Raw genomic sequence first — 72,089 nt, forward strand, 5'->3', positions numbered from 1 at the left:
GAACTGGTGTCTTTCCAAAAAAAAGAATTTATTTCTAGAAAAACTAGTGAGAGTCAAGTCGATCTTGAAGAAATTCAAGATACACAAATTAGCACCAAAGCCTTAATGGAAACTGAACATGTACCACAAGATATTGTGAATCATGATTTTGTTACACCACAAGAAATTATGGAGCAACAACCTGTTCAAGTAGCACAAGCTCTACGCAGATCTAATAGGACCCGTCGTCAACCTGAGAGATATTCTTTTCTCTTATCTGACCACGGTGATGTAGTGCTTATTGGTCTCAATGAGCCTACATCTTATCAAGAAGCTATACAGGGCCCAAATTTTGAGAAATGGTTAGAAGCCATAAGATCTGAAATGGAATCCATGTACACTAACCAAGTATAGAATTTGGTTGATCCACCTGAAGGGATCAAATCCATTGGGTGTAAGTGGGTCTTTAAAAGGAAGACTGACATGGATGGTCATCTGCATACCTATAAAGGGTGATTAGTAGCTAAAGGATTCAAGAAGATTCATGGTATAGACTATGATGAAACCTTTTCACCAGTTGCGATGCTCAAGTCTATTCGGATCATGCCTGCTATTGCAGCTTATTATGATTACGAGATCTGACATATGGATGTCAAAACTGCATTTCTTAACGAAAATCTACTCGAGGATGTGTACATGACACAACCTAAGGATTTTATAGATCCTAAGCATGCTGGAAAGGTGTGTAAGTTGCAACGATCCATTTATAGATTGAAGCAAGCTTCTAGAACCTGGAATCTTTGATTTGATGATGCAATCAAAGCGTTTGGTTTCATCAAGAATGAAGATGAACCTTGTGTCTACAAGAGTATTAGTGGGAGCACAGTCATCTTTCTTATATTGTATGTAGATGGCATACTTCTCATTGGAAATGATATCCCTACTATTTAATCAGTGAAGACTTGGCTTGAGAATTGTTTCTCAATGAAGAACTTAGGTGAAGCAGCCTATATTTTAGGCATCAAGATCTATAGAGATAGATCTAAGAATTACTTGGTCTAAGTCAGAGTACATATATTGACAAAGTGCTTAAACGTTTTGCCATGTAGAATTCCAAAAGGGGATTTCTGCCAATGTCACATGGTGTGAGTCTTTCGAAGACTCAATGTCTTTCTTCTAAGGAAGAAAGGGACCGCATAGATCAGATTCCTTATGCATCTGCTATAGGGTCTATCATGTACGCCATGCTTTGTACTCGCCTAGATCTCTCATATACGTTAAGTATGACGAGTAGATACCAGTCAAATCCAGGTGAAAGTCACTAGATAGTAGTCAAGAATATTCTTAAGTACTTGAGAATGACTCAAGATTATTTCTTGATTTTTGGAGGCAATGAGGACCTTGCTGTAAAGGGTTACAATGATGCTAGCTTCCAAACTGACAAGGATGATTCTAGATCGCAGTTAGGGTATGTATTTTATTTAAATGGCGGTGCTGGGTATTAGATACTACAACGATTCCATCTCATTCGAGAGATTATTGATAGAGGAGATGTGAGGATATTCAGAGTATCGACCGATGCTAATATTACGGATCCCTTGACCAAGGCTTTGGCACAGAGGAAGCATGATGGCCATACTAAGTCACTGGGTATTAGATATTTCAGTGATTGGTACTAGTGCTAGTGGGAGATTGTTAGTATTAGCCCTAGTACTAATTATGAGATGATTGTAAAGGCCTCCTTTTGTAGCATATTTCATTATTAATAAAAGGTAAAGTTGGTTATTATATTTATTTCAATTCAGTGTCGAATGAATAAGTATAATAATGTCCTAGAGTAGCAGGTTCTAATCTACTACATATCAATTGGTTAAATTGATAATGAGATATTGTAGATATACATAGAACACTACTCTTAACTATTCCTAGTCAAGCATTAATATGCAAAGACAATATTAATGCATTAAGACTAGCATGTAGGTTAACGGATGACTTAATCTCACAAGTCATGGATATGAGATATCAGGTTGACACATGGGTATATATTAGAGAATATATACTGAATGACCTGCCATGAGAATATTTCATGGATCGTTATATGAGTATCATAAACATTCTAATGTGACTATTGATATGAATAGTCCTTAGACCTGAAGTCACTATGGTTCGCTACATAAGGAGTTGTGTACTTTGGTATCGACAAACGTCATATGTAACAAGGTGGACTATAAAGTCGATTACTGAGTATATAATAAGTTATGCGGAGGGGTGTAAGTGATGTAAATGGGATTTATCCCTTCCATATAACGGAAGTGATATCTGTGGACCCCTTGATTAGTAGGACACAAGAATGCATGACAATGCTCAAATAAGTCAATATGCGATATTGAGCTTATTTGGTTGAGTGTGTCTACTTAGAGATCAAGAAACACAAAGATTGATAAGAGGATGACATGTTTTATGCCTCATTAATCAATCTAGATATCAAGGATAGAAGGATTGAGTCATACAAGATAATAGATACGGAAAGGTTAGGTCGAATCTCGACATTCTCGTCACTTGGGCAGAAATGATGCATTGCTAGGTGCCACTCATTGCTTATGTATATAAAATAATTTTAAATACATTGTCAATGTTACTAGAGCCTATTGGGTCACACATAAAGAACATGTTGATTTGAAGATGGATTATGAGGTTAAGTTTAATCCGAATTATATGCATTGAGTTAGACTCGAATGAATTCGGATTAGACTTATTGAGTAATGAGTTAGACTCATTGGTTTATTGGGTTAATGGCTTATTGGGTTAATGGTTAATCCAATATTCTAAATTCAACCCATTAAGATTAATGAATATTAATAGAGATTAATATATTATCATTAATCAAAAGGAAGATCAAGAGACAAAAATATTTTTGTATTCATTGGATGAATACAAAAGCCATTTGTAAAAGTAACCTTTAGGTGAAGTAAATTTTTTAGTAAAGTAACATTTGGTGAAGTAACCTATTTGGTAAAGTAACCCTTTTGTGAAGTCACCTTATATAGATGAAGTGACCTTTTGGGTGATGTGATCTTCTTAGTTTTTGCTCTTCTTCCTTCTTCCACTCTTGGCCGAAACTTCCACAAGAGGTTGCTAGCACAACCTTTGGTTGTTTCTTTCTCCATTTTGTGAGTTCATGAGACGGACGGAGAACGTGTTCGTGTGGATACCGTAGAGACATGGACGCGTTGATCGCACTGAGATCTACATCCTAAAGAAATGTTGTTGTCGGGATTGCGAAGGGCACGTAGCAAATGTATATATCTTGTAACAAAACTTAGTATATGGTTTCTTTTGCATGGATCTTTTGGATAGGAACTTATTTTTCCACTGCGCTTTTTGGCATGTTTAGCGCTATAGTTCCTTACAACCCAACCCTAAATCGCCGACTATATCCATGACGAAATAGCTCGCTCAAGATTGAGCATTGGGTGATCGAGCCACAGTCGGGAACTTTACAACTCCCGGCCGAGCAAGCTCTAATGCCCGTCTGGGTGCAACAAGAGCAGCCATCCGCCCGACAGGAAGAAAATTACAATAATGCCCCTCATGGTAACATCAATATGATAGTCGTGGGGGGCCATTGATGGTGACACCAACCGAGTGAGGAAGTCACATGCTCGACGCTTGGTCATCCATGAAGTCGGATGTAGTGCAAAGTAGGCAGTTGGACCTGAAATCAGCTTTGGGCCCAGAGGTCTAGAGGAAGTAGAAATACCACATAATGATGCATTAATAATTAAGGCTATGATAGCCAATTACAATATCTCTCATACTTTTATTGACACAGGTAGTTCCATTAACATCATCTTCAAATAAGCATTTGATCAGCTGCAAATCGACCTGAGCGAACTTTAGTCTATGTCAACTCCTCTGTACGAGTTTATAGGTAATAAAGTACAGTTGATCGATTAGATAAAGTTGACCATATCCTTAGGGGAAGAGCCCTTAATGAGGACACACCAATCAATCTTTATAGTGGTGGGCATGCCCTCCGTATACAACGTCATTTTGAGTTGACTGACCCTAAATAAATTTTAGATGGTTATTTCAACTTTCTGGCAAAAGATAAAATTCCCCATGGACAATCAAATGGGAGAGGTCACAGGCGATCAACTAGTGGCACGCAAGTGCTACATGGAGATAATAAAGATAGAGCCTAATGCTGCTCAGAAAGTTCAAAGGATGGAGGGCAATGCCATTCAAGAAAAGCCGCTCATCCTGATGTATGAAAACAAGGAGGAAGTACAGATTCAGGCCGGCCAGCCGGAGGCGACTACTCATATAGCAGCTGACCTGGCTCCTGAGCTCAAGACCGAGCTGTTGGAGTGTTTGACACACAACAGTGATGTATTTGCATGGATGCCCAGAGAAGTGACGAGCGTGCCTCCAATAGTCATGGAGCATGCACTCCATATATATCTTGATGCCCGCCCGGTCAAGCAAAGGAAGCGGGATTTCAGAGCCGACCAGAATAAGATTATCAAAGAAGAGGTGGACAAATTATTAGAGGCAAGCTACATCCGGGAGGTGCAAATCCTAAGCTGGATAGATAATGTTGTCCTAGTGTCCAAGCCCAGAAACAAATGGCGAGTTTGCATCGACTTTTAATATTTCAACAAGGCTTGTCCGAAGGATTATTATCCTCCGCCCTGCATTGATAAAGTGGTGGATTCTACTACCAGTTGTGAATTCATTTGTATGCTAGACGCTTACTATGGGTATCACTAAGTCCCTTTGGCTAGAGAAAATCAAGAAAAGGTTAGCTTCATAACTATCGAGGGCACTTATTGCTATAATGTTATGCCATTTTGGACTAAAATGCAGGAGCTACTTATCAAAGACTCATGAATAAGGTTTTTCAAAAGTAAATTGGAAGAAATATGGAGGTCTATGTGGATGATATTCTTATCAAATCCCTCTGAGCGGCAGATCTATGTGTAGACATAGAAGAAACCTACAAAACTTTGAGAAACTACGAGCTCAAGCTTAACCCCTGTAAATGTTTATTTGGAGCTAAAAGTGTAAAATTTCTGGATTACATGGTGATCGAGTGGGGAATAGAAGCCAATCCTAGCAAAGCACGAGCATTGTAAGATATGACTCCGCCACATAATTTGAAGGAAGCGCAAAGATTGGTCGGTCGAATTACTGCCCTGTCCCGCTTCATCTCCCGATTAGCCGATCGGAGTCTCCCCTTCTTCAAAATACCACACTGAGCAAACAAATTCCAATGAGACGATGATTGCAACAAGGCATTTGAAGAGCTGAAGAACTATTTGTCTACTCTTCCTATATTAGCTATACCAATAGTGGTGAAACTTTGTGGATTTATTTATCAACTAATGAACATGTTGTTGGTTTAGTATTGGTGAGGCAGGAGGAAAAGAGCAACAACCTGTATACTTTTTGAGTCATTTATTAAAAGGAGCAAAGTGTCGCTATACTGTACTCGAGAATTTGGCGCATAGATTGGTCTTAACTGCTCGAAGGTTGCATCCTTACTTTTATCACATTTAATCATAGTATTAACTAATAGTACCTTGAGCCGAGTACTCATTAACCCAGAGGCATCCGGAAGATTGATTAAATGGATGACTAAACTTAGAGAATACGATATACAATACTAGCCTCAAGCAGCCATCAAAGCCCAGGCTCTAGCTGATTTCATAATAGAAGTGCAAGGTCCTAAAAACGAAGAAACCTGGAAAATATATGTTGATGGATCCTCACCCGACAAGGTAGTGGGATTGATATTCTTCTTATATCACCTAGGGATAATCAAATACAATTATCTGTTTGATTAAATTATTGGGCTACAAACAATGAAGCAGATATGAGGCCTTAATAGCAGGATTGTAAGCTGCTCAACATGTGGAAGTCGTCCGAGTCCTACTCTATTCCGATTCTCAAGTGGCAGCTCAATAATTATCTGTCAATTTTGAGATCAATAATGAATGACTCAAGTTATATATAGAGACATTTGATAAGTTAAGGGAGGAATTTTAAGAAGTTAGTATACATAAAATTCCCCATTTAGATAATCAGACAGCACATGAGTTAGCTAAATTGGCCTCTGCCATAATTCCTTGGAATTTAGATAAGCCTATGAAGCAGTCATTATTGGTAGCTTGCATTAAGAGACGGGCCGATTTAGAATTACAAAGCAATTAGAGGGCACCAATTATCTTATTCTTACAACGAGATATTCTATCAACTAATGGAGAGCAAGTATGGGTATTCAAGAAGAGGGATAGACGGCTCACTATGGTTGGGGATCAACTTTATAAAAGGGCTTTCTCTTGTCCTTTACTTAAATGCATTGGGCCAGATGATAAACAATATATTCTATAGGAAGTGTATCAAGGTTCTTGTGGTAATCATGTAGGAGGTTGGTCTTTTGCCAGGAAAATACTATTAGCTGGATATTTTTAGCCCACTTTGCAAGCTTGATCATGTCTGAAGGCTATGAGATGGTGCGCTGGCTTTGATGGGTGATTGGTTGAAGAATAATGAGTTTCTTAAGATCTGAATGGACTTCTCAATGATTTTGTGCATAATCAGACAAGCCAACAAAGTGTTAGTGACCTAAGATCGAGATGGGAATTCCTGCCTAGGCTCTCCAATTCTCAAGTCAATCTCGTCTCTTGAAAAATGGAAGAAGAATAGTAGCCAAAGTGCAAGAAAGTAGGATTTCAGATGCAAATATTTTTGTAATTTGCCAGCAGAGAGGATTACCCTTTTTATACTACCTCACATAACCTCCATGATCGTGAGGTGGTTCCCGGTTTGTTAGAGTTTGTTAGGTGATGGAAGAAAGTACAACCTGGGTGTTTCATGATAGTTCCAATGAATGTTTTTTTATCCACAGATGCACTTCTTTTATCATTTATGCTCCACACCATTACTAAAGTTGTTGAAGGAGAATGTGTTGGAACCCCAAGGTATTTTGATGTGATCAAACAAGTTAAGTCAGACCATATTTGGTTTAATCCTTGTGTCTAAGTGTGCAGGACCTTAGGAGCACAGGAAGTCGAGCGGAAGATGTGACTAGCGAGAAGGACGGTACGGAGAGTGAGCCGACGGGCTCGGTGCATCCGAGGGACAAGGTGTCGTGCAAGAGTACACCGGTGGGCGAGAAGAACATACGCGACGTTCGAGGGATGAGAAATCGGGGAGGAAGGCTGCTTAAGGAGAAGGTCGGAACTTGGGTTCGGGTGAGCCCTTTTTCGGATGGCCAAGATCACCCAAGAAAACAGAGCCCGAGCGGAAGACCTAGATTGAGGCGAGCTGAACCAGAGCAGAGAGCCTGGACTGAAAAAGTCAACACTGTTAACTTTCTTGGTCCGGGTGCCCGGACCTGGATTTTATCCAGATCACGTTCAAACACGATCTATGCGAAAAGGGATAAAGTTTTATCACCTCCCAGGTGCCTGGAACCCTTCCAGGCACCCCAACCAAGGCTATAAATATAGCCTTGGTCCAAGAAACTTAACAACAACTTGTAATCCATTTCTGTTTATTCTACTTTTTTTTGTGTTATGTTAACGTTGTAAGAGGCTACTCCGCCTGAAGGAGATCTTCAGATAGTGCACTTCATTCTCCTTGGATTAGCAATCTTTTGATTGCAAATCAAGTAACTCCTTTGTGTCTATTTCATGTTTAATTAGTCTCTTTATTTTTAATTACAAGTATTCTTAATTTAGTTATAAGTCGAGAAAGGGTTGATTTATTTTTTCAGGGCAATTCACCCCTCCCCTCTTATCGGCTTCCAAAGGGACCAACAAGTGGTATCAGAGCGAGAACGTTTCAGAAGGACTAACTGCCAACCGAAGCAAAACAACCAATGGCCGGACCAAGTATCGTTCCACCAAAATTCGAGGGAGACTTCGCACACTGGAAACGTCGTATGGAGGTATTTTTGAAAACAGACTTTGAAATTCGTTTAATAATAAAATATGATTTTGTAGCTCCTACGAATCAAAATGGAGAGGAAAAAGAAGAAAGTCTTTGGACGAAGAAAGAACAAAACGATTCCATAGCAAATAACCGAGCGGAATATCACTTGTTGAGCATGATGCCACCTCAAGAAGGCAACCGCATCAAAAGCTACTCATCAGCCAAAGAACTCTGGGAAAAATTCCTGGAACTCCACGAAGGCACATCCGAAGCCAAACTTACAAGGAGAGATATACTTCGGAACAAATTGATAAATATCCATCTGGAAAAAGGTGAGAAGGTGGTCGATCTACATGCAAAGGTAAAAGAACTAATCACCGGACTCAAAAACCTCAGAGAAACAGTAACCAACCGAGATACGATACGCTACGCACTCAATGCCTTTCCCAGGACTCCAGATTGGACCTCGATAATCAACGCCTATTACATCTCAAAGGACCCGGAGGTAAGTACCATATAGGAACTTTTTTCTACTTTAGAATTACATGAAATCAGATGTGCAGGGACAACAAAAGAATCAAGTCAGATTATGGCGCTTACTATAACCAAGAAGGATGAACCCGAGTCAGACTCAGAAGAAGATCAAGAAGCTTATATGGTAAGGAATTTCAAAAAATTCTTTAGATCTAATAAATTTATATAAATGCAGAATAAGAAAAATCCAAGAAATAGAAGAAGGGTTCATTGCTACTAGTGTCAAAAGGAAGGGCACTTAAAAGAGGATTGCCCAAAACTCAAGAAGGATAAAGTCAAGATACCCAAGAAGCATAAGAATTTGAAAGCTACTTGGGATGACAGTTCATCATCTGAGTCTGAAATACAAGAATATGTCGGACTAGCACTGATGGTGAGCTATGAAGAACAAAGTACATCAGAAGCCAACATCGATGAAGGGGGAGCGACTTCAGATGAATGCAACGAAGCAGGGGGAGAGCCAGGCTTCAAGTCTGATATGGTAAGTGAGATATGCCTCTTACCTCCTGATCAACTTTATTATGGTATTAAATCTATGGAAAAATCTATGTACAAATTAAAAGGTAAAAATAATAAATTAAAGAATGAAAACTTAGAAATAAAAAGAATTTTAGTAAAATCATGTCTGATAGAAGATTTTGATAAAGTAAGACTTGAAAATGATAAATTAAAAGAAGAAATAGAAGACTTGAGAAATTCTACTTATTCAAATATTTATGCTTTTAGAAACTATAGAGGATTAAACTGGTACTATAGGTTTCATAAAAGTCAGATCAGAAAAATATCAAAAGCTTATGTACCTAGAAAATACTTGATTAACCCTGTAGGAAGGAACCTCTATTGGATTCCAAAAATGTGTTTAAATTAAAAGAATAATTAAGACTTAGGGCTTTCAGGTAGAAAATTGAATATTTGAATTTATTAAAAGGCTTTGTCTAGAAGTGGTTGATGATCCAATAATCAAGAAGGCCTAGTGCCTCACCACAGCCTGGAAGCCGATTTCTGAATTAAATATTTAATTGACAAACTGATAAGTATAAAACAGTTAATTGCTTTCAATATTTGTCAATGGTTTAACATTTATTGAAATTTCTTATAAAAATTTCACTTAGAAAAATTCAATATTTAAATTATTTCTGTTAAAAATATTTTTTAAGTTATTTATTTCGTTGCACAAAAATTTTATTTTTAACTTAGAAAATTAAATTGTTCTTACTTAGAAATTTTCTTAATTAGAAATTTTTTCTGCCTGAAAATTTTCTCACTTAAATTTTTTTTTAAATTTTCTAATTTATTGCAAATTTTTTTTAAAGTTAACCTTAGACTTGTTAAAAAACCTCATTTTCTTATGTGATCAAAGGGGGAGAAGGATATTAAGTCTAGGGGGAGGTATGGTATAATCCAATTTTTTTAACTGAAAAATCTTTTTGCACTTATTTGTAAAATTAATTGTTTTTACATTGCATTTGTTTACCCTAGCTTAACTTGGGTTGCTCACATAAAAAAGGGGAAAATTATTGGAACCCCAAGGTATTTTGATGTGATCAAACAAGTTAAGTTAAGTTCTGTTTGGTTTAACCCTTGTGTCTAAGTGTGCAGGAGCTTAGGAGCACAGGAAGTCGAGCGGAAGACGCGACTAGCGAGAAGGACGACACGGGGAGAGAGCCGACGGGCTCGGTGCGTCTGAGGGATGAGGTGTCGCGGAAGAGTACACCGATGGACGAGAAGAACGTATGCGACGTTCGAGGGACGAGAAACCAGGGAGGAAGGCTGCTGGTGGAGAAGGTCAGAACTTGGGTTCGGGTGAGCCCTTTTTTGGATGGCTGAGATCACCCAAGCAAACGAAGCCGGAGCGGAAGACCCGGATCGAGGTGAGCTGAACCCGAGCAGAGGGCCCAGACTAAAAAAGTCAACACTATTGACTTTCTTGGTCCGAGTGCCCGGAACCAGTCTGGGCTTCCGGACCAATCTGAGGCGCCCAAAACCCTTCCGAGCGCTCGGACTTGAATTTTACCAGATCGCAGTCAAACGTGATCTATGCAAAAAGGGATAAAGTTTTACCCCCTCCCAAGCGCCTGGAACCCTTCCAGGCACCCCAACCAAAGCTATAAATATAGCCTTGATCCCAGAAGCTTAACAACAACTTGTAATCAATTTCTGTTTGTTCTACTTTTCTTTGTGTGTTGTTAACGTTGTAAGAGGCTACTCATCCAGAAGGAGATCTTCAGATAGTGTGCTTCATTCTTCTTGGATTAGCAATCTTCTTATTACAAATCAAGTAACTCCTTTGTGTCTATTTCATGTTTAATTAGTCTCTTTATTTTTAATTAGAAGTATTCTTAATTTAGCTATAAGTCGAGAAAGGGTTGATTTATTTTTTCACCCCTCTTGCCAGCCTCCAAAGGGACCAACAGAATGTTGTTATAATGGACTCATTAATGGGAAACCAATTAGTTTTCACAAGAGATTTCAAAGGAATATTCCCTGACAATTATGACAAACTGTCAAAATATTGTCTGTTGTTTGCCTACTGAATGCATCTCAGCCTCTCCAGTAGGCTAGTCACACTACTTATTATTGTATTAATCTGGTCAACCATACATTAAATATTGTAAGAACTTGTTCAACAATTAATATAATGTCCTTATTATGTCATAAGTTCACTTGAGGAGTCATATAATAAAGTATGTATATTGGAACTATATTTTAGGAGTACTATACATTTAGATAATATAAACCCGTTCACCTTTAATAGGCCAGGCCTATATAGAGAACCATATATTCAATCTATCCTCATCTGAATGATAGTGTATGTATAAAGAGTTTTATGAGATAAAATATTATTAAGTCGCCCGAGCTTTGCCCAGCCGGGTGTTCACAGAGAACCTTATATCCATTCAACCTTTACCCATCCGACTTTTCTCGTCCGGGTGTTCATAAAGAACCTTATGTTCATTCAGCCTTTACCCGGTTGAACGTGTATTGAGAATTCTATAGAAGGTCAAGTATCTCTGGATCCGTCCGGGCTTTGCCCGGCCGGATGTTTACAGAGAATCTTATGTTCATTGAGCTTTTACTTGGCTGAACGCATATTGAAAACTCTATAGAAGGTCAAGTATCTCTGGGTCCACCCGAGCTTTACCTAGTCAGGTGTTCATAGAGAACCTTATGTTCATTCAGCCTTTACCCGACCAAACGCATATTGAGAACTCTATAGAAGGTCAAGTATCCCTGGTTCGTCCAAGCTCTGCTTGGCCGAGTGTTCATAGGGAACCTTATGTTTGTTCAGCCTTTACCCATTCTAGCTTTGCTCGGATGGGTGTTCACAGAGAATCTTATGTTCGTTTAGCCTTTACCCGACCAAACATATATTGAGAACTCTATAGAAGATCAAGTATCTCTGGTCCGTCAAGGCTTTGCCTAGCTGAGTGTTCACATAAAACCTTATATTCGTTCAGCCTTTATTCGACCGAATGCATATTGAGAACTCTATAGAAGGTCAAGTATCTTTGGGTCCGTCTGGGCTTTGCCCGACTAGGTATTCACAGAGAACCTTATGTTCGTTCAGAACGCATATTGAGAACTCTATAGAAGATCAAGTATCTCTAGGTTCGTCCGGGCTTTGCCCGGTCGGGTGTTCACAGAGAACCTTATGTTCGTTCATCCTTTACCCGGTCGAACGTATATTGAGAACTCTATAGAAGGTCAAGTATCTTTGGGTCAGTCCGAGCTTTACTCGACCGGGTGTTCACAGAGAACCTTATATTCATCCAGCCTTTACCCATTTGAACGTGTATCAAGAGTTCTATATATATAAAGTTAAGTATCTCTGGGTTTGCCCGAGCCTTACCCAGCCGAGTGTCAACAGAGAACCTTATATCCATTCAGTCTGTATCCAATCAAATGTATGTTAAGAGTTTTAGAGGGCTAATTACCTTTAGGCCCACCCGGGCTTTACCCAATCGAGCACCTATAGAAATCCTTTCGTTCGATCGAGCTTCGCTTGACCAAATTCTTCTAAGTCCGATCGACCATTAATTGACCAAGTGCCCTATTTCACTTTTTCATCAGAAAACCTTAGAATTCTTACATTCTACAAAGCTTACAATTGGTCGGCCCTATATGAGTGTTCTGCTTCGGAACCACTCGGACAAAATTTAAGGATTCCTAGGTTAAGCGATCAATAGAACCAAATATCGAATACCCCTCTATCTCCACTTTGGTCGTCACCTCATCTTGATCTGACCTCCATGTCATCTCCTAAACCCACTCGCTATAACCCATATCAGTACTCATTAGGGATAACTTTCCTAGTTATCTTCCTAATAACTTTCTAGGCTTCTTAGAAACCTTAATCACACTAGACTCCTCTAAGTTAACTCTAGGGATAACTTCCCTTGTGATCTTCTTAGTGACTTTCTTAGGATTTTTAGAAGCCTTAGTCACGTTGGTCTTTTTAAGGTTAATTTTAGGGATAGTCTCCCTTGAAACCTTGGCTTGACCCCTAGACATAGAGTCGGTTCCATAACTATGTGAAACCCTATGATACGAAGTCACATTCTTTTTGGCTTTAGGTTTGTATCCAAAACCTCCATGGCTATTGGATGACTCTTGTTCTCCTAAACCTAGGTTTTGTCCATTTGACCCCTTTAAGAAATTTTTTATATTTTAAGGGTCTTTTTTAATTTATCAAGTCTTGACCTCAAGACTTGATTTTCCTTCCTTAAATCCTTAGAATTAGATTTTTCATTAACCCTTTGGACATTTTTATTTCTAGGCTTATACCTAGAATTCTTAGAATTTTTACCTTAACCATTTTCTACCTTCCTATCCTTAGGTAAGGTCGTTCTAACATGATATGTTACATGTTTTTCTTTAATCCTATCATACTTCCTATTTTCATGATAAATAGTATTAAAATGATAAGATTAGACTTAGCATGCTTTTTATCATGACTTATAGGAAATTGTATCGATGAATGATACCTTGGGTTTGCTCTTTAGAGCTCCCCCTTGACTTAAGCTTCCTTCTTGACTCTTGATTGGAATCTTCCTCCTTGGACATTGACTCTGGTAGTGCCCCTTTTTCTTACAGAAGAAACACACAATATGTTCCTTGCCTTTGCGTACTCCGGGGACAACCTTCTTAGGCTACTCCTTAGCCTTTGGTGTCACTTGACGCTTCTTCTTGGTCAATGTGGGACACTTACTCTTGTAGTACCTTTTTTCCTTACACTTAAAACAAATGATATTATCTTTATTCTTAATAATTGAAATGTTTATACCTTCATTTGTAGGGATGACACTATCTTCTTTTGATCCGGATGTAGAGGCTTCTTCTTGATCCGACATTGATGGTCCATACTCCCTTTCAATCCTTGAGACGGATGTCTCTTCATCTTCATCCTCGATTGTTGAGCATCTTTCAACGTCTGAATCTTCATGTACATGAAATAAAGAGTCTGCTCCATCTTTACCTTTATCATTGTACTTTATTGAGGATGGATCTTCATAGAGCTTCACCAAATTGCTCCAAAGATCCTTGGCGTCTTTGTAATCCCCAATCTTGCATATAATTGTGCTTGGCAATAAATTAACTAAAATTTTAGTTACCTTATCATTTACCTCGCATCATTTGATTTGTTATTCGCTCCATTTGCTTTTCGAGAGGATTTTACTTTTGCTATCCGTTGGAGCCTCAAATCCTTCTATTGAAACAAACCATTACTCTATCTCCATCATGAAGAAGTTTTTGATCTTTTATTTCCATCTCAAAAATCCATCTTGAAGTTGAGCTTGTTGATGAAGTATTTGACTTGTTGAATTTAGGGCTTCAACTTCTTCTTCTTCCTATAGCTCATTGCCCTTCCGATGATGAGTCCTATGAAGAGTGGTCTCACTTTGATACCACTTGTTGGGATACTTCGGAGCTAGAGGGGGGGGGGGGAGTGAATAGCTCATCTTGCTTTGATGATGATGATTTGTAGTGGATAAACTCGAAGCGGACTTCCCAATGCTAAGACTAGGATTTAATTGGTATCCACCTCAAGAAGAGGTGACTAATTTAAAAATATATGCTGAGCACACTCTCCACTATAAAATACACTCCTTCTCAGAACAATTCAGAGATGGAGAAACCTCTACAACTCAAGAACAAGAAATACAACTCGAAACAAGAAGTGAATATACAAATACATATGAAAAATCTTCTTTCTTGATCTCTTGTTGCTTATGAATGCCTCTTGTAAGCTTAGAAGTGTAGAAACACTTCAGCCCTAAGCTTCCAAAAACTGGTAGAGAAGATGGAGTGAAGCGGAGAGAATTTGTGTCGAGAACTCTGGTGAAATAGTACATGAAAAACCCTTTTACTGTTGGTGCCTTAATCGATTAAGAATTTGTAGGTCCCTTGAGGCTGGCTAGAGGGGAATGAATAGCCCTACAATGAAATTTATACTTTCTTTTTCTTTCCGTTTAGTAAAGATAAACACACATTAGTTAATAAAAATTAATAACATAAAAAGTAAGAGAAAACTCTGAGTTTTACTTGGTTTGCAATCGGGAATGTTGCTAATCTAAGACAGTTAAAGCTCCAGTAGAAAGTTCTCCTTTTGAGAAAGCGGAGAAGCCTCTTATAATGTTAACATTATTGAAATTCGAAACAAAAAAGAATACAGAGTGTGTTATACCAAATGAAGGATATCAGGACTCTATTTATAGCCCACTGGTTGAATCTGACCGTTTGCTGACATGACACTCTTCGGGCACCCCCAACATAGCAAAACTCTATCTCCATGCGACAGTTACGCAACAGCCAAGTGATAAGGTTTTATCGATCTCCAAGCACCCGAACCCTCTCCAAATGTTTAGACCATTGTTGACGTGGACCTAAAAGTTGATTCGCAGCTTCGACATACCCTTCCAAGTAACCTGATGGTCCGAGCGCTCGGATTAGCCAATTTTAGCTGACTGGTCCAACACTTCTTTAGTCACTTGGGTGATCTCGGCCAACCAGAATTGGACTCATCCGAACCCATCTTCCAGTCTTCTCCTTAAGTAATCTTCCGTTCTCAAGTAATCTTCCGTTCTGACTTCTCATCCCTCATAAACGCCGCACACTCCCTTCTCGTTCGCCAGCATACTCTTCCATAGCACCTTGTCTCTGGGGCTCATAGAGCCCGTTGACTCTTTCCCATGTCATCCTTCTCGCTACCTGCGTCTTTCGTTTGACTTATTGTGCTCCTAAGTTCTTATACACTTAGATATAAGGATCAAAACATAACATAACCTAACTTGATTTTGTTGATCAGATCAAAACTATCACGAGATACTTACAATGTCTTTCTTTTTTATGTGAGCAATCTAAGTTAACTTAGGATAAAATAAAATAAAAAATAGTAAAATAATATATAAATAATTTGCAATTAATAAACATATTATGCAATGTAAAAAAAATAACTCCCCCTAGACTTAATCTCACATTTTCCCCCTTTGATCACATTAAAAATAGAAGTATTCTATGAAAATAACTTTGAAATAAATTCTAAAGGATAAAAAAAACAGTGACTAAGATTTAGAAAATTTCAAAAATCTGAGTTTTACGGATTTAAAACCCAGATTTGGAAGAAATAATTTTAAAAATATTTTCCACAATTAAGAAATATGAAATTTTTTATAACGGTTAAATAGACATATCCAAAATAGTAATAACATTTTCACAAAAAAATGAAATTAATATAAGCAGTAAAAAAATTATTTTCTATATAAAAAGGTATATCTTAAAAAAATACTTTAAAATAGTTTCTAAACTCAAAAAATTATGAAAAATCTTCTAAGAATATAAAATAGCAACTATTTTTTTGTAGAAAAAATAAATTGTCAAAAATTGAATGTTAAAAAAAATTTTAATATTAAAACTTAGCATTTTGATAAAAAAAATTTATAGAAAATTTAATAACAGTCATAAATTTAAAAAATATTTTTTTAATAGAGAACATGATATTTTATCAAAAAATGATATCTTCAAAATTAACTCTATGAAATAATTTTAAATTAAAAAATATATTTTTTATTAAAAAAATCATAAAAAATTATACAATGGTAAAATTTTTAAAATATTTTCTATAGATAACTAATGAAATATCCTTTCTTGAAAAAATTAAAATCTAATTAATTTTAAATAAAATTATACTAAACAATTTATTTGAAAATGTTAGACAATTTTAAGTAAAAAAAAATTAAATCAAATTAAAAATAAACATGCACAAGAATTTTAATCTAAGCATGATTTTGGAACCTAATGGTTTCTTCCTACTTGATTAATCATATATTTTTAGGAATAAATTTTCAGGATAATTTTATAATTTGACCATTGTGATATTTGAAATACCAATTAAGCTTTCAATGATATTTAAAATTTCCTTCTTGAGCAAGTAAAAAATTTAAACATGAATTATCCTTTTCTAGCATTTCTATTTTATCTTTTAATTTTGTATTTTTATCTATTAATTTCTCAATTTTTTCTTTTATGCATGCATATTTTTTCTTTGACTTTACATACTTTGTTATCTTTTTATATAAGGATCTACTTAGCATTTGCATAATTTTATATAATTACTATGGAGGAAGCTTACTTACCTGATTTACTATATCATATTCGTTGGTAGACGCTCCCCCTCCATTGCTACTTTCTTCTGCAATGTCTCCCCCTTTATCGATGTTTATCTCTGAGGTACTTTCATTGTATTCAGGTAGGTACTCAGTAATTAGTGTTGTTCCAATAATCTCCTTAGATCCGGATTCTTCTGAAGATGAATCGGTATCCATAGCAGAATCAGATTCTTCTTCTGTTAATTGTTTGTAGAGCTCTAAGAACTTTTCCCAAAGTTCTTTTGTACAGTGGTAGTTGTTGATTTTATCGAGTTCCTAAGTAGGAAGAACACTCAGAAGGTGGAACTCGGCCTTACCATTTGCTGTAAATTTGTCGCATTGCTTCTAAGTCCAAAGATGCTTCTCAAGTTCTTTTCCATCTTTACTTTTGAGGACTTCAAAACTAAATTTCATAGACAACATTATATCAAAGTTAGTTTAGAAAAATACCTCAATTTTTCATTCTAGAATGTGAACTCCCCCTCAAACACTGGTGGGTAGATGCTAGCTCCAACCATATCTTGTGCTTCAATCAGCGGTTAGTCCTTCTGAAGCGTCCTTACTCTGATACCAATTGTACGTCCCTTGAGGCTGACTAGAGGAGGGTGAATAGCCCTACAATGAAATTTATACTTTCTTTTGCTTTTCGTTTAGCAAAGATAAGCACACATTAGTTAATAAAAAATAATAACATAAAAAAGTAAGAGAAGACTCTGAGTTTTACTTGGTTTGCAACCGGGAAGGTTGCTAATCCAAGGCAGTTAAAGCTCCAATAAAAAGTTCTCATTTTGTGAAGGTGGAGAAGTCTCTTACAACGTGGACAGTACAGAAATTTGAAATAAGAAAGAATATAGAGTGTGTTGTACTAAATGGAGAATACCATGACTCTATTTATAGCCCACTAGTCGAATCTGACCATTTGTTGGCGTGACACGATCTGGGTGCCCAGACCCTCTCCAAGTGCCTCTAGTGTGGAAAAACTATATCTCCACGCGATAGTTATGCAATGGTCAAGTGATAAGATTTTATCTATCTTTGGGCGTTCGGACCGTCTTCGGGCTCCCGAACCATTGCTGACGTGGACCCAAAAGTCAATCCGCAGCGTTGAGGTGCCCTTTTGGGTAACCTAGTGGTCCGAGGGCTCAAACCATGTATGGGCACTCGGATCAGTCATGACTGATCCGACACCTTCTTTGGTCACTTGGGTGATCTCGGCCAACTAGAATTGGGCTCACCCGAACCTATCTTCAGGCTTTCTCCTCGAGCAATCTTCTGCTCCTACTTCTCATCCCTCAAAAATGTCACGCACTCCCTTCTCATCTGCCAGCATACTCTTCTGCAGCACCTCGTCCCTCGGACGCACCGAGCCCGTTGACTCTTTCCCGTGCCATCCATTTGCTAGCTGCGTCTTTCGCTCGACTTCTTGTACTCCTAAGTTCCTTCACACTTATATACAAGGATCAAAACACAACAAGACCTAACCTGACTTGGTTGATCATATCAAAACTATCATAGGGTACTTACAAGATCTCTTTAATCACTTACCACATTCGCAACCTGCATAACAGATATTTTTCTGAAGCTTAATCGATTATCCTAATCGATTAAGCCTTCCTAATCTATTAGCCTAATTGATTAGGAAGCTTTCTTTTCATGTGAGAATTAGTTGTAAGCGATTAATCTTTTCTACTTAATCGCTTATCGTAGCTACTGTTTCCCATAGAATTAGCCTTAATCGATTAAGGCTTGCTGAATCGATAACCATAATCGATTCAACTTCATTCTATTTCTCACGACAATGATCGCTTAATCTATGGTAATTGATTAGCCTAAATGATTATCAAATTCTAACTTCTAAACCTAAGTCTAGGGTTCTTTTACCCAACATTCGATTAGCGGTAACCTATTGGGACTCCTCATTGCCTAACATCCGACCACCCTTGACCTGTTGGGACTTTTTCACCAAATATCTGGTCAATCCTTTAACCCTACTTGGACTTTTCTCCTCATGTCAAGTGTCCGGTCAACCTTGACTCACTTGGGCTTACCATCTCATGCAAGTGTCCAGTCAGTCTTTACCCACTTAAACTTTCAATTACCAGGTATCTGATCAACCTTTGACCTACTTGGATTTTAAACTACCTGGCTTCACTCACCAGGACTTCCTCACTACCTGGCTTCACTCATTAGAATATTTCACTTGGCTTCACTCATCAGGACTTTTCATCACCTAACTTTACTCAATAGGACTTTTCACCTGGCTTCATTCACCAGAATTGTCATCTTCCTAGCTTCACTCACTAGAGTTTTTCACCTAACTTTACTCACAAGGATTTTCTAATTACCTAGCTTCACTCACTAGAAATTTTTCACCTGCCTAGCTTCACTCACCAAGACTTGCACACCAAGTGTCTAATCAACATTGACCCACTTGGATCTTCTTCTTCTCTTAACCTTTCCGTTAGTCTTGCCCTTATCTAACCTCCAATTAAAACTTCCTAGTCAAGTATCCGGTTAACCTTGACCTACTTGACTATTCTTTACATCAAACTGGTTAAACTTTGACCAGAGGAGAATTACACCAACAATTTCTCTAAATGGACAATTACACCTGCAATCTCTATATATTGTCAAACATCAAAATTCAAACACCAAGACTCAAGCTTGAGTCAACTCAAGTTTAGTCAAACTAGTCAACCTTGACCTAGAAAAATTGCACAAACATTTAGTTGTTCCTTAAGGTGTTGATTTTCCTTAAGAAGTATTACATATTATTTTTTAGATTTAGTTAATTTCCTATTCAAGCATGCAATTATTCTAAAAAATTTTGCATTTAAATTAAATGTTATCTCATTGGAAACTTCAAAAATGAGTACAGACTCGTGACTTGACTCATACTCAGACTCGCTTTCTTGATCGGAATCACTCTTCATCTCGGGTCTGGTTGCCATGAGTGCGAGATAGTTCGATTGCTTCGGTTCTTCAACATATGATTCTTCGGAGGAGAATTCATCCCAAGTTCCTTTCAATGCCTACTTTCTTTTGGTTGTCTTCAGTTTGTCCTCCTTTAGATTCGAGCACTCATGTTTGTAGTGTCCTTTTTTGTTGCACTTGTATCATGTGATGCTTGGTTTATTGAAGTTGAGCTTGATCATCTTCTAAAAATCCTTCTTAATGAAGTCCTTCTTTCTGGTGAACATCTTCTTAACCATGTTCACAAGTTTCTTTTCTTCATCTAAGTCTAAGCCAGATTCAAATTTTGGCTCATGTTTAGTCTTGTTTCCCTGCTTTGTAAAACCTGCAAAGAAAGCTACACCTTTCTCGATCATTTGGGAGTTAGCTTGTTTATGTAATTCAAGTTCACTGAATAATTCATTTAATTTTAATTTATATAAATTTCTTAAAACTATATAGGCATCTACTATAGATGCCCATAGTGCATTTCGGGAAAAATAAATCAGTGCATACCTTATGATGTCTCAGTTTTCTAGTTGGTGGCCAATCAGGTAAGTTTGTTGAGGATGTCTTTCATCCTAGCATGAAGTTGACTTGTTATTTTTCCATCCTGCATTTTCATGTTAAATAAACTATTTAAAAGTAAGTCGCATTAGGTCGCATTTTGTTACCTTTGCATCACTAGTGCCTTCGTGCAGCTCGACCAATTTGTCCCAAAGTTATTTGGCATTCTTGAATGGTCCAACCCAATTGAGTTCTTCCTTCATTAGTCCTCATTGAAGAGTGTTTAGAGCTTTGAACTCTATCTGTGCCTTCTTCTTCTCTTTGGGGTTCCATTTTTCTAAGTTGATGAGTGTATTGGACATATTATCCATCGGAGCCTTGTATCCTCGTTGAGTGCTCAACCATTGTTCGATATTCATGTTCAGGTACACATTTATTCTTCTCTTTCAGTAGGGGAAGTCATCCTTGTTGAATAACAGTGGACACACAGTGCTATAACCTTCGCTTTGAGCCATTTGGTTTTGAAATTGAAAAACTTACGAGAATTCTAGGACTATGTTTTGAGGTAAGTAGTGTGGAAGGTGAAGAAAAGAAACGAAAGCTCGAGTGGTGTTGCATCAATTTCAAGCAAAAATGAAAAAGCTTATTTAAAGAGGTAATTGTACAAGTTCCGATAACTTCTAAAAGCTTAAAATTGAAACAAAACAAAAATAAATGAGACAAAAATAAACAATAAAAATAAACCCTGTACTCGATTGGTAGTTGCGCCAATTTAGAGCAACCTTACTTTGATACCACTTGTAAAATTGATGAACATGTGATAAGGAGGGGGTGAATTACGTGATTTTAAAAACATTTTCTTTTTTGGTTTTATAAAAGTGAGTGTGCAGTGAAAATAAAAAATAGAAACGAAAAGCAAACACGAACATAATCAGTTACTTGGTTCAGAGCCTTTAGCGACTCCTATTTCAAGACCAACATCCCTTGGATCTATCGATGGGTAATTCACTAATGATTGAATGAGTAATTCACTAATGATTGAATGAGTACAAGAATAAAGGATAGTGTAATAACCTATATAACCTGAGAAATAATGTAAACAACCTAAATTAAATTATTACCAACATGGGATTGTCAAAGTTGAGAGCTCGGGTGTTGGTGTCGGTCTACTGACAGTTGCCGGATATAGCATAGCAATAGCGCATCAGCAGCATAGTACGTTACACATAGTCGGAGTAGCAGAAAAATCGTTGAAGCTTGTTGTTGAGTTATGTATGAAATGATGGTTGAACAACACTTTTATTGAGTGTTGAGGGTGCCTCCAACCTCAAATCTGATCTCATGGAAATCGGACTCTATATGCTTTAAAGCTTGTAGTTTCTATTCGCGCGAGGGCACCTCCAAGCACTCTGAGGTGCCTTCAATGCACCTCCGAGGTGCCTCCAATACGCTCCAGGGTGCCTTCTCACAGCAAAGTTTTATCCTTGAATTTCTCTGTACGAGGGCACATCCGCCCTATCCAGGGCGCCTCCGGCCTATCCAGAGCACCTCCAACTGAGCTCCAAGGCGCCTCCCCATAGCTCTAAGGTGTCTCAGACACTGTTCATCCGATGTAAACTTTTTTCATTCAATCATGCAAGTTCATGTTAGCCCAATAATAAAAAATAACCTGCAAATAGAGTTGCATAGTTAAAAATGATTATTAATTAGATCATGTCTTTTTAAGAGCAAGATTTAGTCATGATCTGGGCTTAGACATCCAAAATGACTCTAAGCTGAACTGCGCCTATAGTCCCACCAGGACTCATTCTCACTAAATCACTCTCTTCTAATGACTTGCCTTCGCTTATCATTTACAATTACTTGACTTTCCTCTTGACCCACCAAGTCTTCTTACAGTTGTCAGGTCCGCAGATTCAATTGGACTTTAGCTAGCTGTCAAGTCCCACAGACTCAGCTGCATGTCTGCCAGATATTGGGTCACCATTGACATATCTAAACTTTATGCCAGTTATTAATTCCTCGGACCTAACTAGGCTTTAGCCTAGTGTCAGGTTCTCTAGATTTGTCAATTCCTGTACATTCGATAGATAAGTTAGACAAATATAGCACATAACTTTAACCCATTTGTTATTCATCAAAACCTAAATTTGACTATTAGTACTAACTACACCAACACATTGAAGTGGCCCATATTTGTGTTGAGCTATGATACCCTCTTTAGGGATACACCATCACATTATTAACATCCTCAAAACCGTCTTTCTCTATAAGAAGATGTTGTATATCAAGGTGCCAAATTTAGTAATTTTTATCATTCTATTTCTCTTTTTTTAGGTCGACATCTATATCCTTTCACATAGAGGTATCAAAATTGAACCCGATCCGTTAATTCAACCTAACTCGATCCATTAATTCGAACTAACCTGATCCAAAAAAAAATTGAATTTGGGTTTGAGGTTTTTGGATTCTGGTCATATTCAGATTGAAGTATTTTGAGGTTGATATAAGTTCGGGTTAGGTTGAGTCGGATTGACTTAAATTTAAAATTTAGAGATTTTTTAAGGATTAAATTAAATTTATTTTAAAAATCAAGATATTTTAGTAAGTAAATAAATAATAAATATTAGTATAACATGATGAAATATTGAGATAAAAATAAAAAATTTATAAAAAAATAATAATAAAAAAAGTGTTTTTCCGAATCAGTCGGGTTATTGAAGTTGATCGAATTATCCAAGTTCGGATTTAAAATTTTAAAGTTGAGTTTAGATTCAGATCATTTACGAATTAAAATTTTTTTTAATAATCAATTTTTAATTGAGTTGAACCCATTTACGAATTAAAATGTTTTAAATAATCAATTTTTAATCTGAGTTGAACCCATTTAATCCATCTAAATTGACATTTCTACTTTAATGTCAGGATCTAGCATACGTCAAAGATCATTTTAATTATTTACTACATTTTAAATTATGTACAATCTAATGATAAATAATGTTATGGTTACCCAACATTTATAATATAATTTAGCATTATACTTATCGTACAACTTAAAGTAAAATAATTAACACTATTTAAATGGCGCGCGACTTCATGGGCAACAAACACACTAAATATTCCTTTCTTTTCATTTATAATAAATACTTAGCCACATACTAATACATAAACATGGAATATTCAAATCTCATGACGTTATGTAGCTATCATAAACATAACAATCATAATAGGTCCATGTTCTTAAATAAAGCACATGAGCCCTCGTGGATTAGTGCAATTAGTATCAATAAATTTTAAGGTCAATTTTTAATTATTATAAAATATCTCAGGTATTTAGGTATTTGACCTCTCCATACAAAAGACTATTATATTTAGACAAAATATTTCTCGTGGTTTATCCTTTTGAGAGAGTGTAAGATATCCTAGAGAGGTCATTAATATGATTGATTCCGTCCGGAAGCTGAGTCGGATGAAGGTGAGTCTTGTTGTGCTAAAGGTTGACGAAGAGTAGACGGAGTGCTGAGTCAGCGAGGTATGCAATGGACAGGTACACACGGGTGGTTGCCAGAAGGAAAGAAAGGATCGGGATGATGACACTATTGTTCTGCACACACTCAGACAAATCACCCGGCCGTTAGAGACTAGAAACCAGGGAAAAAATCCCTGGGTCAGACCCTCCGACGCTCAAGTGAGGTACTTTTTCCCCAGAAATCACAGAGAAAAACGAGAAAAAAGTAGAAAAGCTGATAAGAAATGACGAGTGAGCGTACCTGCGTAAGGGACAAAGCATCCCTTTTTATACTGCCACTGAGGCTTCTGGAACCTGGCGACTGTCAGAGAATGTCGGGTGTCAGGCTTTGTCTGGCGGTGATCGACATGTGGCTTTCTCTCATAGGCCGGCGGAGAAACCAAGGAGAGTATGAGCCTCTCACTGTTAGAATAGTCCCTGACATGTGATGATGGTTCTCTGACAGGTGGTTACGATTCCTTGCAGGCCTATTTGTCATGTAGCGTCTGGACCCTTGACCCCCCTTCGTCTGTGTCCTTTAAAGTATATACATCTCGACGATCTATTAGTTTCCCGACCTGCCCCTGGGTCGGCTCCCCGACCTGCACACTGCGTTCGTTCCCGACCTGCACACTGCGTTCGTTCCCGACCTCTAACCTGTGTCCATCTATTGTTATCCATGGTATGATCATCCCGACCTGCACGTATGATCCTCCCGACCTGCATGTTTGGTCGGATCTCTGGCCTGTGTCCGTCTATTATCCATGGTATGATCGTCCCGACCTGCATGTATGATCCTCCCGACCTGCATGTTGGGTCGGATCTCTGGCCTGTGTCCGTCTATTATCCATGGTATGATCGTCCCGACCTGCACGTATGATCCCCCCGACCTGCATGTGGGGTCGGATCTCTGACCTATGTCCGTCTATTATCCATGGCATGACCGTCCCGACCTGCACGTATGATCCTCTCGACCTGCATGTTGGGTCGGATCTCTGACCTGTCTCCATGACGACAATCATATTCGCTATATATGTCTGATTCGTAAGCTAATTCCTCGGTCGTACACAATCCTTGGTTATATCTGACCCCTGGGTCTGATCCCCGATTGACCTTGGTCCTATGGGTCGGATCCATTTCCGATTCCCTTTGGGGTCAACTCCAACCCCCCTGATACTTCTGATCCCTGACCTTTACGATGGCGTTGTCCCAGAGGCTAAACTTCCGACCTCCAGGCTGGCGTGACTTTTGACTAGCCACGAGGGCTAGACTTTTGACCTCCAGGCTGGCGTGACTTTTGACTAGCTACGAAGGCTAGACTTTTGACCTCCAGGCTGGCGTGACTTTTGACTCTTCTGTAACTTTGACTCCTTACCAGATCATCTCACAGACCCCACATTCATATACTGTATCAATGATGATTTAACTTTTGCTCCAATTAAATAAAGCACATGTGTCTCGACTATGATATAGTGGTAAACATATCTTGGAGCTTCCCATGCACCTAAGATTCAAAATCTATGGAGTATAAGAAATTCTCTTCCCACATTTAAATTACTGAGGCCGCTACACCATTGTATGGATGACCATTTACACTTTCGAATTTACTCTTGAAAACTTTCATAGGATCAGATAGATCACTTTTATGATTAATCAGATGATAAGATTTGAATACTTACATTAAATAATAATAATACTAATAATAACAACAACAACATGTATCAATGACATGATAAACTAGTCCCCTCGGATGGGTCTAGTGACTAGCGCATGAGGTGTTGTCATCATGAGGTCTGGGGTTCGAATCTCAGCAAAATCGAAGTAAATGTCTCCCTTATGTGCTAGTCACTATTTATAAAGGCTAGTAGTCATCCGTGATTTACTTTCTCTGTGATGGCCCTGAGACGCTGGGGGCGAGCATATTCGCCTTTTTTCCACAATGACATGATAAACTAATTTAGCATGAAAATTGGAAAAGAAATAAGTTCATGATTAATTCTACATATTAATTATCACAACATTTGAATTTCTACTAGAGCTGATAATATCCAACCCTATTTTATTCACTCTCATGTTCCTTCTGTTTTCAAGTTTTAATTTTTCTTTGCTCAAAATTTAAAAGAAATTATAAATATTTTTTAAGAAAAATATGACAATTTACAAAAGTGAACACATAGTTTTCTGAATTGGCCAAAAGTATATGCTACTTTCACATTTACTAAAGGACGTACTTAATTATTTGTTCTTTCCATTGTACCCTTGTTAAATCTGACCCCTTTTTTTCCCTTTTTTTCTCTTTTCTATACATACAAACTCTCTTCTCTTTCCTCTCCTCTCTTCTCTTTATTTTCTATTTTTGCATGTATGTATAAATATTTATATCAGGTGCATGTTAGAGTTTATAGTCAAATTTTTCAATAATATTTTAACAATTTTGGAGAAGCTAAAATGAGCAAAGGAGGATACTGTTGGAATCCTTGCAGTCTCAGAAAACCATAGAATCTAAAATGGATCCAATCGAACTTGTTTAGGTTCATCAATGAATTTTGGTCAAAACTCACTGATGGACATAAGCAGGTCACATAGGACTCATTTCAAGTTATATGGACTTCTTGCAGTGACTGCAAGAAGTCCAACTATGTCCTCCATTACTTATTTCGACTTTTTCGAAAGTATTAAATTGTAATAATAAGTAAGAATCAGCTCTAAACCCCTAATGTGGGCTCACGTTGGGTTTGATATGAATACATATTAGGCCCAGCGTGAGCCTGATATGATTCCATATCAAGCTCACATTAGGGTTTAGAGTTGATTTTTTCTTCTTATATTTTAACATTTCCAAAAAAATCTGAAATAAGTAATGGAGAGTGTTGGTGCGGTTAGTACTAACGGTCTAACTCAAGTTTTGATAAATGACAAAATAGGTTAAGTTAGTTTCATTGTTATTTAACACTCTGAACGAGTGTGCAGGAGAAGCCCAGACAGGTCGACGGGCTGACTTGATATCTGGAACGAAGCCCAACTAGGTTGACGGGTCGATCGGATAGCTGGCACAAAGTCCAAACGGGTCGATAGAATGACCAAACATTTGACACGAAGTCCAGCTAGGTCGACGGGCTGACCTGATAGCTGGCACGAAGTCCAGACGAGTCAACGGGCTGACCGGACGTCTGACAGGTAAGTGAAGGTAAATCACTGGAGGGGAGTGACTGTGAGGACGCGTTCCCGGGAAGGGAACATTAGGCGTCGATCCGACTTAAATCCATTTCGGATATCTAAGTCGAGATCGTGACTAGATTCCGGTCTCAAGGAGACAGAATCTAATTACTATTCTGTTTATCCATAAGTTGTGCTAACAATCTGTTTTGTAGGATATGATTTATACTTGCCTCGGACTAACGTTTTCTTACAGGAAGGAGATTGCGGAAAACAAGGGTCCGGGCGCCCGGAAGGGATCCGGGCTCCTGGAAGCAAGTTTTATCCCCAAACAAGTCTTGCCACGTGGAGCACCCTGGTTGGCTTGGCTACGTCACATTCAGGGCGCCCTAAAGGGATTTGGGCGCCCCGAACCTCCTATATAAGGAGGGTGAAGGCTGAAGCAAAGACAGAACTCACGATCTACGCTTCTATGCTCCTGCGATGCTTCTCCGACAAAGTGCTACTGTTTCCTCTTTTTCTAATTATTGTCGGTATTATTTCCTTAATAGTATTTGTACTCAAATTTATAATATTTTATGAATTGCTAGTGGATTGCCCAACGAAAGCACTCAACGAGTGCGAGCCTTGGAGTAGGAGTCGACATAGGGTCCGAACCGAGTAAAAGATTGCTTGTGTTAGTGTTGTTGTGTTTTTACTTTTTCCGCTGCGTACTTTATGATAATTTTTAAATCGCTATTCACCCACCCCCCCCTCTCTAGCGAATTCTCGATCTAACAAGTGGTATCAGAGCGGGTACTGCTTTGGTTTGATACAACCACCAATCAGACAGGGGTGAAATTCTTTTATGTTTTTTTTGTTCATTCTTTTCTCTTTTTTTTTTGGTTTTTCGTAATATTCCAAACTGGTATTGTTACCTTTCTAGAAATTTTTTTTTGTTGCAATTTAATCCGAATTGGCGCAACACCAATTCAGTTGATCTCTTTTATTTTATTCCGTACTGCTAATCCAAGACCAAGTCTTGGGACCCCTTGTTTATTTATTTAATTGTGTGCAGGTTAAAAATTGTCTCAAGTTGAAGGGGTCAACACAGTACGTCCTCCCCTATTCAACGGGGATGATTTCCCGTACTAGAAGAAGCGGATGAAGGTATACCTGAAGACAGATTTCGACCAATGGTTCAGCGTCACCAGAGGCTACAAGGTGTCGGTCGACAACTCCGGAATTCAACTGGACCCAGAACAGTGGACTCCGGACATGAAGAAAAAATTGTCAACAAACTTCAAAGCACTCAACATGCTACAATGCGGACTGACGAAGGAAGAGTTGAACCGAGAAGGACCGCATCAAAACGCTAAAGAGTTATGGGACAAGCTGATCAAACTACACGAAGGAACAAGCGACGCCAAGATAACGAAACGTGACCTTCTTTTAAACAGATTATTTAATATTAAAATGCAGGAAGGAGAAACGACGAGTCTGCTTCACGCGAGGAGCAAAGACATCCTCAATGGACTCCACGCGATAGGCCATCAAATGGAGAATCGCGATCTAATCTGGTATGCGTTAAACGCCTTTCTACGTAATACTTTGTGGCCATCTATCGTGGATGCCTACAAAATTTTAAAAAATTTATCTAAGTTAAAATTAGACGAATTATTTTGTGAATTAGAAGTATACAAGTAAACTAACGCCGGGGCCGAGAAAGGTATTGCCTTATTTGTAGGTTCCTCCAAGGAAAGAACGAAGACCAAGTCTGAACATGAAGATGAGTCTACCCAAGATTCTGAAGATGAAGAATACCTGGTGAACCTGGTAAGGAAAATGTTCACCAGGAGGAAGAAGACCTTCAGCAAAAAGGACTGCAGAAGATCAACTCCCCAACCGAACCAAGGAACGTGACATGCTTCGGGTGCAACAAGAAGGGCCACTACAAGAACGAGTACCCGAGATTGAAAAGCGACAAGATGAAGATAACCAAAAAGAAGTCTCTCAAAGCAATGTGGGATGACTCATCCTCAGAAGAATCGGAGGTCGGAGACCAGAAGCACCAGAGTCACCTCGCATTGATGGCCCTCGAAGCAGAGTCGGAGGACGAATCGGAAGACGGGCCCAAACCTGAATCGAGCCATGAGTCCGTACTTGTTTCCAAAGGTCCCGAAGAGGTATACTTTAATTTGAATAGAAAGTTCTTTAAAATTAGTACATGTTTAAATAGGAAATTAATTACAATAGAAAATGAAAACAAATTGCTCCTTGAGAAGAATCAAAACCTCAAGGTACAAATCACAAATCCAAATCCAACTCAAGACCTAACACTTGGGGAGAAAAATTTATCACTAAAAATATAAATTAATAAATTAAAAGATCTCTTAGAAAAATTTACAACAAGATCTAAAAATTTAGATCTAATTTTAAATAATCAAAAAGCAATTTACAACAAAACCGGACTTGGCTACAAGTCAAGTTCAAATAAAACATTTAAATAGTTAATAACCCAACACAAACAATCAAGTAAAGCTTAGGTTCTGAAAGCGTGCTTAACCACGCAAGTAGGACTTAACCAATATTATATACCCAAAGAAAAAATATATTATGTAAAATCAAATTAATCAAATTAAAAACCAAAATACAAACCTAGACCAACAAATTCAAAATCTAAATATTTTAAAACCCCTCAAAACTTAGAGTATCATCAAATCAATTATAACTATAAAAAGAACAAACATAAACCAAGAACTAAAAATCAAAAATAAAGGCCAATAATTCAGGGGAGGCTCCAGAATAGCTAGCACCTCCAAAAAATAATCTACCCGACAGGGTAACCAAACTAACCCACCCGGCAGGGTAATTAGGACTTGTTAAAAAGGGGCAACAGTTTAACTTGACCTACTGTACTGGTGAAGTTTTGGATGATAGTACGTTAGGGAAACTATGTCTATGCATGTCTAGAAAGATATGGCTTCGACCTGGTGCATTTGGCTTAGTGGAACTAACCAAAGCTAACCTTTACGGATCTTAACCAGTTAGACCAAGGTTTTGTATTAAGTTCAGTGGATAGGACTATTTGGAAAACCTCGAAGGCATGATTACTCTAATGATATCCAAGTGACTCACCATAACCCAGAATTTTATCTGAAAAATGCCTATTTGTTGAGCCCAAAGTTAAACCTGAATCTAACACAAAGTTAAATCAAACCCTAAAACTGAACCTAATTCATCTCACAAAATTATAGGATTACCTGATTGAAAACATAGATCAGGTGAAATGACTAAGGACTTAAATAAAATTAATTAAATTAAATTAAATTAAATTAGATAAAAATGTTAAAAATAAAAAATAATAATAATAATTAATAATAATAATGATAATTATTTTACTATCATTCTTACCTAAACAAAGTTGGAATCAAAACATAGGCTAACCGTCAACCCCTACTTATTGTAGGAAACCAAGTGGATCTTAGACAGTGGTTGCTCCAAACATATGACTGGAGATCACACCAAATCCATCCAACTTACCTACAAAAGTTTAGAAATAGTTGCCTTTGGTAACAATGGCAAACTCAAGGTAATTGGTATAGGTAACATTGAGCTTAAAATTGACTTCATTATTACAAATGTTTTACTTGTTGAAAATTTCAAGTATAATCTCCTTAGTATCAGTCAATTGTGTGACACCAGATATAAAGTTAGGCTTTTATCTTCAGAATGTCTAATCAAGCACCTAGATAACCCTACGATAAGTCTAAAAGGGTTTAGAAAAGATAACATCTATGCGATTAACTTAACCGCCTCTTCAACTAAGTGTTATTTAACACGAGAAGAAGAAACTTGGTTATGTCATAGAAGAATGTGACACACTAATTTCAGAAATATAAATAAATTGAATGGATTAGTTAGAGGTTTACCAAAATTAACTAACTTAGACTCAACAATATGTAATGCTTGCCAACAAGGTAAACAAACAAAACCTACTCACAAACCAACTAATCAAAATTAAACCAACTCAATACTAGAACTTCTACATTTAGACCTATTTGACTCTCATGGGGTCAAATCAATAAATGGAAGTTTATATTGTCTAGTGATAATAGATGATTATTCTAGATTTACTTGGGTCAAATTCTTAAAAAATAAGGATGAAACTTTTGAAATTTTTACAAACCTTTGTAAATAAGTTGAAAATGAAAAAGACCTTAAAATTAAAAGAATTAGAAGTGACAATAGAGGAGAATTTAAAAATCATAAGTTTGATAAATTTTGTCTCGAAAACGGATATCAACATGAATTCTCGTGTCCTAAAACTCCCCAACAAAACGGAGTTGTAGAAAGAAAAAATAGAACTCTAGTTGAGGCCTCTAGGACTATGTTGAATGAATACAATCTACCTAAGTATTTTAGGGCAGAAGCTGTCAGTACAGCTTGCTATGTACAAAATAAAACAACACTAAATAAAACACAGAATAAAACCTTTTTCGAATTTATTATAATAAGCACCCCAATATAAAGTATTTTAAAGTATTTGGGTGCTCAGCCTTTATCTTAAACACAAGAGAATACTTAGGAAAATTTACTTCTAAAATAGAAGATGGAATCTTTGTAGGATACTCCCTAAACAGTAGAGGGTACAGAATATATAATAAGGTTATACTAAGAATTGAAGAAACTACTATTGTAAAATTTGAGGAATCCAAACAAAATCTAGAACAAACCCAACTTTAACCAATTGAATTTATTCAAGAAAATAATAATCAAGAAGGAACCAATGATCATGAAGAAGAAGAAGAACCTTTAGAAAATCAATCACCTAGAACTATAAGAGTCAACCCAAATCATCTAATTGATCAAATAATTGGTGATCCAGACTTAAGAGTTTAGACTAGTTCATCTTTTAGAAACCTAAGTCAAATTTCTCTGATTTCAAAAACTGAACCCAAAATCGTAGCTGAATCATTACTTGACCTAGACTGGGTCATAGCTATGTAAGAGGAACTAGCTCAATTTGGGCATAATGAAGTTTGGGACTTAGTACCACCGCCCAAAAATAAGAAAATAAGAAAATAATAGAAACAAAATGGGTATTTAGAAATAAATTAAGTGAAACTGGGGAAATTACTATAAATAAAGCTAAGCTTGTCGCTAAGGGGTTTAGTCAAGTTGAAGGACTTGACTATGATGAAACTTATGCCCCAGTAGCTAGATTAGAGTCCATTAGAATGCTATTCAGTTATGCAGCCCATAAAGGGTTCAGACTGTATCAAATGGACATCAAATATGCCTTTCTAAATGGACTGATAAAAAAAGAAGTCTATGTAGGCCAACCACCTAGGTTTTAATGTCTAGAACACCCTGACTATGTCTTTAAATTAAAGAAAGCCTTATATGGACTTAAGCAAGCACCCAAGGCTTGGTATGAAAGGTTAACCTCTTACCTAACATCCAAAGGGTTTAACCAGGGTCAAATTGACCCAACCCTATTCGTTAAATTAATAAAAGAGGACACATTTATAGCCCAAATCTATGTAGATGATATAATTTTTGGCTCAACTAATTCAAAATTTTTAGAAGAATTCATAAATTTAATGGAACAAGAATTTGAAATGAATTTAGTAGGAAAATTAACTTACTTTTTAGGATTGCAAATCAAACAAATAAATGAGGGAAATTATATTTATCAGCAAAAATATACCAAAGAATTACTTAAAAAATTCGGGATGGAAAATATTAAAGAAATAAAAACACCTATGGCAGTTAACACTATTCTAGATGACGACCCAAATGGAAAATCAATTGACTTAAAGTACTATAGGAGTGTCATAGGTAGCCTACTGTACTTAACTGCAAGTCGACCCGATATTTTATTTATAGTGAGTATGTGTACTAGATACCAAACCTGTGCTAAAGAATCTCATTTGACTCAAGTCAAAAGAATCTTTAGATATCTTAAAGGAACAACAAATGTAGGAATTTGGTATCTTAGAACTAATAATTTTGAATTAATAGGGTATTCTAACTCAGATTATGTTGGGTGAAAATTAGACTACAAGAGCACAAATGGTGGATGTCAACTACTAGATCCATCACTTGTCAGCAGGTTTAGTAGAAAGCAACACTGTGTTGCTCTGTCTACAATTGAGTTAGAATATATAGCCATAGGAGAATGTTTTGCCCAACTATTATGGATGATGCACACTTTAAAAGACTTCAACTTAAACATTACAAATGTAAAAGTATTAATTGACAATATTAGCTCAATTAATTTAACAAAAAATCCTGTGCATCATTCCAGAACTAAACACATTGAAATTAGGCACCACTTTATCAAGGATCATGTCACTAAAGGAGATATTGAACTCAAGTATATTGAGTCCAAATCTAATTTAGCTGACATATTTACCAACCCCCTCTCTGAAAGTGAGTTTAGCAATTTACGTAGAAAATTAGGGATGTGTTTAATAGACTAGGATACTAAAATTACAAAAATAGTTTTCAAAAAGAGTGCTTTCAAATTCTAGGATAAAATCTTTATTTTTTAAAATCTTCCATTTCTAGAGTTTTAAATCAGCTTTAGTCTTAGACTAGAAAAATTCCTTAGAAAACATGCTCCCTTAGGGCTAGTACTTGAGCATCTCACCAACACCCTAGGATTCCCTTATTTGTGATTGCCAAACATAGAAAGGGGTGAGATGCATAGACAAATTGCCTGAACTTAAGATGCTTATTTCAGTGCATCGACATAAGTTTGAGCGTTAAATATCAAACAGACATTAGTTAGGTAAAGTCATTCAATTTAATCAAACACTAATTGATTATGACTAGACTAAACCTGATAACCAAGTGAAAGTTGCTATCCTCTAATAGTCATTAAGTAGCTAACTGGTTAGACAGTTTTTTTAATTTCAGGTTCAAGGGGAGGATTAATTATTTTTATACTTATTTTGAAATTAATTTTTGAAAAATATCTCTTTTTAAATCAATTTAACACTAACTAAGTGTTTTATAATCTTGTTTGGATTTTTCAAACTTAGTTTTAAAAGTTAGATCTCCTTAATTGGATTGTTTTAAACTTAGGTTTGAAAATTGGTTTTATTTTCAAACTCTAAACTTTTCAAATTTAATTTTGAAATTCATATTTTTTAAACTTAGTTTTGAAATTTAAACCTTCCAAACTTAGGTTAAATTGATTTTGAAAAATAAACATTATTTGGGTTTATAACTTAGATTTTTCATTTTGGAAATTATATTCTATATGGATTTAAAAATATATTTTTGGAGATTTACACTACAACAAAAATGTTAAAAGACAACACCCCTACGACAACGGTTTTAAGAGAAAGTGTTGCGTATTTGCTCAAAGACAACGGTTTTTGCCAAAACCGTTGTCTTTGAACTCCCCATTAAATATAAAAGACAACGGTTTTGGGAAAACTGTTGTCATTGAGTGATTTCTTTTTGAATCAACAACACTTTTTACAACGATTTTCTGAATCCGTTGTCTTTAAGCGCTTTTTTAGCGTCTACGACAACGGTTTTAATAAAACTGTTGTCTTTGACTTTACTCGTTTCATCATTTCCCCCTCACAGTTTTGCTTTCCCTCTCTCTGCAAATCTTTTCGGCGCCTTCTTTTCCCCTTCGCGCTCTCAAACCTAAGTCATTTTTCTTTCCTCTCCTCATACAATCTCTTCACGCCATCCTGTCGATCGCTGGATCTTCCTCCACGACGAAGTGAGCACCTCCCATGGCTCGCTTTCTTCTTCCTGTCAGAATCGAATAGTTGCATCCGACCAAACAAACCACATCCATCATAAGGTCAAGGTACAGGGTGAATCGGAAGTGATGAGGCGGAAGAAGATGGTGGTGTTGCTCCTTTCGTTCCTATTTTTCTCGGTGTTTTGCTGCGTATCTGCTGCATCCCTAGCTAGTGAGCGCGGATTTTGATGTTTGTGTGTGTGTGCGTGAGTGTGAGGGAGGGGAGAGGTTGTGGGTTTCATGGGTTCCCTGTTGAGCTTTGATCGTTCTGTTTTACTTTTTTTCTTAGGGCTGGTAAGCGTGTTGTTCTTCAACCTCTTTTCTGCCCTTCTGCGGCGGCTTTGGTCGGCGACGTTGGATTCGAGGATTGGTAAGACTCGAAGATTGATTTCTCTCTCTCTCTCTTCTTTTTGTTTAGTTGATTTGGTGTTTTGGATTAATCAGCGATCTTGAGCCCCTCGATTGTGAGGATTGAGAGTGGATACGGCATTTTGACTGTTTCCGATGGGAGTAAGCATGGAATCGAGCCGTTCTCGGTCGAAGTCACGCCGGGAGGGGAGCTTCTGGTATTGGATTCCAAGAACAGTAACATCTACAAGGTTTCTTTGCCCTTGTCTAAATGTGAGTGTGTTTATCCTCTCATAAAGATCGAAGTGTCCATTTGCATGACACAAATATAACCAATGATACCACATGAAACACCATGAATGAGGCCTACAATGTGCAATTTCATAAGGATTTTAATGCTTAGACTCTTCATGTATCTCCTCAATATCCATGTTCAATGCTCTAAGTAGGCATTCAAACTTTCTATTGATGTGAATATAAATTAAAGATGTTAAATGGTTTCTGTAAAATACTTACTGAATCTATTAGTCCCAGGGACTTATGACTGATACTTGTTTGATTTTGTCCGATATGAGATTGATATCTTGACAGTGGAATGTTTGAGTGTTCTTAAAGTTACTGGATGTGAAGCCAAGTGATGGTCTAGAGGAGCAGCCTAAGTTGTTCTGAAAAATATCAGCAATAGTTGCTGGTTGGTGATGATGGTTTCACTGTTCTGATACCATGACGATCCAATTTTGTGATTGTCTTCCATTAGAAAGGGGCCAAAGAAGATAACTACTAATAACTAACACGATGTGTTTGATTCCAGAATTTCTATGCTGATGTTGGCACTTTGAATATGACATTGTATTTTTAATCTTTTAATTTAGTTAATCTTTTAAGCATTTGTTCCAGATACATTCTTGAATATGATTGTTCTAAATGCGCTCTTATTGTGGTTTGTTGAATAACTAAATCTCTTTGATATTATCATTGACTTCCACTGTGAATTTTTTGGATAGACAACAGGCCTAAGCTTGTTGCTGGTTCAGCTAAAGGTTGGAGCGGTCATGTTGATGGCAAACCACGTGAAGCAAGGATGAACCATCCAACAGGGCTCACAGTCGATAGCAAGGGTAACATTTATGTTGTTGACACAAAGAACAAAGCAATTAGGAAAATCGTTGATGGCCTAAGCATGTCATTTTGTAACTACAAATCTTGTAACTTTGTGAGCTCAAGTTCATCGAATTTGTTATTGTTCTATTCTGTGCAATCAAAACGGTCCTTATTTATCAATCATGTTTTAATCACTTTCTACATGCCAGGTAGCGTGTATTCTAATGTTCAAGCTTCAGCAAGATGATTTCCCAGTGGATACTCATGTGTGCTCTTTTAACTAATCTCAAATTCTAGCAAAGTATCAACTAATATATGGAAAACCAGGGTACTTTTGCAGGTTTTTAGGATAATGAGGGACATTGGTTGGATCCCCATTAAAGCAAACAGAGAGCAAGCATATATCCACCTCAATAATAGAATACCTAATCATTTGAAGTTTGACTTGAATTATCTTCTTGTAACTCATGGAAGATTTTTGTCACAGGTGTTCTGTTAGAAGAGGTAATTAGAACACGGGAGATGGTCCACAGGTTTCCTGCCCTCTCACTCAGTACTGTAAGAATACAACAAAATAAGCTAATCATTTCCAGCTTGCATCTCTATAAATCTACATCACCTGCTATCTTTCCCATAAATATTATGAGTGAAGCACTGAAGCTACTGTAGTTTATCCTTATGTTGGTTGCAACTTCTGCCTTCTTTAATTGCCTGAGCTGTAACACATTGAACTCTACCTAGTCTGTACATCTGCTTGTTATAGTTGGGCCTCATTGGTCATCTCTTAGGGTGCTTGAATAGTCTTTGACCTAAATGAAAGTTACTGAAGATGAACTCATGAAACTGTACTATGATAATTAGCTATCTTGAAATATTGCTTTAAATATAGCGCTCCATGAATACATTTAACATACTGAAGTTGGTTGTCCCTTTGTGAGTTTAATATCCATGAATACATTTAACATACATTTAACAATCGAGTTTAATATTCTTGAAAATTTTCTGTTCAACTCTTATTCATTGGCTTGTCTTTGTCTATCATAGAGCTTAGCAACTAACTCATAGGCAATCCTTTGCTTTTGGTTCTAAAGAAGATATTTTCTGATATTATCAACATTGTTAATACTTGCTTACATCACTACCCACTCATTATATTCTCTTTTTTTCGACCAAAATTAGGTTGTGTACCTTTAAGTCACTCTCTTATCATTTGCATTTATAATATTCATACTTCTTTTCCTCTTTGATTCACACTCATGTGTGTGATTATGCAAATAGCTGCATAAGTACTATTATTTCTCTAACTTTACTAGGTACGAGGCCAATCAACCTGTCGTAGTAGACCAGTGCTTCAAGATGTTAAGCATGGTAAGCAAAAAACAAGTTTCTTTCCCATTTTTGTTTTATATTGAATTGGTAGGACAAAGTTGCGGAGCTACACAAATGCATCTCTAGCTTTCCACCTTTTAAGATTTCAAGTGATATGCTCTCTTATTCTCACGTTTATTTGCAAACAAAGTTGGATTTTCTGTTAAGTGGTACTAATCTTGTCCTCCTTTTGTTATTAGTATTTTTCCACTTTGTTTATTGAAACACTGAAACTTCCAGAGCATGCTATCATGTAGAAGAAAAATATAAAACAAAAGTTGCATCCACTTGGTGATGCTCTTTGTATTTTGATTTTTTTTTCCTTTGATTGACTCTAGCAATGCATTTGCTGTGGAGAAACATTAATTTACTGATGAGAAAAGTCATGTCAGCTTAGTATAAGGATGAGTTTGATCCAACATTGACTCTTCATCCAATATCCCTACTGAAGAAATGGAAACTGGTGTGGCAGCACAAGGTTCTGATTCTAGGGAGTTGAAAGCCAACTCTCTCTATCCAGACAAAGGAGAAGAGAAAAAGATTCGCTTGTGTGGCTTTGAGTTCGATCCAAATTGGGATGGGGAGAGTGGAAACAAGGAGGATGGTAATTTTTGAGTTCCAAGAATAGTTTAACAATTTTGTTTCTGATTATACGTCTATTAAATGCTATTACATTTTGATATTTTCTTTCTTAAGTACTTAGAAAATGATACTATACTAATTTTGGATGAGAAGAGAAGAAACCTTCTTGTTTTCTCTGGTTACAGTTCATGCAGTTATTACAATTCTCTTTTCTGTTATATTTTAAGAGAGACATGGATGACATCTTGATAGGTTCCTCAGGCATCAGAACTTCCCTAGCAAAAGTCTAAGTTCTCTATTTTTACTTATTAGCATTGTTCATTTTTCTCTTGCAGGTCTGCCAATTCGTGAGGTGGCTTGAGTTTTTTTTTTATGCAAGAAGTGAGCTTTGTTAGATGTAGCTTGCCTTGCTATTTTGTAAATTAAAATCCATATGGAGAACAGCAAAGGGAAAACATGTGATTTAGTGTATATGGAGAGTAATGGAAAACATGTGTATTTTGATGAGTAACAACTCATTTTTTATATTTTTGTATATGTGGCTACAAGATGAATTATATATGGATGTTTGTTTTAGATTTAATGTAGTAAATATTTAGTTTTGCATTGGTGGTTTGCTTATAGTAAAATAAGATTGGTTGTTTGGTATTAATGAACATTAAAGACAACAGGTAAAAAAGTTGTAAAAACTAGGTAAACCACAACGAAATTTTTTTATAAAAAGTGATAAAAGACAACGGTTTTATCCGTTGTAAAATATATTAAAACTGTTGTTAAAAAAACAAAACATGTCAAATATTATCTACCACAACAGTTTATATCTGTTGTAAAACGTATCTACCACAATGGTTTATTTCTGTTGTTGAAATTATCTACCACAACGGTTTTAAAACGTTGTCGTATCCTTCGTAGCCAAATTTTGGGCATATAAACAACAACGGATAAAAATCGTTGTCAAATGTCTACAAAGACAACGGATTCAAAACCATTGTCGTAGGGCAATACATTCTACAACACCCTCAGTTACAATGGTTTTTTTACCCTACGACAACGGATAATATCCGTTGTCGTTTGCAGTTTTTGTTGTAGTGTTATTATAAAAATTGGAGGTTACAAACTTAGGTTTGAAAACAGATTTTACTTAGTTGGATTTTACAAACTAAATCTTGAGAAATAAAATCTTATTTTTGAAAACTTGATTTGAAAATTGGACTTAGCCCTAATGATTTTTTTTTTGTAAAAATGATATATTTATTATGTTTTCAATTTGTAAAACTTATTTCAAAAAATTAAGTTAAAATCACAAATTTTAAGTCATCCTTCTAAAGTTAACTTAGCTACTTTTTGAAAAAGATAAAAGATAAAAGCTTAAAATAAAAATTATCTTTCTATATTTCTAGCTTAAACTCCCCCAAGTTAATTTGACTTACATTTATAGACTTCCTTGCATTTTAAGTTATAATTTGCTCTGCGTTTATTTTTGATGAATGTCAAAGGGGGAGGGTTAAGTGTTTTAAGTTAGTTAAACAACAAAATTTAAAAACAAAGCTAACCTAACAACCTTATAAATGCTTGTTTTACTTGCATATTTATTTCACTAACTTAACCAGGTTGTCATTGCATCAAAAAGGGAGAGATTGTTGGTGCGGTTAGCACTAACGGTCTAATTCAAGTTTTGATGAATAACAAAATAGGTTAAGTTAGTTTCGTTGTTATTTAACACTCTGATCGAGTGTGCAAGAGAAGCCCAGACATGTCGACGGGTTGATCTGATATCTGGCACGAATCCCATCTAGGTTGACGGGCCGACCGGAAAGCTGGCACGAACTCCAAATGGGTCGATGAGATGATCGGACGTTTGACACGAAGTCCAGCTAGGTCGACGGGTTGACCTGATAGCTTGCACGAAGTCCAGACGGGTCAACGGGCTGATCGGACATCTGGCAGGTAAGTGAAGGTAAGTCACTGGAGGGGAGTGACTGTGAGGGCGTGTTCCCGGGAAGGGAACATTAGGCGTCGACCGACTTAGATCCATTTCGGATATCTAAATCGAGATCGTGACTAGATTCCGGTCTTAAGGAGGCGGAATCTAATTACTATTCTGTTTATCCATAAGTTGTGCTAACATTCTGTTTTACAGGATATGATTTATACTTGTCTCGGACTAACGTTTTCTTACAGGAAGGAGATTACGGAAAACAAGGGTCCGGGCACCCGGAATAGGTCCGGGCGCTCGGAAGGGATCCGAGCGCCCGGAAGCAAGTTTTATCCCCAAACGAGCCTCGCAACGTGGAGCACCCTGGTTGGCTTGGCTACGTCACATTCAGGGCACCCTGAAGGGATCCGGGCACCCCGAACTTCCTATATAGGGAGGGTGAAAGCTGAAGCAAAGACAAAACTCACGATCTACGCTTCTGTGCTCCTGCGATGCTTCTCCGACAAAGTCCTACTGTTTCCTCTTTTTCTAATTATTGTCGATATTATTTCCTTAATAGCATTTGTAATCAAATTTGTAATATTTTACAAATTGCTAGTAGATTGTCTAACGAAAGCACTCAACGAGTGCGGACCTTGGAGTAGGAGTCGACATAGGCTCCAAACCAAGTAAAAGATTGCTTGTGTTAGCGTTGTTGTGTTTTTACTTTTTCCGCTGCGTACTTTACGATAATTTTTAAATCACTATTCCCCCCCCTCTAGCGAATTCCCGATCCAACAGAGAGCACCGTTAGATTCTTTACGGTCTTAAAAATCCGAAGGACCTAAAATATGTTCAATTATACCTGTCTAGAAAAGTGAGTTTTGGCCAAAATTTATTGATGGACCTAAATAGGTCCGATTGGACCCATTTTAAATTGTGTGGATTCTGAGACTGCAAGGAGTCTAACGATGCTCTCCATTGCTTATTTTAACTTCTCAAGAGATGTTAAAATGTAATAAGTAAGAATCAACTCTAAACCCTAACGTGGGCCCACGTTGGGCTTGATATGAATTCATATCAGGCTTAAAGTTGGCCTGATATAATTCCATATCAGGCCCAATGTGGGCCTGATATAATTCATTTTAGGTCCACATTAGAGTTTATAGCTGATTTTTTCAATAAAATTTTAACACCTCTATAGAAGCCGAAACAATCAATAGAGGACATCGTTGGACTCCTTATAGTCTTAAAAATTCAAATGACAAGAAAATGGGTTCAATTGGATCTGTTTATGTTCATTAGTGGATTTTGATCAAAATTCACTTATGGACTTAGACATTTCTAATTGGACTCATTAAGGTCCTTTGGATTTTTTTTGAGATTGCAAGGAGTCTAACGGTATCTTCCATTGCTTATTTCAGCTTCTCTGAAAATATGAAAATGTAATAAAAAAAATCGTCTCTAAACCCTAATGTGGGCATGATATGAATCATATAAGACCTAATGTGAACCTGATATGAATTCATACCCAGCCCCAACATGAGTCTACGTTAATGTTTAGAGTTGATTTTTTTATTATATTTAACACCTCATGAGAAGTTGAAATAAATAACGGATGATACCGTTAGACTCCTTGCAGTATCAAAAATTCATGAAACCAAAATCCACTAATGGATCTAGATATCTTCGATTTGATCCATTTTAGGTTATATAAATTTCTAAGATTGTAAAAATTCCAACAATATTTTTCATTGTTTATTTTGACTTTTTCAAAAGTGTTAAAATATTAGTAGATCGAATTGATTATAAATCTTAACATGTGTTTTATATGAACATGATATATTTATCAATGTGAATATGATATAAATATTTATGCGAGAGAAAAGAGAATAAAATTTACAAAAATAAGAGAGAGGAAAGAGAAAAGAGCAAAATAGTTTGCTACAGGGCTGAACGAAAAGAACACCTAATTAAGTATGCTCTGTGATAAGTACAACATACGCCCTCTGATCAATTTGGAAATCCAAGAAATCTACGTTGACGATAAAATAATCTGAGTTACAATCACGAAGCTCTTTAATTGTCTCCGTACTTTTAGTTAGACCGAATTTCTTCCCCTCACTAAATAGAGCAATAAAAGAGCTTTCTTGTTGCCATAACATTTCATTACACGAAATAAATGACCTCACCCACTTTGATGAGGGCATGCATCAGCCAGTGCTCTACGATGAAGGGCATATTGGATTTGGAGCGTTCAGCTTCTGCTGCTGCTCCCGATGAGTCCTTGTCAACTCCAGATTATTGATTGCTGCTACCGGATTCAAAGCCGCCCACCCTTTTTGACTCCCAAACCCAACAATTCCTTAAAGAATCTCGCATGGTCGTGTACCCTCTCCTTTGGACCACTCGCCCACCTGCCGACGACCTCGCTGCCTTACTCACTGCTCCAGCTTCAGCTTCAGCTTCAGCTTCAGCTTTAACCCACCACTTCAGGCGGGGAAGGGCAGATTATTCTAAAACTAAAACTGTATTTTCTCGCAGGCTTGCGAGCGCGTCGTCGCCTTCCCCTGTTCACCTTCCCCACCATCCTCCTCTCTCTCTCTGGGGGCCCGCCGTCAGAATGTGCCATGGCAGGAACACCGGATCACTAATGCTGCCCGTTAGAAGTTCCCTTGTTTCGGGAAGGGCGGAACGGACGAGGCCGAGCGAGTAGACGTCAGACACGTTGGTAAATTGAGAGGCGCCCGACGGTTCCGCCCCAGGTTTTGTTTCTACTATTTCTAATACGTGGATAGCGGATCCAACGGGTGTGGCCACCGGTTGCTTGGCGGGTGATAAAAGTCGATTAAATCGGATAAATAAAAATTAAAAAAATTAATTAATTTAATTTTTATAAAATTAATTTATATTTGATCAGTTCAGTTTTTTTTTAAAAAAAATTATTTAAAAGATTTTCGATTAACTTAAATTTTTTTGATTTATTAAGTCAAACCCTACGCGTGTGGGGAACCCGTTTTTGATTAAAATTAAATAACGGAAATCATTCGAAAATTGTCACTGCGCACCCGATTTTCATGGAATTAAGCGCGTGTGACAATTAAATAATTAATTGATCGATAAATACCTTCGACTCCGCTTGTACTCTGAGAGAGGAATTCACGAGCGAGAAGTTTCAAACAGATCTGCGGAATCCCCACCTGCGATCGCTATTGCTTCCGATTTCACGGCTTGGGGCGGCGGAAATCGTTCGTCGGAGTCGGGGCCGACGGCGATCGGGCCCTGGTTTCGAAGGACACGGACTTGTATTGCTCTCGTCCGTCGCCGCTGTGGATTGGTCGGCCTTGGTGCGGTAGTAGAACATCGGAATATCGCCGATCACCTCCGCGATGGCAGCCGGCTCTTCGCACAACGCATCGTCGCAGGAACTTGGGAGTTAGTTATTTTCTTTTCCGCGTTCCCGTTTTTATTGCGGTTTTCCCGCTGTTGATCGGTCTTTGGTAAAATTAAGGAAGTTTTTCTTTTTTATATGAACGGATTCCTTTGTTATTTACTTATTCAGATGAATTTTCCGAAGGGGAGGGAAGACAAAGACAGTTTTCTTCTTTTGAATAGGGAGCATCGCAAGGGATTAAATTTTGATGGTTATTGTTTTTGGAAGCAGAGCTTATGGAGAACCTGAAGATTGAGAAGGATGGACAGGAGAGCGCTGATGCCAGTCCCGATTCCTATCCTCGACGCCCAGGAGAACCTGATTGCAAGTACTATTTGAAAATGGGTTGCTGCAAATATGGAAGCAAGTGCAAATATAACCATCCTACCATGGAACAGGTGGTTATAATAGTGACCGGTGTATTTTTACTCTTTTATCTTGAGGACTTTATTTCAAATCTATGTAAATTCTTTTTGGTACAGGAGACTATTCATAGAGATGAACTGCCCCGGAGGGAAGACAAACCAGATTGCCAGGTGTGTTAGCTGTTTGTGATTCTAAATAAATTTTTCTCTCTAGTTTTAGTATGTTAAAATCTGAGACATCTGTTTCTTTTGTATAGCATAAAATTTAGTATAAAGAGATTAGGAGTGGAGTAAATATTGAAATTTTGGTATACTGCACGTACCATACATGTATCGAATATACCGATATTAACAGTATACCAAAAATTTTAGTAGTATTAGTATCGTTATGAAATTTAATATATTTCAATATTTCAGTAGATACCTAAATAACGAATAAATTTCTTATAAATCACTCATTTTTCTAATTAGGGCCTGAAGTCTTGTATTTGGCTTGAGCTCTTCATTCTGAATAGTGAACAATTTGGCAAAAAAGTTTCTTTTATAATTTTGGTATGAACAATATTGTACCAATATCGTACTAAAAATTTTGATATACCAAAATTTTTAGTATGAACGATATGAGATTTATACCCTATCGAAAATCTGGTATACCGAAATTTAGGTACGGAGTCGATATATATTTTCCTTATATCGAAATTTTCAGTATGGTATACTATTTCATATGAAAAATTCGGTATACCGTACTGAACCAATCTTAAAAGAGATGACTATAAGCACCCTTGTTCTGTTAGTGCGACAGTCTCAACATAGTAGTAGATTGGTTAATAAGGAATATGCAAATCATCTCTTAGATGTTTGCGTTGTTTCTTGCATATTATCTATCTCTACAACTTCATCAATCCAATTCATTGTATGCAGTACCGCTTTTTATACTAAGTTGCAATTATAGTAATAGAATGATGTTTTATGTGACCATTGCAAATACAACATTTTTACTTCTATAATCCAGAAGTATGAGATAAAATGCTACTTGATTGGGAGTTTTAGGCTTGGAAATTATATTTAAAAAAATTGAAAAATTATAGGGGTTTTTTGGATTAGTCAAAACAATAATTTAATTGGACAAGTTATTTTAAGAATTGCTTATCTATTTACCAAATAATTAGGGCATAAATTACTTTTAGGAGAATAGGTTAGGAGTATGTCTCATCTTTCATTTTATAAAAGGGCCTCAAGTTTTGTTAGGTATCTTTAAATGTTAGGTATCTTTCAATGTAATACTATTCCTCTTTGTTAGTTTCATTCTCTTTGAGAGATTGTTCATTTTCGATGCTACATTAAGTGGGATTAATGCTAGACCTTTAATTTCTTGTTTGTTCTTTCAGTGTTCTCTTGTTCTTCATGAGCCCTATCCATCAGTTTCCTTTGCCTTCCATGATGTCATCTCCATCAACCCATATCCATAACTCTCTCATGTATTCAACTGCATCATTGGCACCTTCCACCCAAACTATGCTACCAACAACAACTCCCAATAGCCTGCTGCTACCCCATGACTGATAACTCTCCCTTTGCCCTTTGATTGCCTTCCATTCCACCTCTTTTGCAAGTCTGCTCTCTTTATCTTTTTAGTTATCAACACCAAGTGTTCCTTCTTCACTTGTCTATTTAAGGGTATGAAAGAATCAAGTAAATTAAATAAACAAAAAGTTATATTAGGTGTAGGGTTGTCAAATAGAGGTTTGTTTCATGAATCATTTTGATTAACTATCACATTGTGAAACATAATGAATCAAGAATTGTGAGATTCATATAAAAAATTGTAAAATATGCTAAAAATAATTTGGCTCTATTTAGAATAGTTTTGATATGCAAAAGCAAAATAATATAATATTCCTTTGGGTAACATAGGTTAGGAAGTTCTATCTTTTATAGGTTTTTAAAAAATTGTTTTTGTTTTTGAACTAATCAAATTAAAGTAGGAAATTTATATTTTGTTTGAGTAAGTTATTTTTGGGAACTGATCATCTATTTATCAAGTAATTATGCCTAAGAGGATGTGTTAGAAGAATGTGCCATTTTTTATTATAAGGTATCTTTCAGTCTAGCTATATTAAATTTTGTTTTCAGCGAGGTTATTTGATTTTAATGCTGCATCACTACTTGTAAAAGGATAAATGAACTAATAGTTTAAATTCTTCCACCCATGACTGATTACAGAAACCAAAATCAAGTACAAAGAAATATAAAAGGAGAAATGAACAAGTACTTGATTGAATTTTTAGCCAAAATTCTGAATTTCAGTTTTAACATGAGTATTTCTTCAAAGTGAATTTCCTTAGCATCTCAATGTGATAGAACCCTGATTAGTTCATATAAGACACCATTACTTAGTTTGCTTAATTTTCTCTTGTAGTTTTTTCTCAAAACTGGATTTTGTAAGTTTGGCACAACTTGCAAGTATCATCATCCACAAGACAAGCCTGCTGTCCAATTACCTTCGCTGAATGTCTTCGGTCTACCATTGCGAAAGGCATCAAAATCTTCTTGTTTTGGCCCCCTCCCTGCAATACTAAACTTTACAAATTAAATTCTTTTGTTTTTTTTGACAGGATGTGCAGTCATGTTCCTACTTTATGAAAACTGGATCTTGTAAATTTGGAGTCACATGCAAGTTTAATCATCCGGATCCTGCCAATGTTGGAGGCATGTTTTTTCCGTCTGGACCTTCAGTCTATGGCTTTACCGGATACTCTACAACCACAGGAGGATCACACTCTTCAGGAGGATATCCTTCATGGCCTTCCTCATGGACCCTTTATCCGAATAATCCTTATGTGCAAGGACCTCCTGCTTACAGTCCTCATATCCAGCAGAGTTGGAGGACATACATGGTTAGCATCTGCTTCTCTTTTGTTGTAGGATCATCTTTTGGTTGTTGAATTTCTTATTACACATTTAACTATGCTTACAATGTCAAACAGCCACCTGCAAGTACAAATGTTCCCTCTATGAATGATCTTCGGCCAAGTTCGAGCACGTCTGGTATTTTCCCAGAGAGACCTGACGAACCAGATTGTGAATACTACATGAAGACAGGGAGCTGCAAGTATGGTAGTTCTTGCAAGTATAATCACCCTAAAGGGAGAAACCAAGAAGCTGACAGTGTCATTGGACCCTACGGCCTTCCTCTCAGACCAGTAAGTCTCTTCAGAATCATCATCTTATTCTTCTTTTTGTTTTTCCTTTCATTAACTAAATGTTTTTCTGCTTTCATGATTCAAAAGGGTTTGCCTACATGCAAATACTATGCTGCTAATGGAAATTGCAAGTATGGTGCAACTTGCAAATTCGATCACCCGGTTATTGCTGTTTACCCTTGGCCGGAAGCAGCTTCAACATCAGCATATCCTTACCAAAATGGTAGAGAGCTTACATGGAGGGCATCAAACAGCAGTCCATCCCTTAGGACCCCTACAGAACTTGGTCAGCTCAAGACTCCTCCGAGAGCCATTCCGGCACAGTATGTGAACAACAATGAACACGAGAGTCAATCTTCGACACTTTCTCCAAACCATCCTGCTCCGAATTCAGAGTCGTCAGGAAATCAATCGGACGAGGGCTAGCCCATAGGATGACTGAAGGATGCATATTGTGGCTTCTCTGCATTCAGTCTCAAATTTTGTTTGTTTTTCGGAAGGTGGCGAGTAGATAGATACCGTGCATGGAAGAATAGCTGGTGATCATGCAGAGGGTCCTCCCCTCTGTTTCATGGATCTGATCATCTGAGTATGTTCCTTGAAAAGAAAAACAAATTAGTCTCGGAGTAAATTATGAAACATTTATCATATGAACTAAGATGTTTGAGTACTATCCGTGAGACTTGTACTAGGAACCTTGTGTTGCTCTAGCAAATAGAAGTATGTGCTTCATGGTCTTTGTAAGTAATTGAATGACCTCTAACTCAAACAGTGCCTTGATTTGTAATACATCATTTTGTATATTTACTGCCTTTGACGTTTGATCCTGTGACTGATAGGTGATGAGGACAGTTCTGCTGAGAAGAAATGAGCAAAGAGAAACTGATTCCCACATCAATTATATCAAGATTTCAGGATTGAATCTCTTTTCATTTTTACAGAAGCAACATCTACTTAACAGTATCCTAAAACCAGTAGTAGTTTGTTGTTCCTATGAAGGTACTTTTTGGAGAGGTTTAAAGTGAATGCAATGGTCCACAACAATAATACATTCGGTGGTTGAGTGTAGTTGAGGAAGATGCATTCTCATTATACCTTCTCACGAGTAGGTGAATCTTTACTGCAAACACTGTATGAATGATGCATGATTCTTCTGAACTTCACAGAGTTATAATTTTTCATTTGGATATTAAAATGAGAGTTGTTTGACTTGAAACTAAGCCAGTTCATAGATCTAGATTTATAATATAGGATCAATCCAATCTAATATAATTTTTTGAATTTTAAAGGGAGACTCTAATATATTTTAACTATTTTTAGTAATTTTTATTTTTTATGATATTTAAGTTATTTTTGATATGTTTGACATTTATGGATTAGGATTAGACTAATTAAGCATCCTGTTTTGGTAAATTTTTTCTATAAGGATTTTTATTACAATTTTTTTTTCTAATCGGAACTTTTTCCTTTATTAAAATAAGAATTGAGATTTATATATTAGAGTTTGTTCCCTTATTTGAGTCTTAGGATTTAAAATATATATAAATAACTTGTTTAACTGGGTGAGGATTTAACCTTGATATCGAATAAAGTTTCCTTTTTTTAAGGATAGATTTTTCTTTATTTTCTCAATTTCTTTTCTTTTCTTCTTCTCAAATCTTTCTTTTCGTTAGCCTATACAAGATAATCTATATCTTAATCGGCAACAATTTGTTATGGAGTGTAATCCATAACCACCATTAAATTTTATATCTTAAAAATATCATGTCAAGCCTTTTCAAAAATTCTGAATACCTATTTTACTAATTTTGATATTTTTATTTTTATATATTTAGAATATTTTTTTTTAATTTTATATATTATAAGACCGGATTTATCTATATAAATGAGAGATTTTTCGTTAATACTAGTGATCGTGCACACGCGTCGCATGTGTAATATAATACATTGAAATCACATTAACATTTTATAATGAAATTATATTAATTAAAGTATTTTAGCATTAAAATACTAAAATAGAGTCATTAGGGTAAAGTACATGACTTTTGAAAATATGAATTATTTAGATCTTTGAAAATTCGAATTGTTTGGATTTTCGAGTGTCACCTTTACATTTAGAATCAAGAATTAATAATGCAAGGGTAACACTAGAGAATTCCAGCAACAAACTACTGTAACAGGCTTCCCTATGAAAAAAATTAATTTAATTTAATATTATACTTATCTTAGTAAAAAAAATTAAAAAAAGTATATTTTTTAACACTGTCGGCCTAAAATATTTATAGAAGTTTCTTTGATCATAGTGTTAGAGCACTATATTTTTTACATAAAACAACTAGAGAAAATTAATGATGAAACGCCGCAGTCTCGAACTCTAAATCATTTATTGTTGCGCTTGAAATTACTAATAAATCTTGGAATTATTTTTAATGTGAATAAAAAAAAGAATATTAACGTAAATTCATTTTAGACTTCACGAAAATTAGTTAGTAAAGGATGAAGATTTTTAATTAAATAGTAAGATTATTAAATAATCTATTATCATTGTTTTTGGATAAAACCACGGTGGATTTGTTTTTCTTTGTTTTCTCTTTTTTTCTACTCTCCCCAGTCATGTCATGCGTCAAACATTTGTTAATACTCCTTTTGTCTTTGTAATATATATATATATATAAATGTAGATATATATCTTAAAAGAATTTTGAGGAAATAGAAACAGAGGAAAACTATATGAACTCGGCGAGGCTCGTGCTCAGCGTCTGGTTGGCGAAGAATCGGTAGAACCTTTCGGATGGATGGATGGAATCCCAAAACGCGAACTTGTCTGCATCTTCGCACGTGAAAGGCGTCCACTCGTTGCAGGTGATCGATGTTTCGAACTTCCCCGTGCCGCAGCATCCTCTGCTCGAGCTCTCGAATCCTGCCGCGCGCGGTCAATCAATCAATCAATCATTCATTCATTTATTCATTCGTCGCATTACTCCTTTCAGTCACGTACCGTATCTTGATGGATTCTGCGTCGCGTCGAGAAAGAGATCATAGAGCGCCGCGAATCTGAGCTTGATCCCCGGCAGCTCCTCGCAGAGCCGCCGCATCGCCGCCTCCAGCTTCCCGTTGAATTCCTTCGCCACGCGGTTGTACTCCTCCACGCACGCCCCCTTCGTCTGCTGGTTCGTGGCCCGCTCCGACGGCAGGCACCCGAACGGGCTGAGGCCGGTGAAGGAGATCTTGCGGGCCCCCAACCGGTAGATGTCCCTGAAGAAGTCGCAGGCGAGCCCCACGATGAAGTCCACGTACTCCTCCACCGTGAACTCCCACCGCCGCCGGCCCAACGGCGAGTAATAGTTCTCGATGAAGTCGTTGGTGCCGATGCTGACGATGTAGACGGCTTCGCGGACGATGTAGGCGGCCTTCTTCTTCCCGACGTAGGCCGTCAGCCTCTGTCGGTACTCCTTGAAGAATTCCACCTCTTTCCACAAAGGAATCACCGACTGCGTGTGTATATATATATATATACTAATTATGGAAAGCTGTAACATATATACACATGTATATATTTAGACAGTGGCTCACGAGAAAGTCGGAGGTGGCGGTGTCGAAGCCGGTGGCTGCCGACGCGAAGCAGACCCCTCTGGCAAAGTCCTCGATGGTGTAAGCGGGGTCGAGGTAGGCCGGGATGGAGGGCGGCAGGCCGAGCGCTTCTGAGATGAAGTCGGTGGCGAGACGGCCGTTGCAGAAGCGGCCGGTGGCACGCCCTCCGGGGAAGTCGCGGCCGTAAGGGGGGAAGTCGGCCTTGGCGATGGTGGCGACGTAGTTGTTGTTCCCCGCGTCTACGGTGGAGTCCCCGAAGACTATGACGGCCGGAATCCGGCCGGCGAGGGAGGGAAGCGGCGCGATCAAATGGAAGGACAAGAGGAGGAGACAATGAAGGCCTCCCATTGTTCCTCCTTCAACGTGAACTGAAACAGATTGGAGAACGAGCATTGGCGAGCCAATAAATGAACATATTAAATGGAACATCTTCCTTAGTTATAATTAGGTGTCAGGAAAAATTAGTAAAACTGAATTAACTAAATTAAACCGAATTTAGTTTTTATTTTTTTTAAATTCGATTTGAATTTTAGTTAATTCTGTTTAATTTCGATTTTAATTTTTATGATTTAGTTAGATTGAATAAAAATATTAATTTATTTTTTTTATTTAAAAATATAATTAAATAAATAAAATCTTATTTTTTAAAAAATTAAAATCAAATAAAAATTTCAATTTTCAATTTATTCAATTAAAAATTAAATTAATTAATATTTTATTTAATTAATTTGATCGATTAAAAAAATTTAATTTATTTGTCTTTTGATTTATTCAATTGGTTGGATTTAATTTTGACAGAAATGGTCAGCCTGAAATATAATCATAATTTGCTGAGATTTATATATGTCGAAAATGCAGGTATAGAGAAAGACAGATAACCAGAAAAGGAGGCTGCATGACTTAATGCAACAACTACGAACTGCTGGACTTAAATCAATTAGCAGGCATTAATGGCCTGCGTCCCCTCTATCTATCTTAACTTAAATCGACAATGTGCATGACAGATTCAGATCTATCTAATTAAGATGGCATATTTTACTGGTTTCAGTAAGATTTAATCAGCAAGTTTATGGGTGTTCACAAGCATTAATTTAAAGATTTTGTCTGAAAATTATGTGTTAATTACTGTTCTAGAAAGTTAGATGATCCTGTCTGAAAACTAAAAAGACGGTTAGTTGGGAAGGTGATTTTGTTGTTGACCAAACGAAAACTCCGCGATGGCTCTACCGTTGATTAGATGAAGACTCCACGTTGTCTGTAACATAAGGAGCGTTAGTGTTCGGTTTGGGAGAAGAAAATAGTAGAACAACACTGTAACAACTAGCGTGTAAAAATATAGAGCATTGCATACCTCCGCTTGTACATGGAGACCCCTTTTATAGTGTTACTATTGCATTATGCATGCATTTTAAAGTATGGGCATGTTTTAGATAGCATTCCTAAGAAAAGAAAAGTCATAAAGTGCTTCTGACATCTTTCTTTAAGCGAGTGTGCAAATCTCTATGATTTGATAGACTGGAAACTTCTAAAGCACGATTTGCTTGCTGGATGTTCTCGGTCCTTTATAGCACAAATTTCTAAGAAAGTACGATATGATAAATGTACGAGTTCTGCTGTGAGCTAGTTAGCCTCCACTTGACCACGGGGGCCGCCAGCTCAATCTCATGGACTGCAGTCAACCTCGTTCTTCGCTCGACCCTTTATTTCACCAAGGACGCACCATATATCTGATCGGCCATTAGACACGATCAGAAGGGGCGATAGGTCGGGTGAATTAGTACTTGGCTTCAAACCTCGTTTGCAAGTTGTGAAGGGTGGCCGCCAGGGAGGTTCGGTCGACCCTTCACGTTCGACCGGGGACTCGAGCCCTGCTCGGCCGAACCAGCCTGGTCAGCAACTCTGGGTCCGTCCAATCATGTGACTTTGACCATTTGACTGTGACTTACATGTCAGCTAGCCCTCCTTGAAGGATCGAGAAGAAACGATAGGGGGGGGGGGGGGTAAATATCGCTCGTTAAAACTTTTTCTTTTGAATCGTTGAAACAAGAGTAATGCAGCGGAAAATAAAAGAACTTGTTTTGGTTATTTGGTTCAGAGCCTATGTCGACTCCTACTCTAAAACTCGTGATTCTTGATTGCACCAATGGGTAATCCACTATAACTCTTATTTCCAAAATCCTTCGGCAAGAAGTAATTCGTATAATATGAAGAATGTAAGATAGCAACACACTATTTTCTTTTGAAAATTAAAACAATGCAAGCTTTAACTAGAGTTATACCGACACTAGATAGAAAATGAAGCTCGGTTAGCACTTTTGGATGGAGCAGTATGCTTGTAAAGATGAAGCACAGAGTAGTAGAATGAATAGGAGCTTTGCACACTATTGACTTGAAAATTGATTACAGAGTTGCCTTGCCTCGAACCTTGAGCTCTACTTATATAAGCCTTTATCGGCTGACTGATAAACCGTTTAGTCGACTGATATATTTGGTCGACTGAACTACTTTATTTCCTTCTTCACCAAGATCTGATCTTCACGCGATTATGAGTAATTAATGTTTAGTCAACTGATCCCTTTGATCGGTCGATCGATCATTGTAGCTTCTATGTTTGCCGAGATTCTCCATCAATGAGCCTTTAATTGCATTTCATGTTTGGAAAATTGATCCTTGGGTTCGGTCGACCAATTAGGCTTGCTTCCAACTTTGCTTCTGATCGATCTAATCTATGCCATGTCGACTTGGTTCAGTCGACCGATCAGTCAACTTATCAACTTTGCTTTCGAGTTGATCTATGCTTTTTATCAACCTGGTTCGGTCGACTGATCCCTGGGTTCGGTCGACCGATCAGGCCGGTTCCTTCAAAATAGTGTCAAATAGAATATTCCTACAAAAGAAAGTTAAGATAGTAATATAAAATGCATGAGTAGTAAATGATAGTAGAATTGTCATGATTTCAACTTGGAAACCTTCTCGATTTCTTCAATTGGATCAGCGACCTAGGGTTTGTTCTTTTCTGAAACACGACCTCACTGTTGCTCCTCTCTAGTTACTTACCTTAACCTATCTACCAAACATTGGTTCTCCAAACCTGTTTGGACTTTGTCGCTTAGCATCGGATCAACTTACCAGGACTTCCTCTCGATCTTTGGTTCTCCAAATCTATTGAGCTTCCCTGACAAGTTTCAGGTCCTCTTGATCCACTTGGGCTTCTATATGGATTTTATGATCTACTAAGACTTTCCCAGTCGAGTAAATATCCTGCACATTTCGCTAACTTGTTAGATCACAACAAGACTTAACTTGAACTTTTGATAACAGCAAAACTCATGTTCGATTCTGATGCACCCTACACCAACACTCCTTACTTTGACCTACTTTCTAGGGGGCTCTATCTTTATTACCGTAACACAAGTCTCTCCCTCAAGTCTAGTCGAAGGAGGCTGCAAGTTTGACTGATTGGACACTTAGTATCCATTTCTAGCTGGGTGTATTGCATACTTGGCTGCCGCCTGGCCTGAATGATCGCTACCTTCATCTATAAGTGCTCCATAAATCTTTTTATTTCCTGATGGTAGCTTCATGGCATGATGCCGCTTGGCCTAAATATCAACGACACTTGTTTGTTATCTTCTGCCTCTTCTCTTTCCCGAACGATAGCCAATCCTTCATAGTGCTCCTTTAATACCATTGGCATCATCATGATTTCTTGGAAATAACTCAAATCACCCCTCATTAATGCAAAGCATGCTTGACATGTTTTTTCATCATGAGCCTACACATTATTTCCATTCTTCATAAATGTATCCTGTGATTGACCTCCACGTGTCACACCCTCATGTTGCTAAATGATCGATGTGACAGGAGACTATTAGGATTCGATGTGATAGCCATCTTTTTGAACTTTGATGGTCCATATCAAATCCCATTTTTTTAAACCCTTGATCAGACGACCATGGACAACCAACGATAAGGGTTTTTAAAGACTTTGTTTTTATTTTCACTGCATTGTGTTTCTTCGTCTTCTCCCTGTTGGTGTAATTTTCCTAAGTCAAGGTTGACCAACTTGACTAAACTTGAGTTAGCTCAAGCTTGAGTCTTGTTGTTTGACAATATATGGTGTCATTGTCCATTTGGGGAGATTGTTGGTGTAATTCTCCTCTGGTCAAGGTTTGACCAGTTTAATGTGAAGAAGAATTAAATAGGTCAAGGTTAACCAGATACTTGACTGGAAAGTCTTAATTGGAGTTTAGGCAAGGGCAAGTCCAACGAGAAGGTTGACAGAAGAAGAAAATCCAAGTGGATCAGTGTTGACAAGACACTTGGTGTGAAAAGTCCTAGTGAGTGAAGTCAGGTGAAAAGCCCTAGTGAGTGAAGATAGGCAGAGGAAAAGTCCTACTGAGTGAAGCTAAGTGAAAAGCCCTAGTGAGTGAAGCTAGGCAATGAGAAAGTCTTCGTGAGTGAAACCAGGCAGTTGGAAATCTAGGTGGATCAAGGTTGACTGGACACCTGGTGTTTGGAAGTCTAAGTGAGTTATGGAGGACCGAGCACTTGGTACAAGACGGTAAGTTCAAGTGGGTAAAGGATTGACCAGACACTTGACACGAGGAGAAAAGTCTAAGTGGGTCAAAGGATTGACCAAACACTTGGTGGAGAAGTCCTAACATGTCAAAGTTGACCAGATGTTAGGCAATGAGGAGTTCCAACAGGTCACGATTGACCAGATATTGGGTAAGGAACCCTAGACTTAGGTTTGGAAGTTAGGGTTTGGTAATTGATTAAGTTAATTAATTACACCATGTGTTAAGCAATTATGCATTTTGCTTAATTGCTTAAGAAACTCTTTGTTTGAAATAGAAAGGGTCGTAATCCATTAGGGCAATCGATTACGGCCTGCTTAATCGATTACTGTAATCAATTAAGTCATTTGACGCGAGTGCACAGAGAGGTGCCTAATCAATTAGACACATCTTAAGCGATTAGAGCAATCACTTACGAGATGTTCTCACGCAAACAGAAACATGCAAAATCGAGCAGGCTAGTTGATTAGGCATGCATAATCGACTATATTAGTTGATTAAGATTCAGAAAAGTAACCATTATGTAGGTTGCTAACATGGTAGTCGATTAAGGAGATTCATAATCAATTAAGGCGCCCGAAGAGCCGTAGAAAAGAGTGGAGGCATGCATTGTTCATCAGATCTCCTCTTTCACTCTCTTCACTGAGCTCACACAACTTCACACCAGATTCTTGGAAACTTAGAGAGAAGTGTTGCTACACTTCCAAGTTGATCAAGAGGTGTCTACAAGTAATAAGAGAGCAAGTTGGGATTTCATCATTGTAAATATTATAAAATTTCATTTGTATTAGCTTGTATTTTTCTCTTCTTATTTCTTCTTTGTGTGTGAGCTTGTATGAGGCTTCTCCGTCTCTGGATTATTTTTGAGAAAGAGGGTTTACAAAGTGGATGTATGAGAGAGGGCCAAATCCTTAGATTAGTCACCTCATTTGAGGTGGATACCAAGTAAATCTATCGTATTAGCATCAGAGAGCTTTGCTTCAAGTATTTTCGCTACAAGAGATCATTTTCGACGAAGCAAATGAGACATAATATTCACCCCCTCTATCTCCGAAGTGTCCCAACAAATGGTATTAGAGCGAGGTCACTCTTTATCGGACTCATCGCCGGAAGGGCAAAGAGATAGAGGATGAAGAAGTTGAAGCCCCAATTTCATCAAGTCAAATACTTCATCAAAAGAGCTCAACTTCAAGATGAATTTTCAAGATGTATTTGGATATGACACATGGGCACGCCCACCATTCATAGCATCAAGCTTCGATTCTTGGAAATCAAGAATCAAAAACTTTTTCATGATGGAGATAGAGTATTCTTGGAAATCAAGGATCAAAAACTTTTTCATGATGGAGATAGAGTAATGGTTTGCTCTAATGGAGGGATTTGAGGCTCCAACAGATAGCAAGGGAAAAATCCTTAAGAAAGCAAATGGAGCGAAGAACAAATCAAAATGTCCGAGATAAATGATAAGGTAACCAAAATTTTGATTAATTTATTGCCTAACAACATCTTCAGCAAGATAGGAGAATATTAAGACGCCAAGAAGCTTTGGAATAAATTGACAAAGATTCATGAAGTCTCCTCCATTGTACCAAATCAAGATGAATCGAAAGAGGAAGATTCCTTGAATTAAGAAGAAGAAGTTCCATCCTTAAGAGAGTGCAACGAAAAAAAACAAAGGAGCCTACTCTTTATTTTAAGTACATGAGGATTTGGAGGTTGAGAGATGCTCAATATCTAAAGGTGAAGTGGAAGAATCATCCACCTTAAGGATTGAGGGGGAGCATGGATCATCAATGCCGGATTAAAAGGAAGCCTCCACATCCAAATCAAATGAAGAAAGTGTCACTCCTACAAACAAAGGTATAACAATTTCAATTGTAAATAATAAAAAAAATCATATTATTTATTTTGAGTGTAGGGAGAAAGGACATTACAAGAGTAAGTGCTTTAAGTTGACCAAGAAGAAGGGTCAAGTGGCACCAAAGGCTAAGGAGAAACCTAAGATGGTTGACCCCATTGTACGCAAAGGCAAAGAACACATTATGTGTTTCTTGTGCAATCAAAAAGGACATTATCGAAGTCAATGTCCTAAGGGAAGGAAATCAACCAAGGTCAAAGGAGGAAGCTTAATTTAAGGGGAAGCTCTCAAGAGCAAACTCAATGTATCATTTATTGAGCCAATTCCTCTAAGTTATGATAAAAATCATGCTAAGTTTAATATTTATTATTTTAATAATATTTATCATGAAAATAGGAAGTATGATAGGATTAAACTAATTCCCAGTTTGTCCGAGACTTGACGTCGAACGTAAGCCTCACAACCCCAAATCCTCATAAAAGATATCTGGGCATCTCTCCCAGTCCATATCCTATATGGTGTCTTTATCACAGCTTTGGATGGAACACGGTTAAGTGTGAAGGCTGTTGTGTCTAGAGTATATCCCCAAAAAGATATAGGAAGATCAGTATGACTCATCATAGATCGTACCATATCTAATAGGGTACGATTTCTCCTTTCGGATACACTATTCCACTGTGGTATTCCAGGAGGAGTGAGTTGGGATAGAATCCCACACCCAGCTAGATAGTCACGAAACTCATGGCTAAGGTATTCACCACCTCAATCTGATCGAAGTATCTTAATACTCTTGCCAAGCTGGTTTTGTACTTCATTCTTGAATTCTTTGAACTTTTCAAAGGATTCTGACTTATGTGTCATCAAATACACATAACCATATCTACTGAAGTCATCAGTAAATGTAATGAAGTACCTACAACCACCTCTTGCAGCGACATTGAAAGGGCCACATACATCACTATGTATAAATCCTAACAAGTCAGTCGCTCTCTCGCTGTTTCCACTAAAGGGAATCTTGGTTATCTTGCCCAGTAGGTATGACTCACATGTCTCATATGATTCAAAATCAAATGAGTCCAGCAAACCATCTTTATAGAGCTAGGATAAGTGTTTGTCATTTATATGACCTAAGAGACAATGCCAGAGATAGGTTTGGTTCATTTCATTTGATTGGAACCTTTTGGTATTTATGTTATAGATGAGGTTCTCTAAGTCTAGAATATAGAGTCTGTTCATCATAGATGTACTATAATAGAACATATCGTTTAAATAGATGGAACAATATTTGTTCTTTATGATAAACGAAAAGCCTTTCTTGTCCAAACAAGAAACTTAAATTATGTTCTTAGTAAGAGCAGACACATAACAACATTCATCTAATTCTAGTACAAGCTCAGAGGACAGAGATAGAAAGTAAGTCCCTACAGCAACAACAGCAACCCATGCTCCATTGCCTACTCGTAGGTCCACCTCGCCCTTCGTCAATGCCCTGCTATTTCTCAACGCCTGCACATTAGTACAAATGTGAGAAGCACATCCGGTATCTAATACCCATGATGAAGAAATAGAGAGATTAACTTCTATAACATATATACCTGAAGTAGAAGTCTCACTTCTCTTCTTCTTAAGATCTTCCAGGTAAACTTTGCACTTCCTCTTCCAGTGCCCGGTCTGACCGCAGTAGAAGCAGGTAGCATCCTTGGCAACCCCTCCTTTAGGTTTCAGTGCCTTGTCTTTGCCCTTGGCTTGGGACTTTCCTTTGCCTTTAGGCTTACCCTTGCCCTTATGCTTTTGTACCATCAAAATGGAGTTAGGCTTCACCTTCTTAAGGTTAAGCTCAGCAGTTCATAACATGCTTAGCAGTTCAGGCAGTGGCTTGTCAATTTCATTCATGTTGTAATTCATGACAAATTGACTGTAGCTCTCTGGCAAGGATAGCAAGATCAAGTCTGTGGCCAGCTCTTGGCCAAGTGGAAATCCCAACCTCTGTAGGTTTTCTATGTACCCAATCATCTTGAGCACATATGGACCTACGGGAATCCCATCTTCCATCTTGCACTGAAACAGTGCCTTGGAGATCTCGAATCTCTCGTGCCTCGCTTGTCCTTGATATAGTTGACGAAGATGTTCAACCATATCATAAGCTGACATCAACTCATGTTGCTTCTGAAGCTCAGAGTTCATGGTTGCGAGCATGAGGCATGACACATCTAATGCGTCATCTTGATGCTTCTTATAAGCATCTCGATCAGCTCGCGTGGCAGTGGCAGGAGGTGCCTCGGGAATGGGCTGCTCCAGAGCGTACAGTTTTCGTTCTTGTGTGAGAACGATTCTCAGATTCCTGTACTAGTCCAGGAAATTAGCTCCATTGAGCTTGTCCTTATCAAGGACAGAACGCAGAGAGAAGGTGTTCATGTTTGTCGACATGACAATCTACAATAGAAAAATACAGAAAATAAATATCATATTCCACTAATCATTTAATTAGGCATTTAATTAAATGATGCTCCCACTGAATTATAGAATTTTTGTAGAATCAAGTCATGGATGTGGTCAAACCACACTTACTAGATTCTAACCAATTAGCTATAATTCTTGCGGGACAAGATCCACATCATACTACGCCTTGAGTTAGCTTTGTCTAAATCGCCCAAGACTTAGTATGATCGGGAGATAACTAATTATCAATTATATCTCTATGCAACTCTTGTTTATAGGATCAAAAATCTCATTTACATTAAAACTTGAGTTAACTTTGGCTAAATCACCCAAGATTTAGTATAAATGTGATTTTTATCTTATCGTCCAACCGTTGGAAAATGCCTATAGTTATACCCGATCCAATTGAGTTAACTAGTTATACTCAATCTAATTGAGTTTGTACTCACCCAAGCCTTGATAGGCGAGACCAAGATTGTCCCTCCACACCCTACCAAGATAATATGCGTTGCTCTACTTCGAAAGATTCAATAACAACAAATGATCAAGGTAGTGATGGGTATCAAGACTTGGTAGGCATATCGAGTCGAGTTGATTAAGATCTAATCTAATTGTGGATTCGTATCTTATACGCATCAAGGCACTAATTAATTACTCTACATTATCATGCATCACATACACAAGCAATTAATTAAATTTTGATTAAGTCATGGCCCTACTTCGATCTTCTCAAGCCAATGAGAAGATCGGACGGTCAACCTAGGGTCAACAACTTCTTCAAGCTCCTCCCTTTGACCACCATGTGTTGCTCGCACCCTCCTCGTCGTTCCTTCTCGAGTGGACCTTCCACCGCTCCATTTTTTTTTTTTACATTATAGATATGAAACTCAAGTTACATTCGAGTCTAAAAATCTATTTACAACAGGAAATAAAAATAAGGGAGGTACGACACGCAGGTCGCATAATATACACAACACGTACATCACACAAAATGACGCGCAGGTCATATTATGAATTACAACACATTTAGTCCAATCAAATTGGGTTTTTGGGCTATGACTATCACAAAATCATACATAATTCTAAATTATATATTTTACATAAATTTCTATAATTTTACTACTTTTTTTACAATTTTATGAGTTAAAATTTCCCGGCAGTCCCATTTAGCGATTTTCGGGCGCGATCGCGGGACAATGCCCCTTGCGGGGTTAGGGGCAGTGCCCCTTCTCACGAAATAAGTCTCACGAGTGTCTTACTACGATCTTACAGCACCTTAAGCCGCTGTCCCAAAACAATTAGGGTGGGACCTTGCCGTTTCGAAAAGTTTTTCTCGGTAGTCGAAGCCTACAAGTGTCCTAGCACTTGTTGCTTTGCCTCTATGAAAAAAATACTCATAAAATACATAAAAATAATAAAGTTACAGAAACTTACAGATCTGATATTTTTCATAAAAATACAAATGAAACATGTACACGCTTCACACGTGGCTCTGATACCACTGTTAGGACTTTCGGGCCGCAAAAATCGCTTTTTTTGTTGTCGAAACCCCGAAGTCTTGCCACGGATCCGTGCGAAGACATATAAAATTTTTCATGTACATGTTTCCTATCCTAGATCTACACTAGATCTACAAGAAAATGAGTTTACCTTTGAAGCAAAGTCCTTCACAAATCCCGCTCGTCCAAGGTCCGTCGGATCTCAAGTGTGTTTAAGTGTACACACCTCTAGAAGTGTCCACACGAACAAGAGATGGAGAGGAAATCTTAGAGTGTGCTAGCACCCCAAGGAGTCTCAGCAAGGATGAGAGGGAGAGCAAGAAGAAGAGAGGAGGAAGAAGATGATGCCTTGAATGAAAATCAATTCATTCCATCACTAAAAGTGGTCGGCCACTTCAATGAGGTTTGTAACCTCCATGAAATCTCAAGAGTCAAGACTCTTGGATTCCCTCATGAGGTGGCACTTGATCAAGTCAATCTTGACCAAGTAAAGAAACCTTGATGATGTGGAACACCATCATTGGCCGGCCCTATGCCAAGTCACAATGACATGACATTTGGTCAAGTCAAGGTCAAGTCAAACTTGACTCTCCATCTTCCCTCTCAAGTCAAGTCAAACTTAACTAAAACTTCTCCCATTTGGTTGATCAAATCTAACCATTGATTCAAGCTAATTTGATTTAATGAATCTCTATTCATTAAACTAAATTGATTTAATGAGTCATAATCTAAATTAGATTCATTGGACACATGAATCAAATTGAGTCCAACTCAATTAGTTTAATTTGGATTACTCTTGATCCAATTTGGTTCATCACATGAACCTAATCCTCTTGGTTCATCATATGAACCTAATCTCCATCTAATTGCCCTTTGTGTGTGACCCTATAGGTTCTTGTAACGTTGGCAATGCTCCTAAACCCATTTAGAAGCATAAGTAATGAGTGGTATCTAGCAACACATCATTACTACTCAAGTTACAAGAATGTTGAGATCCAACATCACCTTGTGACTACTAATTGTAACTCTCATAATATATGATAATGTCCTTCTATCCTTGACATCTAGATTGATTAAATTGAGGCATAGACTGTATCATCCTCTAATCAATCTATATCTTGAACTCCAAGTAGACTCACTCTAAACAAATGAGCTCAATATCTCATATTGACTCATTTGGGCATGACCATGCACTTAGTGGTATCACTCTATCAAGAATGATGATGTCACTCCCGTCATATAGGAGGAATAGATCCCATCTACATCACTCACATCCCTCCGCATAATTTGTTACATACCCAGTAATCGCCTTTATAATCCACATAGTTACGAGTGACGTTTGACAAAGTCAAAGTATATAACTCCTTATGTAGGGAACCATGGTGATTTTAGGTCCAAGGACTGATAGTCATACTAATAGTCACATGAGAAAGTATATGACACTTATATAACGATCCAAGATACTTTCTCATGGCGGGTTATTTAGTATACATTCTCCAATGCATACCCATGTGTCAACTTGATATCTCTATATCCATGACTTGTGAGATCAAGTCATCGAGTTGACCTACATGCTAGTCTCGTCGCATTAACATTGTCCCTGAATATTAATACTTGACTAGGAATGATTAAGAGTAGTGTTCTCTATATCATCTCACTATCGATTCAACCAATCGATTGATATAGATAAGAACCTTCTACTCAAGGACGCTATTATACTTAGTTATTTGGAACCAATACAAGTAAATATAATAACCATAAAGAAATGCCTTTATAAACATATAGGAATATGATACATCGAGTCTATACAACAATCATCATATGATTGGCTCTAGGGCTCTAACTAACACGGTTGTCATCAATACGAGGTAGCTTATTTGCTTCGGTTCGTCTGCTCCCAATCTGTTCGAAGACTTATCCCAAATTACTTTTAGTGCTTTCTTTTTCTTTGTCTTCTTGACTTGGTCTTCATTCGGTCATTCATGTTTGAAGTGCCCTTTCTTATTGCAGCCGTAGCATATGACATTTGCCTTGAGTTGTTGGATGTAGACTTGGACATCTTCTTCATGTTGTGTTTGGTGAAGCTTTTCTTATGTCTAGTGAACATCTTCCTTACCAGGTTCACTAGTTGCTCTTATTCATCTGGTTTTGATTCAATTTTAGTTTCAACTTTAGATTTAGTTCCCTTTGACGTACTTGCAAGAAAAGTAATTCCTTTCTCGATCTTTGGGTCGTTAGTTTGTTCATGCAGCTCTAATTCACAAAATAATTACTTTATTTTTAATTTAGAGAGGTTTCTCAAAACCTTATAAGCATCTATAATCAATGCTCATAGTGTATTTCGAGAGAACGAGCTAAGAGCATACCTTATTACGTCCCGATTTTCAATCTGCTGTCGATTAGGTGAAGGTCATTGAGGATGTCCTTGATTCGAGTGTGGAGATAATTTGTAGTCTCACCATCCTACATTTTAATGTTAAATAATGAATTAAGAAGTAGGTTGTGTTTCATTACCTTCGAATCGGGAGTTCCTTCGTGTAGCTCAATGAACTTGTCCCATAAGTCCTTTGCGCGTTCTCATGCGTGCTGACTCGGTTGAGTTCTTCTTTTGTTAGTCTTTATTGGATCATGTTCAATGCTTTGGAGTTGATTTGGGCTTTCTTTTTTATCTTTTGGACTCCATCTTTCTGGATCGAGTGGTACTTTTGTTGCTTCATCTATAGTCGCCTGGTACCCTCGTCAGATGATGAACCATTACTTGATGTCCGTCTTCAAGTAAATTTTCATTCTCTTCTTCCAGTACGGAAAGTCATTTTCGTTGAAGAGAGGAGGACGAGCAGTGTTGAATCCCTCAAGTTGAGCCATTTGATTGCTAAAAAGAAAGCTAGAAGGAGGTACCAAGATTTGGTCTTGGATTAGTAGTGTTTGAGGAAAAAAATGTCGACGACTTGAGTGGTATTGCCTCCGATTTTGAGTAAGAACCGAACGAGAAATAGTTATATAAAAGGGTAAGTTCTACTAATTCAAATAAGATACGAAAATAAAAAAATTCAAAAAAATGGTTCCCTCGGTTTGATTGATGGTTGCACCAATTCAAAGTAGAACTTAGCTCTGATACCACTTGTTGGATCGAGACTCACTTGAGAGGGGAGGGGGGGGGGGGGGTTGAATCACGTGGTTTTCAAAATTTTGACTTTTATCGATTTTGAAAAACAAAGTGTGCAGGGGAAACAAAAGCAGACAAGAAATAAAAAGTAATAGACACAAACAAAAGTGGTTTTACTTGGTTCGGAAGTTTCGGCGACTCCTACTCCAAGACCCAGGTCCTACGGATCTATCGATGGGTAATTCACTAAAAGTTTCTTCTAGAATCTCCGAAAGAGGGGATCGAGTATAAAAGAATTGAAAAAGTGTAACAGACTACACTTTTCGTTTGTAGAAATTAAATTATGTTATCAAACACTTTCGTAGACGGTCTGATTGAGATCGGTATTTGGATGGATTCTCAGCAGTAGTCAGTCATAGTAGAGTCACAGCAGGGCAGTAGCAGGAAGTTGGAGCAGTCGGAAAGCCAAATCGGGCATGTAAGAGCTCGTGTAGAAGTTGATGTAAAAGCTTAATTGAGGCACCCTTATAAAGGCTATGGAAGGCGTCTTCCATAGCCTTGAAAGCACCTTCCATAGGCGAATCCTATCCCAAACTCACTGCTCCTTATCTGTGATAAGGTCTAAATTTTATCCATTCGAAGGCGCTTTCCATGGCACTGAAGGCGCCTTCCATGAATAGTGCGGAAGGCGCCTTCCATAGCATGGAAGGAGCCTCGAGCACTATTTACTTGAGGCCTTTTGTTCTCCTCCTTGTTGGAACCCCAAGGTGTTTTGATGTGATCAAACAAGCTAAGTTAGGTCCTGCGTTGTCTAACCCTTGTGTCTAAGTGTGCAGGAGCTTAGAAACACAGGAAGTTGAGCGGAAGATGCGACTAGCGAGAAGGACGGCACAGGAGAGAGCCGACGGGCTCGGTGCGTCCGAGGGACGAGGTGATCGCGGAAGAGTACACCGGTGGACGAGAAGAACGTGTGCGGCATTCGAGGGACGAGAAACCGGGAAGGAAGGCTACTTGAGGAGAAGGCCGGAACTTGGGTTCGGGTGAGCCCTATTTCGGATGGCCGAGATCACCCAAGCGAGCAGATCCTGAGGAGAAGAACCAGACCGAGGTGGGACTGAACCAGAGAAGAGGTCCCAGATGAAAAAGTCAACATCTGTTGACTTTGGGCTCCGGGGCACCCGGAGCAGTCCGGGGCGCCCGGACTTGGATTTTGACCAGGATCACGTCAAACGCGATCTGATCGTTGGGGGATAAAATTTTATCCCCCCAGGGCGCCTGGAACCCCTTCGGGGCACCTCGACCAGTGCTATAAATATAGCACTGATCTGCATAGTTAAATCATCTCACTTGTAATCAGTTTTCTCTGTGCTTTCATTTCTGTTTCTTTTATTTGTGCTGTCAATGCTGTAAAGAGGCTACTCCGCCCGAAGGAGATAATCAGATAGTGCGCTTACTTTCCTTGGATTAGCAATCCCCTTATTACAAACCAAGTAAATCTCTTGTGTCTGCTCTTTTCTTTTAGTCTCTTAGTTTTATTATTACAAGTGTCTTTTAAATTAGTTGAATATCCGAGAAGGGTTTTTAGTTTAATTTTTGTAGGGTAATTCACCCCTCCCCTCTTGCCGGTCTCCAAAGGGACCAACAAGTGGTATCAGAGCAAGGCGCTTCAGGAGGACTAACCGCCGATTGAAGCAGTAAGATGGCCGGACCAAGCATCGTTCCACCAAAATTCGAGGGGGACTTCACAGACTGGAAGCGACGTATGGAGGTATTCCTAAGAACTGATTTTGAAATTCGGTTTATTATGAAGTATGGTTTTGTAGCTCCGATGAATCAAGATGGAGAAGAAAAAGAAGAAAGCCATTGGACAAAGAAGGAGCAGAATGAGTCTGTAGCGAACAACCGTGCGGAATATCACCTGCTGAGCGTGTTGCCACCTCAAGAGGTCAACCACATCGGAAGCTATTCATCTGCCAAAGAACTCTGGGAGAAGTTCCTGGAACTCCACGAAGGCACGTCCGAAGCGAAGCTCGCTAGAAGAGACATCCTCCGGAGCAAGCTAATGAACATCCGACTGGAAAAAGGTGAGAAGGTAGCCAGTCTACACGCAAAGGTAAAAGAACTGATTATTGGTCTCGAGAACCTCAGAGAAACGGTAACAAATAGGGAAACAATACGCTACGCACTCAACGTGTTTCCCAGAACTTCAGATTGGACATCAATCGTCAACGCCTACTACATTTTGAAAGACCTGGAGGTAAATACTTTAGAAGAACTATTCTCCACTCTTGAATTACACGAAACCAGGTGTGTCGGGACAACAAAGGAAGCAAGCCAGATGATTGCACTAAATGCAACCAAGAAGGATGAACCCGAGTCAGATTTAGAAGACGATCAGGAAGCATACATGGTAAGAAACTTTAAAAAGTTTTTTAGATCTAATAAATTTAAAGAAATGCAGAATAAAAAGAATCCAAGAAATAGAAGAAGGATGTGTTGCTACCAGTGTCAAAAGGAAGGACACCTAAAAGAAGATTGCCCAGAACTAAAGAAGGACAAAGGCAAGATTCCCAAAAAGCACAAAAACCTAAAAGCTACTTGGGACGACACTTCTTCATCTGAGTCCAAGATTCAAGAATATGCCGGGATAGCACTGATGGTAAGCTACGAAGGACAAAGTACATCAGAACCCAGTATCGATGAAAGGGGAGCGACCTCAGATGGAAGTAGCGAAGCAGGGGAGATTCAGGCTTCAAGTCTGATATGGTAAGTGAGGTATGCCTCTTACCCTCTGATGAACTTTACTTTGGTATTAAGGCAATGGCAAAATCCATGTATAAATTAGAAAATAAAAATACCAAATTAGAAAATTAAATTTTAGAAACAAAAAGAATTTTGGCAAAATCATGTCTTATAGAGGATTTTGAAAAATTAAAAATTGAAAATTGAAAATGAAAAACTAAAAGAAGAAATAGAAAGATTGAAAAATCTAATGGTTCAAATATTTCTACTTTTAGAGATTATAGAGGTTTAAATTGGAATTATAGATTTTATCAAAGTCAAATTAGAAATATATCAAAAATCTATGTACCTAGAAAATACTTGGTTAATCCTGTAAGTAGGAACCTCTACTGGGTTCCAAAAACCTGTTTAATTTAAAATTAAAATTAGACTTAGCAATTTCAGCAAGGTAATTAAACAACTAATTTTTTTTATGAGGCTTTGTCTAAGGAAGTGGTTGTTGCTCCAATAACCAAGAAGGCCTAATGCCTCACCACGACCTGGAAGTCAAGTATCGAAATGAAAAGTTTAATTGACTAACTGAAAAAGCATTAATTTAATTTACTTAATGCTTTAAAAGAGTTATTCAATTTGTGTTAGAAAATATTTAAAATTGATTTAGAAATTTTTACCTTAGAATTTTTTTTTATGAAAATTACCTTTGAATCTTTTTTAAAAGTGACTTAGAATTTTTTTTATTACCTTAGGATTTTTTTTAAAAAATTGCCTTAAAATTTTTTTTTCTTTTGACTAAAGATATTTTTTAACTACCTTCGAAATTTTTTTTTATGAAAATTGACTTAGAATTTTTTTTTATAAAAATTAGAAATTTTTTTTATAAAAATTAGAATTTTTTTTTTTAAATTGTCTTTAAGATTTGGCATAGAAAATTTTTTTTCCCCTTAGGATTTTTTTTTTTATAAAAATTGCCTTAAATGTTTTTTATTTTGACTAAGATTTTTTATGATAACTGCCTTCGAATTTTTTTTTTTATGAAAATTGACTAAGAAATTGTTGTTAACACTTATGATTTTTTTTTGAAAAATATTTTACTTAAATTTTTTCGAAAGAAAAATTCTGAAGAGTGTCTTTACTTAGCCATTTTTGCTTAAACATTTTTACACTTAAGATTTTTTAGAATTTACCTTAGACTTGTTAAAAGAAACCCCATTTTTTATGTGATCAAAGGGGGAGACAGATGTTAAGTCTAGGGGGAGGTATATAATTTTTAAATTGAAATATCTTTGGACTTAATTGCAAATATATTATTTTTATTGCATATGTTTTCCCTAACTTAACTTGGGTTGCTCACATAAAAAAGGGGGAAATTGTTAGAACCCCAAGGTGTTTTGATGTGATCAAACAAGGTAAGTTAGGTCCTGCGTTGTCTAACCCTTGTGTCTAAGTGTGCAGGAGCTTAGGAACACAGGAAGTCGAGCGAAAGACGCGGCTAGCGAGAAGGACGGCACGGGAGAGAGCCGACGGGTTCGGTGCATCCGAGGGACGAGGTGACCACGGAAGAGTACACCGGTGGACGAGAAGAACGTACGCGGCGTTCGAGGGACGAGAAACCGGGAAAGAAGGCTGCTCGAGGAGAAGGTCGGAACTTGGGTTCGGGTGAGCCCTATTCCGGATGGCCGAGATCACCCAAGCGAGCGGATCCGGAGGAGAAGAACCGGACCGAGGCAGGACTGAACCAGAGAAGAGGTCCCGGACGAAAAAGTCAACATCTGTTGACTTTGGGCTCCAGGGCTCCCGGAGCAGTCCGGGGCGCCTAGAGCCCTCCGGGGCGCCCGGACCTGGATTTTGACCAGGATCACGTCAAACGCGATCTGATCGTTGGGGGATAAAATTTTATCCCCCCAAGGCACCCGGAACCCCTTTGGGGCACCCCAACCAGTGCTATAAATATAACACTGATCTGCACAGTTAAATCATCTCACTTGTAATCAGTTTTCTCTGTGCTTTCATTTCTGTTTCTTTTATTTGTGCTATCAATGCTGTAAAGAGGCTATTCCGCCCGAAGGAGATAATCAGATAGTGCGCTTACTTTCCTTGGATTAGCAATCCCCTGATTGCAAACCAAGTAAATCTCTTGTGTCTGCTCTTTTCTTTTAGTCTCTTAGTTTTATTATTACAAGTGTCTTTTAAATTAGTTGAATATCCGAGAAGGGTTTTTGGTTTAATTTTTGTAGGGCAATTCACCCCTTCCCTCTTGCTAGCCTCCAAAGGGACCAACACTCCTGCCTTGCAAAATGTATTAGTCCAATAAACTAAATAATAACCTATAAGATAGTGTTAGCACAGTAAGAATAAGGAGTAATAATTAGATTCTATCTCCCCAAGACTAGAATCTAGTCAATGTCTCAATTTAGGTTTTCGAAGTGGACCTAAATTGGACATAATAATTGTGACATGTTGTGAGCATTATGTAATTAATCAAAAACTTTATAAGCTAACAATCTTTTTTCGATATTCCAAAAGTTATCAATCCAATGATAAGTCATACTTATATACGAATGTGTTTACCAATAATCGCTCTAAATATCATAACATAAAGAAATTTTATTATTTAATTTACTAAATTCTTCAATTAAATTTTTTCTCCTTGTTTTACTAATTTTGTAATTATATGAATAAATATAGTTGTAGGAATAAGTTTAGTAGATGGATTAAGAGATTCTTTAAAAAATATGCAAAAGTACATTTAGATTCAAAACTAAATGAAATATATTTTATGGAAACAAATCTAGCTAATAATTCTCTTAATTTATTATCAGAATATAAAAAATAAACTAGAATCATTACTTCTGCTAGTAGAAAATTTAGATAATTATGCTTGAGCATGGTCAATTTCAAATTCTGTCAGGTGCTTCACTTCTATGTGTTGTTTCAATAACCCATAACCACCGTCAACTTGAAATTTGTAGGAAGCATTGTAGTGCTTACATTTTGCATGCAATTCTCTTGAAAGAAGAGTGACTTTATCAAAATGTTGAGTAAAAATAGAAGATTTTGAAGGAGGAACTTTCCAAACCTTAGAAATAATTGCATCAGTACTTTCTTGTATTTCGGGTGTCACAGTTGGATTCAAAAGTTGCTCTTCCATGATCGAGATGATGATGAACCTCATTCTCCTCCTTCTTGCCCTCGGTCTCCTTCTATTGTAGTTAGAAATCAGAAGAGAAAGTCGAAAGTATGTAGAATTAGAGTCGAAAGTATGTAGAGATTGCAGAATTGAAATGAGATTATGAGAGTAGAGAAGATGTGAGTAAAAATAATGAAATGAGCTATTTATTTATAGAGTTTGGAGAGTAACTAACATTAAATCACAATCTTTGATAAAAAAAAATGGTTAAATGATTTCAAATGTTGAAAAAAAAATGAAAACTTCATCATAATAACTAGAACCAACGATTTCAACGGTCAGAACTGTTGGTTCCAATGGCCCACATAAAAAAAAACAACTGAACCATTGAATGGCGGGTTTTTGAGGGGGTTGAACCATAACAATTATAGTTTTTTTTAACCAAAACTGAGTCAACGGGTACCAAGCCCATTAACCTAGTTCCAGGTCCAGGCTTGGTCTAGTTCGGACCTAGCCGAGGGTCTGGCCTACACCCACGGTGAGCGACGACCGTGGTGGGTGACTCTCACAACACCAATTTTTCTTTTTTTTTCATCTTACGATTAATCTATTTAGGGTTTTGCTTTTAGGGTTTAGGGGTTGTATTATAGTATTAAGTACAAAAAAAAATTTTAATTAAATTTTTTAGGTGTGCACAAAGTGTGCAGGGTAAGAGAGAGAGAGAGAGAGAGAGAGAGAGAGAGAGAGAGAGAGGAATGTTAACGTACACACCCAATGTTGCATACCTTGTGAGCACCATGTGTATTTTTTTTTAAATAGCTTTAATACTATAACCTAAACCCTAAAGACTAAACCTGAAGCTCTAAAAAAAATAAAAAAAATACACATGGTACTCACAAGATTTGTTGGTGTAGGAAACATCATATGATCGAATCTAAGTTTTGATTATGACAAAGGGTTCAAAGTTAAGGTTTTTTATTGTCTAACAAGTTGAACTAAGTGTGCAGGAAAGCCCTAAATGATCTTAGAAAAAAGAAAAGTCCTAGTTGAGGCTAGGTAGGTAGAAAGTCCTAGCTGTTGTTAGGCAATGAACTCTTGGTCTAGGGGACTAGGCAAAGTCTTCGCAGGTCGAGGACTTTGGAAAAATCCTAAGGTCGAGGATGTTAAGTAAAAATCATGGGGTCACGAACACCAGGTGGAAGAGTGGATGGGTCATGGATCGGACATCTAGCATGAAGTTCTGAAGTCTCAAATGTTGAGCAAAAGTTTAGAAGGTCTAGATGATCGGTTTGGAAAAAGGTAAACTCTCCTAAGAGGAGCAGGTGAGGACACGTTCTCCGAAGAGAGAACAGTAGACGTCAGTCTGACATAGAATTTCAGTGAAACTCAAAGTCAAGAATGGATAGTCTGAAGGTTATCAAAATTATACTTTATATATTGTTTATTGCCTAGACTAACTTTAGTTTATAGAAAGGAGGTTTCAGCAAAAAGCTAGTTCGGGCACCCTCTGGGCACCTGGGAAGGCTTTAGCGAAGAGGCACCCCCGGGAGGGTGCCTGGCCAGGCACCCTAGCGGTCCGAGCGTTGGGAGTTGCTCTAGGTGCCTGGATGACCAAAACTTCATCTTCTTGCTGAGCTGGAGTGTGACGAGTGGCTGGTCCACATCAGTGATCCAAGCTCCCAAAGAGGGTCCGGGCGCTCAGATGTGGATAAACTTCAGGGATGAAGTTTCAACGAGAGCTTGCCATGTCAGCACAATCCAAGCACCCAGGAGAGGATCCAGGCACCCAAACGGGGCTATAAAAGGAGATTTTGACTAGCAGTTTCAACACAACAATTCAAAAAGTTTCTCTCTTTC

The 72,089-nt window shown here is 37.5% G+C and overlaps 2 protein-coding genes and 1 long non-coding RNA gene across 7 annotated transcripts; 2 read left to right on the top strand and 1 right to left on the bottom strand.

Annotated features, from left to right (window-relative positions):
• Window positions 1-35,548: 35,548 nt before the first annotated feature.
• On the top strand, window positions 35,549-36,862 carry LOC122028640. The gene is made up of 4 exons (XR_006124896.1): window positions 35,549-35,596; window positions 36,328-36,441; window positions 36,634-36,690; window positions 36,765-36,862. It is a non-coding gene; the product is annotated as an uncharacterized LOC122028640 (long non-coding RNA).
• Window positions 36,863-43,401: 6,539 nt separating this feature from the next.
• On the top strand, window positions 43,402-48,449 carry LOC122029554 (zinc finger CCCH domain-containing protein 5-like). 5 transcript variants are annotated; one of them, XR_006125092.1, is made up of 8 exons: window positions 43,402-43,724; window positions 43,852-44,120; window positions 44,205-44,258; window positions 46,507-46,623; window positions 46,703-46,984; window positions 47,075-47,290; window positions 47,378-48,030; window positions 48,130-48,449. XR_006125092.1 is itself a non-coding variant. In XM_042588589.1 (7 exons), the coding sequence occupies exons 2-7, from the start codon at window positions 43,959-43,961 to the stop codon at window positions 47,714-47,716; spliced, it is 1,170 nt and encodes a 389-aa protein (XP_042444523.1). In that variant the 5' UTR covers window positions 43,402-43,724; window positions 43,852-43,958; the 3' UTR covers window positions 47,717-48,097. The 5 variants fall into 5 exon arrangements, 3 of the variants coding, with proteins under 3 accessions (XP_042444523.1, XP_042444524.1, XP_042444522.1); XR_006125091.1 differs by having other exon boundaries at window positions 43,403-43,724; window positions 43,954-44,120; window positions 48,130-48,447; XM_042588589.1 differs by lacking the exon at window positions 48,130-48,449 and having other exon boundaries at window positions 47,378-48,097.
• Window positions 48,450-49,928: 1,479 nt separating this feature from the next.
• LOC122029806 (GDSL esterase/lipase At2g42990-like) lies at window positions 49,929-51,266 on the bottom strand. Its single transcript, XM_042588938.1, has 3 exons — window positions 50,864-51,266; window positions 50,289-50,781; window positions 49,929-50,210 (listed from the first exon to the last, which is right to left on the bottom strand). The coding sequence occupies exons 1-3, from the start codon at window positions 51,227-51,229 to the stop codon at window positions 50,017-50,019; spliced, it is 1,053 nt and encodes a 350-aa protein (XP_042444872.1). The 5' UTR covers window positions 51,230-51,266; the 3' UTR covers window positions 49,929-50,016.
• Between the last annotated feature and the right edge of the window lie 20,823 nt (window positions 51,267-72,089).

This window comes from Zingiber officinale, chromosome 10B (genome assembly GCF_018446385.1).
Source record: "Zingiber officinale cultivar Zhangliang chromosome 10B, Zo_v1.1, whole genome shotgun sequence".
In the NCBI taxonomy this organism is placed as follows: Eukaryota; Viridiplantae; Streptophyta; class Magnoliopsida; order Zingiberales; family Zingiberaceae; genus Zingiber; species Zingiber officinale.

What these genes read in the sequence shown, in the direction of transcription:
- LOC122029806 (XM_042588938.1), bottom strand. Translation starts at nt 51,229, where the DNA reads ATGGGAGGCCTTCATTGTCTCCTCCTCTTGTCCTTCCATTTGATCGCG. An exon ending in CCGCCACCTCCGACTTTCTC is followed by an intron (nt 50,782 to 50,863) that starts GTGAGCCACTGT and finishes ATACACACGCAG; the next exon opens with TCGGTGATTCCTTTGTGGAA. An exon ending in GCAGAATCCATCAAGATACG is followed by an intron (nt 50,211 to 50,288) that starts GTACGTGACTGA and finishes CGCGCGCGGCAG; the next exon opens with GATTCGAGAGCTCGAGCAGA.
- LOC122029554 (XM_042588588.1), top strand. Translation starts at nt 43,679, where the DNA reads ATGGCAGCCGGCTCTTCGCACAACGCATCGTCGCAGGAACTTGGGA. An exon ending in TCGGTCTACCATTGCGAAAG is followed by an intron (nt 46,624 to 46,702) that starts GCATCAAAATCT and finishes TTTTTTTGACAG; the next exon opens with GATGTGCAGTCATGTTCCTA. An exon ending in ACGGCCTTCCTCTCAGACCA is followed by an intron (nt 47,291 to 47,377) that starts GTAAGTCTCTTC and finishes ATGATTCAAAAG; the next exon opens with GGTTTGCCTACATGCAAATA.